Consider the following 70062-nt stretch of genomic DNA (forward strand, 5'->3'; position numbering starts at 1 on the left):
GTATAGAGGGAAAAGAGGGGTGGGAGGGGTGGGGGGGAAGGAAAAAATAACAGAATGAATCAAACATCATTACCCTACGTAAATGTATGATTATGCAAATGGTATACTGTTACTCCATGTACAATCAGAAACAACATGTATCCCATTTGTTTACAATAAAAATAAATTAAAAAAAAAAAAGAAGTAAAAAACATGGGACCTGGGGTTGTGACTTAGTTGTAGAGTGCTTGCCTAGCATGGGTGAGACTCTGGATTCGACACTTAGCACCACATAAAAGTAAAATAAAGTTATTTAAAAAAAAAAAAAAAGTAAGAGACAGCTGGGCACAGTGGTTCACACATGTAATCCCAGAGGCTGGGGAGGCTGAGGCAAGGGGATTGCAAGTTCAAGGTCAGTCTCAGAAACTTAGCGAGGCCCTAAGCAATTTAGTGAGACCCTGTCTCAAAATAAAAAAATAAGGGCTGGGGATGTAACTCAGTGGTAAAGTGTCCCTGAGTTTAATCCCTGGTATCGAAAAAAAAAAAAAAAAAAAAAAGTAACAGGTAGAATAAAGGTGTGAGGATATGTCTCAGTGGTAGGGCATGTGCCTTGGATTCCATCCCAAGATTGAAAAAAAAAAAAAAACAAGAGAAATTTAAAAATTAATATGCAATAAGTATTTCTTTTCCCCCAAAGGAGAACTCAAAAAAAAAAAAAAAAAAAAAAAATAGAGAGCTAAGTTTTTGTGGACTTTTGCATACCTAGCCCCCAGCATGCTCAGTGTACTTTAGGCAGTGCATCCATGTTGACTAAATAGATACAAGAAGAGGATAAAGTAGTGCTTTGATTCTGTTGTTGCCTAGAGCTCTTCAGAGAAAAGGTATCAGGTGGAATCTAAGCATCACTGCTCCTTTCAGTAGTTTCATGGAAGTGTTACAATCATTCATGACATTGGCAAAGCACTTTTGCTCCATACACAAAACAAAAACAAACTATATGTAAAGACATTATAATTTTGCAATTGAGTTCATGTTTGGGTAAAAATTGCTGCAAGGTATACATTACTAAATGGGCAGAGTTTGGGCTGGTAGTTAGGAAATTGTCCTGGATTCTGGTTTCTTGGAGCTCAAAACTAGTCTTTCCACGGGAATTCCACACAGAGCACTTTTGTTCTAGTAGTGGTTAAAGGCTTTGAAAGTCCTGCTCCTTTTCCACTCTCCTCGGGTGTCTTTGACATGAAATCATCCCATGGAAAAGCAGCTACGTGGTGCCCGCCTACGTGGTTCCTAACTCCTTGGCTGCTGTGTTGACTGGTGGTTGAGATCCCAAGATCTGAAGACAGACCACCTGACTCTAATCTCTACTTCCTGCCTGTGTGACCTTGGGCAAGTTGCTTAATCTCCCTATATCTCAGATTCCCTGTCTGTAAAGTTGGGAGATTTTTAATGACATCTCTAGCCATGTGTGGTGATATACACCTGTAATCTCAGAGACTCAGGAGAAGAAAGCATGAGGAGGGCATGTTCAAGTCCAGCCTCAGCAACTTGGTGAGATCCTGACTCAAAACAACAACAACAAAGAAAAAAGAAAAGAAAAAAAAAAAAACAGAAAGGATTGGGGATGTAGCTCAGTGGTAAAGCACCCTCAAATTCAATCTCTGATAATGAAAATAATAATAATGTCACAATTGTCATGGGCCTGTTATAAGGGTATGGTCATACCTATAGCATGTAGCACAGAACCTGGCAATGGCAAAGATGCAGGACAGGATGGCTAGGATCTCTCTCCATCTACCATAATGCAGACATCCCATGTTGGAAGCTCCAGGTTCACTGTGTGACTGTCACTAAGTCTCTTGACCTTGATTTCAATTTTCTCACCTGTACAATAGTGCGGGGTAATAAGGTAAGGTCAAGTCTTGGAAGTTATTTATCAAATAATATTATATCAAATTATTATACAAGGCAATCATGGACTATTATTGTGGTATGAACTCAAAGATCAGGAGGGTAAAAATACAAATAAAAATTCATCAGATGGAGCTGGAGACTATCATGCTAAGTGAAATAAGCCAATCCCAAAGAACCAAAGGCCAAATGTTCGTTATGCAAATGCTGACTCACAATAAGCAGGGGCTGGGAGGCATAGAGGTTCATCAGATTAGACAAAGGGGAATAAAGGGAAGGGAGGGGGTGGGAATAGGAAAGATAGTAGAGTGAATCAGACATAATTTTCCTATCTTCATATATGAATACACAACCAGTAAAACTACACATCATGTATAATCACAAGAATGGGAAGTTATACGCCATATATGTATGTGTCAAAATACATTCTACTGTCATGTATAACTAAAAAGAACAAATAACAACTTTTTTTTTTTTTAATCTCATCACTTTTGGGCTGGGGAGATAGCTCAGCTGGTAGAGTGCCTGCCTCACAAGCACAAGGCCCTGGGTTCAATCCCCAGCACCACAACAAACAAACAAACAAAATCTCATCACTTTTGCTCCCTGAAAGCATATGGGAGAAATAAAAAAGTGAAGAAAGTTCTCCTTATGACCCACAGCATGTGCTATCCTTGGTATATTGAACACAGATCTCCTCCGATTTACTTTGCTACTTTCTTTCCAAAAGTCCTGGCTTGGAGCTTGCTACAAGGGACAAGATGTTGCACCTTGTATTTCCCAGCACGAAGTGGCAAGTATTGATTTGGTCTCTTTGTATTTTGGAGACAGTGTAAGCTGCACTTAAGAATATCCAGTTTTGGAGTAACCAGAAAGTTGCCAGTTTAAGTGCTCTCAGAGAAGGTTCAGGGAGTGTTCAAGCTGCCCTGCCTCTTGGGTCATGTGATCTAGCATGCCCAGTGGTGCTAGAAATACTTGCAGTGGATAAGGGTGCTGTATTGGCGAACCTCAATTAAGAATTGCAGAGCATGCCCTAGGATTCTGGAATAAAGTCATGTCCTCTGACAAAGAATTGTACTCTCAAAAACAGCTACAACAGAGAGATTGAATGCCTGACCAGTGGACACTAAGTAACTATTCAACTTGAACTGCCACCTTTTTTTTTTTTTTCCCCAGAACTATGTAATTATTATTTTCAATGTCCAAAGTTTGTAATACAAGGGCAGAGCTTTCTCCTGCATTTAATTTTTATAAATTCTCAATGGACTGGTGAGGGAAATAGGGATACTTCTTGTCTAATTTGGTTTCTGGGAAGATTTCATTCAAGTCCTCAATGGTCATCTAATCAAATGGAATTATGTTCTTCATTTTCTCCAGTTATTTCTCATATTCTTCAATCCTGGCCCTTGAGAGAGACACAAGTTCAGCACGACTTTTTACATCTTTCTTTTCTTCAACATCCACCTGCACAGTATATTTATCCTCTGGCATAGGAACCTTCAGGGCATTAAACATCTTTTCAAAGAGATCCACCAAGCCTACCTTGGCAACATTGGCCTTGTAGTAAGCTCAGTCAATAGCTGGTGGTTTCTCAGAGTAGCCAACCTGGAAGTGAGTGTCTCATTCCAGGACTTTAGGAAGTTAGCAACAGCTTTTTGGTTTGGGGGAATGATCTTCCCAAAAGCTACCCAGTCAATGGTTTTTAGAGTAAGTTTGCATGCAACCATCTTGGGATCCTTCATGGTGTTGCAAACTTGCTCTGAAAACCATTGAGGACAAGCTTCCATTACTTGAGCTGCCCATCTAAAACCAAGTATCATACAAGCCACCGAGTCACAATGTTGGACTTGATGGACCTTTATTCTATTCGTTTGTTTATATGCAGTGCTGAGGATCGAACCCAGTGCCTCAAACATGCTAGGCACTCTACCACTGAGTCACAACTTCAGCCCCATAAAGTTGAACTTGAAAAGCGGTAGTCCGCTAAGTGATGGAAATGGTACTTTGGACTGGGTTTAAGCTGGTCCAGAACGCAGACTTAAAATGCAAGAGCAGGGGTCACTCAAATCACCTGCCTCTATTGCACTACCACTTCTTTTTTAATCCACTTTTATGTCTTCCTGGGGTGGTGGGGACTTTATATAACCAACTGGGAGATGTACAAGCATAATATGTTGGCACTAGAAGCAGTATGACCTCACTCAATATGTCATACTGGTAAGTATACGGCAGGGAGAGTGGTAAGTATATGGCAGGGCTAGGACTAAGGAGCATTCATCTGATCCCAAGAGTGAGTGCCTCCTTAGAGTTTGTACCCTGGGTCCATCACTTACCTCACACCATCCCAGTCCTGACAGGTGAACCTATGGGAAGTGTTCTCACAAAGTACAGTCACACTAATGCACCAAAAAGCATCTATCACAGAGAGGGCAATGAACAACTAGTTGAGCAGAATAACTCAACCTCTCTCTTCAGCCACCAGTCACCCCAGTGTTGGCACAATGGGCTGATAAACCAAGTGAACTTGCTGGCAAGAGGCAACTTTGCATGGGCTCCTGATCATGGTTGTCTTCTCACTGAGGTTGAGAGCTGCAGCTGAGTAGTGCCCAACCTTCCCACTGCAGAGGTAAACACTGAACCATATGCCTGGCACTATTCCTTAGTGGTGGCAGACTGAAGATCTCAGATCCCTTTCCCTTTTTTTTTTTTTTTTTTTTGGGGGGTGCTGGGGATCGAACCCAGGGCCTTGTGCTTACAAGGCAAGCACTCTACCAACTGAGCTATCTCCCCAGCCCCTCCCTTTCCCTTTTAAGAGGAGAGTGATTTGCCATTACCAGAATTATTATAAACTCCACACCACCACCCAGGTGCTTACAGAATGCTTGATCTCTCAATATGGTACCCCATTTCACAGTGCTTCAGACCAAGGGACCTGTTTAACAGCAAAGAGGCACCGCAGCAGGCTCATGATCACAGGGTTTTCCAGTCTTACCACATTACCCCAAATCACTCAGGTTATAGAATGATGGAATGACCTGAAAAGACTCAGAAGGTACCATCTGGGGAACAACCCTTTGTAAGGTTGGAGCTGTCTCCTCCAGGATGGGCTTAGGTTAAAACTAATGCTTTCAATATGGTATGGTGTCCCCTAGAATCAGAATAAACAGATCTAGGTACTAAGGGAAGTCTTCCTTATTTAGCAGAATCAGACTAGGTTGAGCCATGGGATGCAGAGGCCTGGCTTCTGCCAGGAAGTATGTGGTGCTGCATGGAAGTGGTTCCCTGTCTCCTTCTGGAATTTTCCCCCTAAGAGGATGGCTCCCCTAACTCCACCCTATCCTGTCCATCACAGAAGAAACTCCTCCCAGTTCATGCCCCCTTTACCTGTATATTATAAATAAAGGAGAGTTGGGCTAGTTGTCGTAAGAGGCCAGAGCTGGTATGGCCAGACTCATCACGACCCCTCTCATAAAAAGAGTATTGGCTCTGTGTGTTCATTGAGTAAGTAAGTTTTTTGGGTAATAGATAGAAAAACTGCCAACATCCTCCTCCAGTAGTTAACCCTTTTCTCCTCCACACTGGTCATGGCAGAGAGGACCCACACAAGGTACCAAGGCCTGGAATTTGGAACAATTCCTCTCGCTATCACATCTAGTGTATTTGTGAATTTGTGCTCCCTTTCACCATAACCTTGGGGTCTTCTAGACTAGAGGATCCTGGTTAACAGAAGAAAAGACTTCTACCAGTTGACACAACAGTAACTCTATTATGCTAGTAACTGAAAGAACCACCTATCTGCTTTGGGATCCTCATGTGGTAGACCAACAGGCAAAAGAAGAAAATTCTAGTGCTGGGTAGGATGATCAGTCATGGTGACCTTGAGGAGCCAGGGTGGCTGCCACACAGTAGGAGCAGGGAGGAGAACATCTTGAACCCAGGAACTCTCCGGGGCATCCCTTAGTATTTTTGTGCCCAGTGATGATTGTTAATGGGTAGCTACAACAACCAACAAGGGCAGGGTAACTAGGGGTCTACACCTTTTGGAAATGAAGGTCTGGATCATCCTACCTGGAAGACAACCCAGACCAGATGAAGTGCTAACTGGAGGTGGGGTTGTCTAGAATGGGAGTGGAGGAAGGAAAAGATGAACATCAATTAGTGCTTCTGGCCCACTTACAACTATGAGGATTGGACCTTTTTCCCACTAATCTTTTTGCCTGAGTTTTTGAGAAAAACACTTGACCACCATCTTGATGGGAACCTTGTAACTGACTGAGTAATATAGAGTCCTTCTTGGGGATAAATTAAGAATTAGAACCAGGCACAGTGGTGCATGCTTGTAATCCCAGCAGCTCAGGCAGCTGAGACAGAAGGATCACAAGTTCAAAATCAGCCTCAGCAACTTAGTGAGACCCTAAGCAACTCAGTGAGGCCCTGCCTCTAAATAAAATATTTAAAAAGGGACTGGAGATGTGGTTCAGTGGTAAAGCATTTCTAAAACGAAAAAAAAAAAAAAATAGAATTAGAAATGTCTTTGTATAGAACAAATTTAAAACTAATACTGTGGTATGGAAACTGGAGAGAATAAGAGAATTCAAGAGGTGGTTTGTTGTTGAATGCAAAATTTGTATATTCCCCTTAGGATCTTTTTTGTTTGTTTTGTTTTGCAGAACTAGGGATTGAATCCAGGGGTGCTCTACCACTGAGCTACATCCTCTACATTTCCAGGATTGCTTGGTTTTTATTTTTGAGACAGGGTCTTGATAAATTGCCCAGGCTGGCCTCATACTTGCAATCCTCCTGCCTCAGCCTCCCACATAACTGGGATCACAGGCATGCCCCACCATACCCAGCTAGAATCTCTTCATTGACTCTATTTCCAAAAGGGATGCCTGCATCCAAATTCACTGTCACCTTTATTAGAGCCCCACCCCTTTTTTTGTAGCTAGAACTGAATGGAGTACAAGTTGAAGTCCCTGGAAGGCATAGTTTTCACACCCCCCAGGTTGAGCCTATCTCTCTGAGTCACTCCTCCATTTCTTTTTTTTTTTTTTTTTTTTTTTTTTTTTTTTTTTGTGGTACTGGGGATTGAACCCAGGCAGGGCCTTGTACTTGTAAGACATGCACACTACCAACTGAGCTATATCCCCAGCCCCACTCCTCCCTTTCTGATTAATACCATCACCATTTCATGGGCAATGGAATCTGGTTTCCTGAGTGGACACTAAGGAATGCAGAGGACACAGCCTCAGAGGTCAGTTCCTATGGGATAACCTGGAAAGCAAAAAACAAAACAGATAAACTCCACCCCCTTTTTCCTTTCTCTGGACTACTCCAAGGTGTGATTTCACCTTGCATTCTCTCTGAGAAAAGTCATCTTACTCAAGTGAAAGTGACTGCCAAGCACATAGCTATTGCTCTTTGCAGATCATCTCAAGGTTCTGCAGCACTGTGTGTGTGTGTGTGTGTGTGTGTGTGTGTGTGTGTGTGTGTTGCTGGGAATTTAACCCAGGGCCTTGAACATTCTAGGCAAGGTCTTTACCACTGGGCTATATGTGGCACTTTTCTTTTTCTCACTCTCATCATTCTGATATTGGTCCCTGTTCTAGAAACATCTTTCCCTGCTCTTCAACCATACTTATTGTTTGCCACTCAGTTCAATTTCCTTTTCTGACATCCCAACCCTCTTCACACGTGTGCAGATGTGCACAGGCCTGTGCATACACACAGTCCAAGCTAAATCAGGGCCCTTTGAAGGGAGCTCCCGTAGCATAAACCCATGCCATTAATTTGACACAACTTTTTTGGGGGGATGGGGTACCAGGGATTGAACTCAGGGTTGCTTAACCTCTGAGCCCTTGTTATATTTTATTTAATTTTTTAAATTTATTTTTTGGGGGGATATCAGGGGCATTCAACCACTGAGTCACATCCCCAGCCCTATTTTGTATTTTATTTAGAGACAGGGTCTCACCGAGTTGCTTAGTGCCTCCCTGTTGCTGAGGCTGGTTTTGAACTTGCAATTCTCCTGCCTTAGCCTCCCAAGTCACTAGGATCACTAGGCACATGCCACCATGCCCAGCTCAATTTGCCACAACTTTTAATAAGCGCCTGCCCATCTTCTCTACCTGACATCTTGAGAAAAGGTCCTTTCTCCTCTCTGGGTTGCTGACCCCAAGAACAATGTGTGTACCTCTGGCCTAAGTCACTGTGAAGTTAGTGAAAGGAAGCGCAGTTTCTAGTCCCAGTCTTTGAGATACTGAAAGACCCTGGCCAAGGCATTTAATCTCTCTGAGCTTCAGTTTGCCCTACTGGGAAATGGGAATAATGTTCCCTATCTCCTTCTCAGTTTATGAATTTTATTTTATTTTATTTTGAGACAAGTTCTTAGTAAGTTTCCCAGTCTGGTGGAGAACTTGTGATCCTCCTGCTTCATCTTCAACCTCCTGAGTCCAGGGATTACAGGCATGTGCTACTTGACCCGGCTGTACCTCAGATTTTGAATCCAGCATTTTCATTCTTACAAAAGGAAATCTTACTTTCCAGTGCTGGGAATTTAACCCAGGATCTAATGCATGCTTGGTAAGTGTTCTGCCACTGAGCTACACTTTCAGCCCTTAGCGATGGAAATGATAAAGTTGGTGGGCACGGTGGCATATGCTTGAGTTCCAGCTACTCTGTAGGCCAAGGGAAGAGAATCACTTGAACCAAGACTTGAGCCCAGTAATTTCAGCACTCATATCATTAACAATAACTGCAATATTGTTGATACTAATAGTGACCTACTTGTTGGAGAAATTCTCCTTCCTTCCTCCAAAATGGCTGCTTTTGCTCTAATCCAGCTCCATTATCTGCTCAAGATGGAAGCCAGACCCCCTCCTCCCTAACTCCTTGCCTCATATATTTCATGTGATCTCAAAAAGTTCTTCCAGAAGTCTGACCAACATCCTTCCTGTTGCCACCCATCGCCTCCCTCCTCATTTCTCCTCAAAGCATAATCTTGCGTATGAATCTCTAAGAAGCTCTGGGTGCCTTAGATCTTATTTGGGGGTAAAGGAGCAGAGAAAGAATCAAAATGGATAAAGGTCAAATAGCAGGAAGGATTTCCCTACACCTAAACACAGAATGACACAAATACTCACCACCACCATACCACACCACCTTCAACTGCCTGGCTTCCGGGGTGGGACAATTATCTTACGGCTTTCCATGACGTGGGTATTCTGCTGGGGCTAAGGCTGTGGGTGAAGCGACACTTCCTGTCCCTGGGGGCCAGGGTAAGAGGAGAGATGAGTTGCTGAGTGTGCATACCTTTTGAGAGCACATACACACGCCCTGCTCTGGGGCCCTTCTCAGGATCTTCAATGGAGATCCCCCTGGCCCAGATATGCCCCCCAGGTAAGTGTGAAGTTTAAGAATGTGGGTGGGAGGGGACACCAAGACCCCCCACCACTCCTGCCTGCTCTCCTGGGCCTGAGTTCCCACCTCTGGGGTGAGGGGCCCATATAAGCCAGAAATGGCAGAGCCAATTGGCCAAGGACCCACAACTCCTGCTTCCTCTCTAGGGTTCCTGTCCACTCAATCCCAGAGGACAAAGGTGTCACAGTGTGCTTAGGAGAAAGGAGAGACTTTTCTCTTAAGAGAAAGGAGAGATTAGGAGGATGGGGGTGGCACGCAGATGATCCTGGTCCAGAGAGGCACCTGGCCTGGAAAACTGCCTCACTGTGGGACTTGCAGGCCTAATTCCCAGCCCCTCCTCCCTGGCACCCCATTATCCCCTCTGAGACACCTTGGTTACTTATTCCTAATCTCTGAGGAATCCCTGCTCCTGTCCCTCCTGCCTTTCTCTTGTCGTGACTGTGCTGTCAGACAGGTCCCCGTCAGAGGCCTGGTGTGAGGGAGAGAGACTGGTGTGTAGGGTTTTTGAGAAACCCCAGCAGCCCTCTTTGTGCCAACAGGGGATCACGAAGCCCCTGCTCCAACCTTCAGCACTTTCCAGACCATGGATTTTACACGCAGGAGCTGCCAGAGCCTGGCCTTGCTCCAGGAGCCCAGACTGCAGCCCCTGAAGGTTGAGGCCCAGCCCAGTTCCAGGACTCTGGCTGTCCACGCAGCAGTGAGTGGGAATGTGGGGGATGGAGTGAACCCCCTCATCTGCTCCCACCCTCCCGAGGGTGAGGATGTGCACATGGCAAAAGATGCCAAGAGAGAAAGTAGGAATGAATGATCTGGGGCTGTCAACAGGGCTGGAGGCACCCCAGGGGAAAGAGATGGGCAGTACCTCCTTCCCATGCTGAGTTGTGCACTTGCCCCCTTGATGCTCCTCTGCCTCTGGGCCACTCCGTCTGAGTTCATAGGCGACCAGGTTACAGTGCACCAAGTCCCAGAAGCAGATATCTCATCTCTGTGCCTTCCTCTGCTCAGGACATTCCCACTACCTCTTAGCCCTTCTCACCCACCCAGACATGAAGTTTGACTGGGAGCCAGCTCAGCCCTTCCTACTGTGTCCTCTGGGGTGGCTTCCTGCATCATCTCCTTTCTGCCCATCTGGAAGACCTGGCTGCTCTCGCCCCACTATTTAACAGCTCACCACTGCTAGATTAAAGGCAGGACCCAGGGGAAGTAAGAGGAGGGTCTCTGGAAACCAAACAGCTGGAGCTGAAGAAGCAATTTAAGTTATAACCTTGAGAAGGGCTTTCTAGGCAGTTATACCCTAAAATAGGTGCAGTTGGGTGTGAAGATAACAAGGTATCGTCTGGCTGGAGTCAGGTGGGATAGCCCACTACTCATGGTGGTTTTCACCTCCTTGAACTCTTCCCCTATCCAGGCATCTCTCCAGACCCCAGACACTGCTTCTGTCTCAGGGAATACTGAGAAAGCTGAAGAGGTGCCTGGGGAAGATAGCCTGTCCCTGCAGGCAGAGATTCTTACTTGGTTCCAAAAGACCCAGGCCCACTGGCTCCTGCAACAAGGGACAGCACCAGACTGGTTCCATGGCTTCATCACCCGGAGGTGAGTCACAGAGGAGGAAACAGACCCAGAGAGCAGCAGTGGCAGGTCCCAGTCCTGTGGTCAGGTAGAAGTTGATTGAGACCCAGTGTCGGGGCACAGGCCAAAAATTCCAGCTACTTAGGAGGCTGAGGCAGGAGGATTGCAAGCTCAAGGCCAGTTGGGCCACTTAGTGAGATACTGTCTCAAAATAAAAAATAAAAAGGACTGGGGATTAAACTCATCGGTAGAGCACTTCTAGGTTCAATCCCCAATGCTGCAAGGAAAGGAAAAAAAAAAAAAAAAAAATGCTGTTTGAAGCTGTGACTCCAGACTCCAGCTCCTGGAGTTTCCCTGGCCTTTTACTGAAACCACACTCCTGAGGGAGTTCACTGGAGAGGCTCAAGCCCAGCCCTCACTGAGCCTGTTTCTCCTCTTAGATTGCCTTATCCCCTGTCTCTGAGGTCTCTAATCCTCGTATTTTCTGCCTCTCTCCCTCCCTCCATCTTTTTATCTGACTCTCTCCTGTCCACTTTACTCCTACCCTTGCAGATCCCCCGACTCCATTTCTCAGGCCCACTTTTCTCCTCTTTTGTCTCTTCAGTCCAGTTTGTGATTTCTTAACTCTTGAAATCTAATTACCATCCCCGTTCCTGCAGCTGCAGCCCTTCCAGGCTGCCTTGGGAGGAAGCAGCGTTGGGGGTGTCCTGAGTGGGACCGTTGGCCCCTGACCACACCCAGTTCCCGCAGTGGAAGAGCAGCGACCCATTATCTCTCTGCATCACCCCGCTACCGCTCTGCTAGCCTTCAGCATCCTTGCTTGTGGGTGGGCATCCCTCACGAGAGCCGGGGAAGCAGGAGGAGAGGCTAGAAGAGTCAGGGCAAGGTCACGCCACTTCTCTGCATCACCCTCAGGGAGGCCGAGAGGTTGTTGGGGCCCCAGCCTCAGGGGTGCTACTTGGTGCGGTTCAGTGAGAGCGCCGTGACATTCGTGCTGACTTACAGGTGAGCGCGGAGCCACGCCCGGGTACGTGGAGGCGGGGCTTCGGGCTAATCGCGGGGCGGGACTCGGCGCTGACACAGCCCCTCCTCAAAGGGGGCTCTTTGCTCTGCCCTCGGATTGCTGAAGGTTAGAGACCCTGGAGCTGGGAGGGTAGGGGGTCACGGCTGGTGGCCCTGACCAGGGAAAGGGAATGGCGAATCTGATCCTGATTGGCGCCCTCCAGGAGCCGAACTTGCTGCCGCCACTTCCTGCTGGCCCAGCTCAGGGACGGGCGCCACGTGGTGCTGGGCGAGGACAGCGCCCACGCACGGCTGCAGGACCTGCTGCGGCACTACACAGAGTGCCCACTCAGCCCCTATGGGGAGACGCTAACCCAACCGCTCGCCCGCCAGGTACGCCCCAGAGCCCCGACCCAGGACTTCAGGCCAGCGCTCCTACTCACCCAGAGTCCAGGCCCAAACACCAGCACCAGGCACTTTCTCTTACTGACAAATGACCCAATCTTGACTCCCTCGCCCACACATCTTCCAGAAAAATGAGTGCTGTGGGAGGAAGGAGTCCTTGAGAGACCACACCAGCCTCACAGGCGGCAGTGGCAGGGGGAGGCCAGGAAGATGGCAGTGGATTGCAGGAGCATGAGAAAGTCCCTGTGGCTTTAGCCTACAAGAAGCAGAGGGCACATGGAGAACATTCATGAAGCTAGGGTTAATGCTGAGCTAAAAGCACACCTACTGTGGGACGTGACCTTCCCACTGTGAAGCTCATCTCTCTTCATGCAGTTTCTGCCCCTAAAAATTTTAGCTTATATCTCCATAAATTAAGCTTCTTGCACATGCAGAGAGTAAACACAAGCACAGATGTCGTGGAGATCCATCCCATCCTGATAATTTTGAAGTTAAAGACTTTAAAGTTATGCCAGGTGCAGTAGTACATGCCTGTGATCCCAGCAACTGGGGAGATGAGGCAGGGGGATCACAAATTCAAGACGAACCTGGGCAACTAAGCAAAACCTGTTTCAAAATAAAAACTAAAAAGAGCTGGGACCAGGCATAGTGGTGCATGCCTGTAATCCCAGCAACTCAGGAAGCTGAAGAAAGAGGATTGAAAGCTCAAGACCAGCCTCAGCAACTTAGTGAGGCCCCAAGTACTCTAGTGAGAATCTGTCTCAAAATAAAAAGGGCTGGGAATGTGGCTCAGTGGTTAAACACCTGGGTTCATTCCCCAGTACTAATGAATGAATGAATGAATGAATCATGAATGAATGAATGAATGAATAAAGCAAACTGGGAATGTAGCTTACTGGTAGAGTATCCCCGGGTTCAAACCCCAGTACCACAAAATAAACAAAGTCTTCACATTCTTGTATTTTTAGAACTACAAGCACAAATGAAAATTGGTTGGTCCCATGTTCCAGATGAAATTAAGTCTGATGCTGTACACAGCCAATGACCAGAGTTTATCCCCCTCCATCTGACCCCTAGCCACCTTGCCATCTCCATCTGCTCTTCCTCACCCAGAGAATCCAGCCCAGGCCAAATTTCTATGTCTCTTCCTTTCCCCTTCCCCCTCCTCCTCTTGGACCAGATTACTTGGTCATCCTGAATCACCTGCCCACTGGCACCTGTTCCCTCCTGCATCAAGTCCCTCAGTCCTCCTCCTTTCCCAGCAGACTCCTGAGCCCGCAGGGCTCTCCCTAAGGACTGAAGAGTCAGACTCTGGAAGCAGAAGCCAGAATCCAAGCCCTCAGCACAGCCCAATCATGAAACAGGGGCAGGCTCCGGCCCTAACGCATAAAGAGGGGACTTGGGAGCCAAAAGAGGTACTGTTTTGAACTAGAGGGCCAGTGGAAGGAAGGGAGGCTTGACGGAGAGGGAGGAGCCAGTAAGGGAGAGGTGGAGCCACGGGGAAGAGGAGGGGCCTAAAGGGTAGGAGAACCAGGCTGAGTCAGGCTCCGGTTCTGGCCCTACCTCAGCTGCTCTCACTGACTCTTCACTGACCACGTCTTCTCTCCTAGCCCTCTCAGCCACCCAAGACCAAGCCTCCCATCCCCGCCAAGCCTCAACTTCCTCCGGAAGTCTACACAAGCCCCACTCCGCGACACCGCCCAGTCCCACCCCCAAAACCCACCCACCCTATCTATCAAGAGCCTGATGAGCCCATAGCCTTCTATGCCATGGGCCGGGGCAGCCCTGGGGAAGCCTCCAGCAACATCTATGCTGAGGTGGAAGGACTGTCAGCTATGGCGTCCACTGGGCATCCCGTCCTCCGGAAGTGCCAGTCCAGGCCCGTCCCAGGAGGTCAGGTAAATGAGGGTGCAGGGAGAAAGTAGGTCCAAGGATTTTATGCACCTAGTTTGAGGAGGATGGAAAAGGTGTTAAGACTGGATGCTGGGTCAGAGTAAAGGTTGAGGTCTGAGGTAGTACGGGAGGGATAGAATAGTCCAGGCTGCCTGACACCATTTTCCCAGCCCCAAAATAGCATCTCTCCTTTCCCCGGGGTCACTGGCTTGCTTCACCTTTCCCAAGCCCCGCCCACTACTACTTCACTTGAAAGTAGAGGCCGCTAGGGTCTCCCTCAGCTTTTTCCAGCCCGGGTCTGCTGGTCTGTGCCCCTGTTGTCTGTCATGCCCCACTCAGATGCAGCTGGAGCTGGCGGACACACTCTGCCGTCCTAGAGAAGGGCACCTGAGTCTTGTGTGTCATCTCAGATGAGCTCAGAGGAGGGGCACAAGCACTCCTGCCTCTTGAAGGGCCTTCCCATTGAAGTCCCTGTCTATGTTATGGTATTGTCATGCAATGTGTTAGACCCACTAGCCAGTACCACCCTCCCCCTCTGTCTCCATCCCCTGCTTGCCCACCATGCCTCCCTGCTGGAGCCACAGACTCCCCCTCAGCCCTTGTGCCTGCCCACGTCCACCCACACCCCTCCCAACTGCTGTGGTCCAGGAGCTGATATTACCAGTCCATGTCACCATCCAAACTTCTCTCTGGTCTGGTCCACTCTCCAGTGTCCCACAGTCCCTCAAACTCCACACTGCCAACCCTGCGGCAAACTGCTCCCTTCTGTGTTTCATATCCCGATTGCTAAATGAATGAGCAGGATTTTAGATTCTCTCTCTGGAAGCCAAAGTCTGTTAGGCACAGATAAGAGGCAGAGGGTAGAGTTGTGACCTAGGACTATTCTCTCTGCAGAATCCAGGTGGTCCACAGCCACTCTCTGAGAACTCTGGGGCTGGACAAGGCCCTCCCCTGCCTCAGCAGCCTGCACTGCCCTGGAGGCACACCCTTCCCCACAACCTCTCTAGACAGGTGCTTCAGGACAGAGGACAGGCGTGGCTCCCCCTTGGGCCTCCTCAATAGGTGGTGAGTCTGAGCTGGAGGGGGATAACTTGGGGATAAATTGAAGGTCCAGAGACCTTCACACACACATGCTGGGTGCCCTTCTCAGGAAATGTGGATGGTATATAAAGGTGATCAAAACTGGAAAGAACCTCAGCCTTCATCTATTGCAAGAATGGCAAAGAGGTGTCATCTTGCATGCCAACTCCAATCCATTGGTCGTGGCTGCCTAGAGTGCTGCATTGGAGAGGATGCTAAGGTCATACCTGAACTCAGCAGAAAAGAGCACCATGATTGATTAGTGATGTCTGCTACTGATGCTGGAGGGAAGAGGAGCAGTGTTTCATTTGCCCTTCCTGATCAAGTCCAGCTCCCTCACTGTGCAGATAAGAAAACAAAGAGAGGGATAGTGACTCCGCCAAGGTCAAGGATAAAACACAGGCCTCCTGATTCCCCTGTTCAGGTTCTGTTCCTTACCCCATATCCTCTAACTCTTCTCCACAGGAAACATCAGAGATTTCCTCAGATAGGAAACCTGGCTACTTTTCCAGACTTCTACCATCTGGGGGTCTGAGTGCTGGGTCCCTCCTCTGGATCCTGGTTAGCCGTCCCCCAACAGGTCTGCCCTCCCATACACACACGCACCAAAAAAACTCTGGAAGTCAGAGGAGCAAAATGTGGAATCTGCCTCCTCTTAGGGACACACACACTGGCTGCTTCCTGAGAGTCCCCAGAAATCCAATGGCTTGATGCTTGGTGATCCTCTAAGACAGCAAAGTGTGCTACCAGAGCCCTCTGGCTCCTCCTGCCCTGGTTTCTCCTCCTGGAGTCTAATTTCCTTGGCCCTCTGAGCCTTTGAGTCTGGGCCCCAGTCCAATGCTGCTGTTGTCTGAGGAATGGTTTGGTGAGAACAGATGTTAGAACTTGTTTGTTGATTCTTGTCTGGCTAATAAATCATCGCCAACAACCTCCCCCAACAGGGATCCAAGTTCTCCAGGCTCCTGCTGTCTCTCTTCTCGTTCTCTTATTGTGGTTGAACTGCCATTGCTATGGGGTCACAGGGATCTGGGGGTTGAAAGACACCTGGGCAAGAGTATGAGGTCTGCTGATTGTAGGTGGGAGACCCCGGGGCACAGGCTACAGACCTCTCTCTGCAAAGTATCCCTGCCCAAGATGGTGGGGGGGGGGGTGCCAGTAAGGGAAGAGGTGCAAAGCCAGGTGCAGTGGCACATGCCTGTAATCCCAGTGATTCAGAAGGCTTGAGGCAGGAGGATTGCAAGTTCAAGGTCAGTCTCAGCAATTTAGGGAAATCCTTAGCAACTTTAGACCCTGTCTCAAAATAAAAAAAAGTACTGGAGATGTAACTCAGTGGTAAAGTGCCCTGAGTTCAATCCCCAGCACACACATACACACACACACACACACACACACACACACACACACACACACACACAAATAGAAAGAAAAAGAAAAGGGGCACGGAGAGAGCCTTTGAGGGGTAGCTTCTTCACCTCCTTCCCAGACCCTCTGCAAAGCACAGGACTGGGGAGAAAGCTGCCTTCTAAGCCCCTGCATGTGTGTGAATTCCTTAGAGGATGGCAACCCCCTGAAATGGCTCCAGGGCTTTTTTGTCTTCTGAGCCTCTTGGGCTTAGGACCCCATCCGCTCCCCTGCTCTTTTTGTGATGCTTCCCCATTTCTTTGCTCAAACCTACTTCAGGGCCAGCCTCCTGCTCCAGGGCAAAGCTTCACTCTGCGGCTCCAACCACCTGGAAACATCTGCCCTGGGTTTTAGATGTTGTTGTTGTTTAAGGCTTGAAACCTTTTTTTTTTTTTTTTTTTTTTACTTTTTTTTTTTTAGTTGTTGATGGACCTTTATTTTTATTTTTTATACGCAGTGCTGAGATTCGAACCCAGTGCCTCACACATGCTAGGCGAGTGCTCTGCCACTGAGCCACGACCCCAGCCCTGGGCATTAGTTTTGTCTTGGCTTTCTGAGGCAGAACTGTTTGCTCAGGATGGTCCCAGGGGCTCAAAGCAGAGACTGCCCCCACTGGGGCCTAGGTTCTGCTGTGGTCCTTCCCCCTGTGCAGCCCGTTTTGCACACCTGTTTCTGCAGTCAGTGCCTATCAGAGTCCTGCTTCCTGCCGGGGGCTCTGCGCCTGCCTGAAGCACAGTAACCCTGCAGCCCCTTCTCTCCAGTCACCTTCCTTAGGCCTTGGCACTGCTGCCACACCACCCCCAGCCTGGCCAGGGCGCCAGCTCCAGTGACTAGCCAATCCCCTCCTTTCCACTCCAGTGCAAATCAGCTTAAGGAGAAATGGGAATGCTGAGTCAACAGTTGGGGTTCCACTTCCTTTGTCTGTAGGTCTGAACCCCTCCTGAGCAAGAGGAGGAGGAGAGTGGGGAGCAGATGGCTCTGCTGAGATGGCGAGGAGGCTGAAAGTGCAAGAAAGCTCTCAGTGTAGATTTAGGGAGTCGCCTCCTGGCTGATTCCTTGTGAAAGGGGGAGGGGCAGAAAAGAGTAGCTGATTTTTTTTCCTTTTTGCGGTGCTTGGGATTGAACCCAGGGCCCTGAGTTTGACAGGCAAGCCCTCTATGAACTGAACTATATCTCCAGCCCTTTGTTTGTTTTTTGGTACTGGGGATTGAACTCAGGGGAGCCTTACCACTGTGCTTCATCCCCAGCCCTTTTTTCATATTTTCATATCTTTAAATTTTGAAACAGGATCTCACTAAATTGCTGAGACTGGCTTTGAACTTTCAATCATCCTGCCTCAGCCTCAGGGCCAATGAAATTACAAGTGTGTGCCACCATACCCAGCCCTTTTTATTTTAAGACAGAGCCTTGCTAAACTAAGGCTGACCTCAAACTTGAGCTGCTCCTGTCTCAACCTCTAGGATTATAGGTGTGTGCCACATGCCTGGGGCTGGAGGGTTAGGAGGTACAGGGAAGAGGTCAGTGGTCCTGGGGATTGAACCCAGGGCCTCTCACACATTAGGCAAGACAGATCAGAAAACAGAAGACTTCCCCAGACTTCAGGATATAACAATGGGCAGGTGTGGGGAAGAGCCAGAGACACCTAGTGGCCCTCTTGATGTTTCTGCTGGATGAGCATGGTGGGACCTGGGATGTCCTCCTCACTTTCCCTTCCTTCCACAGTGAGGGGTAGCAGGAGAATTCGAATGATGGAAAGTCATCAAGAGCTTGTTGTGATGCTGTGCAGACCCTGGCAGGGGAGCCCTTTTTCTATGCCACTGTCACCACACTCCTTGTGAAATGGAGATCATGCCTCAGTTGCACAGATGGGACCATGCAAGTGAAGGGCTCTGAGAAGAGGCCTGCTGGGGACAGAAGGAACTTCAGAGAGCCTTCATGATGGGAGTTTGGGTTCAACTAAAGAAGAAACCAAGTTCTAGAGATGGGAGGTGACAGAGAGCTGGAGGCATTCAGGCCCAGTGCCCAGATAGTCATTACAAACCAGTGTTCTGATAACATAAGGTTCCTTGCAGGCAAAAGGATAAGGCCCCAGTCCTACAGAGGGCTCCACAGTGAACAACTCTCCCTGTCACAACTGACTTTACTCCCAAGCTGAGGCCTGGGGTTGTGGTGAGACCTCACGATGAAGGAGAAGTTGAATAACTTGTACAGGAAAAGGGAACCAGGGTGATTGTGCTGAGCAAGTTCCCCGTCCTATCAGACATCACTAATGCTAGGAGGAGAAGGGCATTTCTCAGCTGACTCAATCTTGCCAGAGCCATTACATCTCTCCTACCTCACAGGTCCTCTGTAGATCAGCCCACTCTTAGATATGCGGGATGGCCTCTCATCCCCAGAGCATGTGGAAGGCCTTGCTGTGAGCCAAGTTCATTGTTCCCACTGCCCAGTCATTTTGTCCTCCAGATTCAGCTGGCCCCTTCGGCACCATGGTTGACCATGATAGCTCTCAGTACTTTTTCCTGCTCCTGTCTCGCCCAGGCTGCCCCTTTCATTCCATCTTCTCCTTTAGTTAATGCAGAATATTTCAGTAAGGTGACCTGTAACTCTGGGGGTCACTGGCGGACAGGGGAATTGAGAAACTGTGAGCATGTAAACTCAGTTGTCCCCATTCCGCAGCACATCACATTCTGCTCAACATGCCAGCTGGGGTGAAGACCCGGCTGGGTCCCTGCCCAGGAGCCAGCAACACTGCAGAGATACGGAAACACCCTCCATGGGACAACTTTGCTGTCGCCACCACTTGCAAGTCTGATCCTTGTGGGCCTCAGCTTCCTGAGCTCTGCTTCCTGGTCAATGCAACATTCCTTGCTTGGGCTCAGTTCTTCCAACATCTTCCAGACTGTATGGATCCATTTCTAACCAACACCTTCAGACCTGTCTCCTTCAGCCCTATGGCTGTTGCTGCCAAGACAGTTTTATCCAAGGATCAGTCCTATTGCTTATTTCTCTCACCCCTATCTTCTTTCCTACTTATCACAACTCAGGTTACTACCTCCAGAAGGCCTGCCAATGAAGTCTGGTCATTTTCTATACTGCGAGCATTTCTCTTTGACCAGAAAATTCCAACCATCAAATAAAATGCCAACTTTGGTAGGATGAAAAAGTGGCTTTAAAAATATATAATGGGGCTGGAGTTGTAGCTCAGTGGTAGAGCACTTGCTACATGTGAGGAACCGAGTTCGATCCTCAGCACCACATAAAAATAAAAGTACCATGTCCATATACAACTAAAAAATATATTTTAAAAAGATTAAGGTTATAAGGTATGTTGCTCAGCAGCAGGGTGCTTGCTTAGCATATGTGAGGCCATGATTTCAAAAAAACAGATGTGGGAGGCAAGAGACCCTTAAAGTTATCTGGTCTGATTCTGCCCATCCCCAAGACACTGGAACTTTCTCTTCCCATGTCCCTCCAGCCCAACCCAAAGAACACTTCCTGCCACATCTTGGTGCAGCTCCTAAAATGAGAAGTTAAACTTCTGAATCCCAGGAACATGGCGGCTCAGACAGGAAAGGCTACATCTACAGTGTGCTGGGCACAGGAAGGCAAGCATGACTCAAGAGGACCTCAGACTCTTGTGCTCTGCTGAGCCACCTGACCCACCTTTGACACCTGGCAGGGGCAGATCTCAGATCTGGCCACAGTGCCTCGGTGGACAGTGGGTATGTGTTAAGGGCTGATGCTCCTGGCTAAAGGCTGGCCGGATACAAAGATTTGGACAAGTACAGCCTGAGTGTCCCTGTGGGATGCAGGAGCCCTGTCTGGCTGCTACCCGAAGTAGGTCAGATTTCAGATAAGCGGGTGGTTTTCCTGTAAGTGATGAAACCCTCCAATGTGCTTAATGAGAAACAGACTCCTCAACTTACCCCAGCACACAAACCAGAAGCACAATGAGATGCCTACTCTGCCTCCTTCCCATCCCCAAGTACCCACCACACACTTCTTCAAACTGCCCCCTGGCCTTAGCCCTGCCTGTTGTAGGACTGTAGAATGCTAATTCTCCCCGTGTTGCCCTGAAAGAGAACTCAAGCATTTACACCTGGCTGAGGCTTCTTCTTCTGCCTGGCATCCAAGTTTCTTCAGGACTCCTTTCCTGCAGGAAACAATGGCAGCTAAGTTCTCCTGGAGTCCTGGCACCTCACAATGTGTTTCAGTGGTGGTTCACGTATGATTTACACACATTTTTTCTGAGCATTTCTACTTGACCTTGCTCTGAGATAAAGGAATCATGTCATCTATCCTGTCCCTTCTGTGCATCATAGAGCCTGACAACCCCGCCACCTCCCTTCCCCAACAAAGGCTGGGAATTTGGAAATCTGAGATCTGTCTAGCCCTCATGCTCTATGCTAAGTTTCTAAACCAGTTCAGTCAATGACATCAGGTAAATTTGATTCTCCATTAGGAACAGGAATTTCACTGGATATCATCTTATATCTAACAATTAGCACTTCATGCCACAGAAGGAAACTCCTGATGTCCCCCATCACCAGAGACACCTGAGATCAGCAATGTTTTCCCTATTTGGGATCATAGGCTCCTTTGAAAACCATCTTGACCTGGATCAAACCATGCAATTTCTAGGGTCTTCAATGCCCATGAACCCAGTTCCGGCCCTTGGGGAAAAAGTAAAGTACTTGTCAAAGCAGCTCAAGGCACTTTGCAAGGATGCTGCACACAAACTAACTGAGATCCAGGCTCAGGGCAGGCAGCGTCTGTCAGACTGAATGTTTTATTTCAATAGACATCCCTGGCTTAAAAAAAAAAAAAAAAAAAAAAAAAAAAAAAAAAAAAAAAAAGGTGGGGGAGAGTTCAACATTTCATCACACCTGACAGGGAGCAAACTCCCATCCAAGAACTCAGAGCCCCTTCAGCGGCATCGCTTGAGTCTGCTAGCTCCAACACAGACAGGAGCTAAATTTTCTAACTTGTTAAGAAAAATCTATCAAATATGTTCATTCTCGCAGAGGCGAGGGCTGGGTCCTCAGGGAAAGACATCCTGGGCTTAGAGCAGCCGGGGTCCCAGAGGTGAAGTTGGGGGCCGGGCCAACTGGGCTGGCAGGAGATCCTGGGAGCAATCAGTTCCAAAGCCCTAGAATCCATATTTGGCTTGGGTCTGACGGCGGCTGAGCTTGTTCTCTGACCAGGTGTTCTTCAGTTCCAGCTCCCGCTCCTTAGCCTGTGGCAAGGAAGAAGGGATGGGGGGAGTCACAACAGTATTTGTATATGTGTATGGTGCTAGAACTGGAGCCAGGGCCTTGTATACGCTAGGCAAACACACTGCCAGCCTTTAAACCAGAATTGTGAAAGACAGTTTCCTCTTGCCTCTGTGAGCTTCCCAGTTGAACACCTTTCTCTCAGTAGGGCACTGTGCCACACACCTGTAATTGCAGCTACTTGGGAGGAAGAGGAAGGAGAATGGCAAGTTCAAGAACAGCTTGGACAACTAAGTAGAACCCTGTCTTTAAAAAAATAATAAAATAAAAAGGGCTAGGGATGTAGCTCAGTAGTAGAATGTCCCCAGTACCACCCCACAACACACACACACACTTTCTCCCATCATAACAATTATGGGAAAAGAGCATAACCCTTGGAAGACTTAATTTTCTCTTATCCACAAAAGGGAAGACCACAAGAAAGCAAAGAAAAATCTCTTTGGGGAACTAACAAGGTTCAAGCAGAACAAAGACTCAAAATCCTTGTGCTCACTCTGGTAGAATTACAACTGAAGCGTTCAAGTGGGAAATGGACAAATGAGAACTAGAAGATGGCATCTGAAGGAGGATGCCTCAGTTACCTAACCAGCAGATCAAGAAAGGAACGTCTCAGGTGTTAAGTCTGAAACGATGGTTTGCTGTTATATTAAATAAAACATATGTGGCACTCCAGAAATCCATACCTATTTTCCCCCACAGTACTGAGAATTAAACCCAGGGGTGCTCTACTACTCAACTACATTCCCCAGTCCTTTTTTTTTTTTTTTTTTTTTTTCTGGGTCCATTTCATGCATTTATTTTAGAGTTCTATTCTCTGTGCGAGAGGCAGAAAATAAATAATTAAACAATTTGATGACAAGTGCAATAAAGGAAATGGGGGACTAAAGACAGAGAGTAGTGTTGGCGGGGGCAGTGGTGACGGTGGTATGAGGGAGTTCTTTTTATGGAGACAGGGTTTCACTAAGTTGTCCAGGCTGGCCTAGAATTTGCAATCCTCAAGCCTCCCAAGTCACTGGGATTACAGGTGCCCAACCCCCAACCACATCATTTCAAAGTAACCTTTTGAAGTTGTGAAAAATTCTAGAGGTACTAGAAAAATGACTTCTTTCTTCTGGTTTCAACACCTCCCGGCTCTATACTGTATTCTGGGAACATCCTAATAAGGGGGCTCCCCAACCTCCAATATTATCTGATGCCTGTTCATTTCTCCTAGAAGTACAAGGAGGATAGTAAGAGTTTGGGTTTAAAAAAGACTCTACCCTCAAATTCACACCCTAAAAATCACAAGATGGGAAAAGAGTATAAAGAAGTTCCTGAAAAAGAAGATAAAAATATGTTAAGGACCATGAAAGCAAGATTTTCCATTGGAACCACCAATCAGAATGCACACCCCTTAGGACATAGCCAGGAAGTGTCTCTTGTTCATGTCTGTATCTGACAGCTTTCAGTACTGTGGGTCTCAGAAGGATGTTTAATGAATTGAAAGTAAGTACCAACACATTTTTGGATTATCTAGAATTCTAAAATTTGTGTCAGCAAATACAAATGAACCTCCTTTTTAGGTAAAGGTCAAGTTGGTGAATCAACTTTTTCTTTGGTTTTTAAAAATTATTAGATAAATTTACTATCTAAAAGAACCCTATGATAAACCATTTTACTCTCCTCTTAATCTGTGTTTTGGATATCTGATTTTTCTCATCTGCAGTCTTCTAAGCACCAGTAACTCAGTCTTCTGGGCAGTGAAGAGGTACAGCAGGATAATGCTGAAGGACACATCTCCCCCTAGTGGCCACACAGAGAACAGGGGAGGACACCTATTGGAAGCTGGTCCTAGACTGGGCTTCTTACTCTTAACCCAGACCTCAAGCAGGTCCAAGGGATCCTGCCTGGGTCAGGCCCCCAGCCTTCTCACCTGATGAATCAGATATGTGATCTGGTGTTTCCGCCGCTGCTGACCTGTCGGCTGCTCACCTTTCTTCTGCAAGGAAAGAAAATACAGACCTTAACCCATACGCAGAGAAGTTTCTCGTGTGCCTATACAGTACAGGCTGGAGACTGAGAAACAAACTACTTTCTGGGGGAGAGAAGTCAGGGTGGAGCTGTTTTAATGTCTATATACTTAGAAAACAGTTATTTTTATTAAAGCCATTATGCAAAAAGCCCAAGCTCGGAACACTTGCCTGAAATAGGCTGCTGATATCCCCATTAGACTGTAAATACTTTGAGGTCAGGACCATCTTATTTCTTTGGTAACCCCCCCTGCCTCAGCACCAAGCTCAGGCACCCGAGACCAGCTTTATGCCTTCAGCCTGTCTAAAATAGCGTAAGCGTCAGGGCTCAGATGATCTTCTGCCCTCCCACTGAGAACCCTCCACTATCCCTGTGCCCACCTCCCCCTTAAAATCTCTTTATCTCTATTCCCTTCTCCCCAGTCAGGCCAGATGTCTAGTCTGTCTCCTACCTACTGCTTACCAAACTCTCCCATCAATCATCTTTGGCTGAAACCCCACTTTACCCATTCTAGAAAGTGCCAATAGGTTCCCTGGAATTAGAAATCTCACAATCACTCCACCTCTCTTCAGTCTTCCAACCTCTGCCTTATAACCGCACTGAATGCCTAGCCAAACTTTGATGTAAACGATTTACTGTCAACCTCTATGCTGGACTGGGCTCTCATTCTGTGGTTTTTCTATTCTCTGCCAGAGTTGTCTCAGGCTAGAAGCTTCCTAGTGAGCCCCACCCAACTCTCAAAACTCCTCTCCAGAGTCTCCTCAGCACTTATGTAATCAATTTGCTCTGTAATCATTTACACTCAAGTGTCCTTAAATCTCTTCTTCCCAACTACACTGTCAACTCCTCAAGGACTGGGACTTCTTTTTTTAAAAGCTAGTCTAATACAATGAGAGGATGGGAAGAAAATCAGGAGCTGGGAAAAAAGCATATTCTAACTCCAAGCTATTATTGCATGTCATTTAATGTGACAGTTAAAGATGATATACATAAAACATTCACTGCCATTCCTGGCCCACAGTGAGTGCTAACAACAACAACCATTACTATGTGATGATGCTTCTCAGCCCACAGTTAGTAGAGCATGCTCTCCTAAGTGGTTTTTCCAGTAAACAGTGATGGATCTATGCTGATCTAACCACAATCCTTTGCTCTGTCCTGTATGACCGCCAGCATTCAGTTAAAACAAACGGCTGGGGCTTGGATGGCCATCTGTGGCCACAGAACAAAGCAAAGCAAATGGGCGGGCAGGGGTAAAATCCTTGACTTTGGCCTTGCTGGTGCTGGGCTCAAATCCAGGGCCTCCCCACATATTCCCCCCTGTGGGAAGTTCATAAATGTCCACACTTGCTATACTCAGCTACTGGATGAAGAGATACGCACTGAAGAAAACTAGAAAATTAGCACAGAGAAGGCAGGAGGAGCATGGGTGGGAAACGTGAGGAAGAAAAGCATTTGGAAAGACCACAGCTGGCTACAATAAATAATGAAGAGATATGAGCAAGAAGGACCTGCATTCTCAGAACCTAGGGACCCCAGCACTTCTGAGGCTCTATTGTGCCCACTCCTTACAGATGTACTGAGACAGGTCCCAGCTTACCAGGATGGAGAAAGCAATGAGACTATCAGGAGAGAACAGAGTGGCTGTGGGCTCTGTCCAGCCCAGGAAGGAGCCACAAGATATCAGAGATCTTCCCAACAGCAGTGCTCCAACCAACCACTCTCAACAACCAGTCTCCACCACCCAGACAGAGCTCAGTTAAAATTCTGGAAAGTTCTAGAATGCCAAAGATACAGCTCAGGCTTAGTTCATACTCCAGTACCATGTGCAACAAGCATTTGTTAATGATGTAACTATAAGGGTGCACATGGAGCTGGGCAGGTAATTGGACAATATTTTGCTTTGCAGTTTCCCAAGTTGGTCACTTAATAGGCCTTTCCCACTTACTTTGCTGAATGACTTCATGGTTTTCTCTTCTGTCAATGACTTGGTCATCCACTGCTGGGCCCCACTGAGTTGGTCATCACCTTTGATCTCTACAAAGTTGATTTCCTCCCTCCCTCGGTTCCTCTTGCCCTGCAGCCGCTTAAACTGAGAAAGGGGGGAAAAATGTAGGAGTCAAGAACCAAGGTGGAAAAAAATTAAAAAAAGAACCAAGGTGAGGAGAACAAGAGATGTCACTAAAGATCCAGAGTTTTTGGAGTGACTTTGTTTTTTGCAGTACTGAAGATTAAACCCAGAGGCGGTCTCCCACTAAGCTCTGTCACCACCCCTATTTATTTTTTATTTTGAGACGGTGTCTTGATAAGTCACCCAGACTGGTCTAGAACTTGCAATCCTCCTGCCTCAGCCTCCTGCATCTCTGGGATTATGGGAGTGCACCACCATACCCAGCTGAGATTTTGTGACTCACCAGTCCCACCACACTTCCAATTTCTCTTTGTAACATGTCCTTTCACCTGCCATCTACCAACCTCTCTTGATACAAGATGAAAGGCCTGCTTCTCACAGGGTCTCTTGGACCTCAAGAAAGGGAGGACAAGAGGTGTCCCCAAACATGAATGAGGACAGAGACCCAGCGACATAAATCCATACTCAAATGATGTATAAACTGTATCTGCCCAAAAGAACTGGACACAATTTGCACATTAAAAATTTAGGGTAAGGGGCTGAGGATGTGGATAAGTGGTAGACTGGAACAAGGGTAACTAAAGCACCCAAAAACTTCAGTAAGACCCAGGTCCTGTCTGAACGTTAGTGATGTCCCCTAGCTTGCTCTACACCTTCTGAAAACTGAATGTGGCCACCGAATGGGTACCCAACTGCTTCCTGAGCTGAGGAGCAAAAGGACCCAACCATTGCACTTGCCAAGAAGGCTGTGGATGAACACAGTATCAACAACAGGCAGAAGTATACAAAGTGATGGACATCTTTCTGGAGAAAAGTAAGTAGAGATTTTGTGCATGTGTGTGTGTGGTACTGGGGATTGAACCCAGGGGTACTCTACCACTGAGCTATATCCCAGCTCCTTTTTTTTCATTTTGAGACAGGGTCTCACTAGGTTGCCCAAGCCAACCTCAAACTTGTGATCCACCCATCTCAGCCTCCCACGTTGCTGGGAGGCCACCATGCACATTCAAGAAATATTTTTTTATGAGAACCCCACACAGAGGTAGTGATCCCTGCGTCTAGCTCCCTTCTGTTAAGCTGTGAGTTCCCTACAGAAAGGACAGTGCTTTGTATCTTTTTTTAAAATATTTTTTAAGTTGTCAATGGACCTTTATTTTATTTATTTATATATGGTGCTGAGAATCGAACCCAGTGCCTCACACATGCTAGGCAAGTGCTCTACCACTGAGTCACAACCCTGGTCAAAGAATGTGGTTCTGACAGCTGCAGGAGGCAGTGCTGTTACCTTGCCTCATGCCACAGTTGTGTGAAACTCGGGTTATTTAACACAGCTGCTGGTGCCTCCCAAAATCTATTCCCCCCCTCCTCTTCCGTGCATGAACCAAAATTTTAGCTGGACAAGTACCATCCAACTAAATACTACATTTCCTGGGCCTCCATGCAGCTAGATGGGCCATGCAAGCAGTCAGTGAGTTACAAATGGAAGTACCCTTGGGAACTTTTATGTAGTCTCCTAAAATGGGAGAAGAAATGTCCTTCCCTTCTTTTTTCCACCCCCCCGCATCTCTGATGGCTTAGTGTTAGCTGCTATTGTGATGACAAAGGCCACAGCCTCGGGATGGTAAAACAATGAGCAGGAGATTTTATCCCTGACAACTCTGTGGAGCTGCCATACCACTACTGGAATGCCAACTTCTAGGCCTCTTTTATGAGGAAAAAATTAACTTCCATTTAAAAAGCCATTATTACTTAGAGTTTCTCAATTACACATTGCTAAAACTTAATCCTGATACATTTTAAAAACTTTTTTTCTCATAAGGTTGAGCTATAGTTTTCAGTTTTTGTCCTGGATTTTATGGCTTTTGTATTATAGTAATAATGGCTTCAGAGGATGAGTTAAGAGTGTTTCCTCATCTATTATTTTTAGGAAATTATTAGGACTTAATAATATTTTTAGGGGTTGGGGAGATAGCTCAGTCGGTAGAGTGCTTGCCTTGTAAGCACAAGGCCCTGGGTTCGATCCCCAGCCCCCCCCCCAAAAAAAAAATAAATAATAATAATAATATTTTTAAGTCACTGGTAAATCCAATAATTCATCAGGTCCTGGGCTACTTTTTGTTAGGGAAGGGTCTGACTGCTAATCCAATCATTATTTCAATAAAATGGGAATCATGACCCCACCATAACATTTGAATTTAATAAATTCATTTTTCTCTTTATTCTTAGTGGAAAAAAAAAAAAAAATCCCCCCACCTTTGTCTTCAGATTTGAAACCTGATGTCAAAGATGGGTCAAAGACAGTCACTTGTGGGGATGGTAGAGCATTTGTCTAGTGTGAGTGAGGCCATGGATTCAGTTCTCACCACCACAAAAAAAAAAAAATAAAAGTCATGTGTGCTTTGTTAACTTACTGCTTCATCATCGATGAAGGAGGCATCTGGGGCAATTTCCTGGGAGGGGATCAGAGCCGGGTCCTGTGCAGGATAGTAGCCACCACTGTAATAATCCTGTGGCCAAAGAGGAAAAGAATGCATCAGTAAGGACACAGTGAAAATGAGACAAGGTTGACCCAGAAACAGAGAAAACTCACCCAAGAGGTAGAGGAGAGATGGCCACTACAGTCCCTCAGATGAAGCAGTTAAAGGCACGATCTAAGGACCCATCCACTAACCCATCAACAGTTCCTGAAGCATTCTGATCTGTACCATCCAGACAGATAGATAGTTTTTAGGGAAGGATGGTATGAAATAAACACATTCTCCCCTGCTTCAATCTGTGCCCTGCTCCCTCAGTTGCTGCCCAAGGGCAACTCCCATCTTTACCTCTATGGTTCCTCCCACTCATGAGACCCCAGTGGGCGATGGTGTGATGCAAGCAGGATGAGTAGGTATGAGGCATGCCAACCCTGCTCCTCATCGCATTTAGGCCCTCTGGACACAAGGAGACAGTCCATAAGGGAGGGGAGGTTGTGGATCTCTGATATAAAATAAATAACTATTAAGATATTATGGAACTTTACAAAGCTAGGAACAAACTAGGTTTATTTTACCATATTTTTGTTGCAGGAATCTGATGATTCCCCTCAGATTTGAGCTGCAGAGGGAATAGAAGCAACACCCCTCCCATCCCTGATATGGCCATGTCAGGAAACCAGAGAACCCAGGAAATGGGTTCCTGTTTCCTCCTTGCCTACATTATTTTCCCTAATTCTTTCACTTCTGCCCAAAGCTCTAAGAAGTTTCTATTCCTCTACAAATATTCGTTTTCTAAAGAGTTAAATGGAAAACAGGTTTAATTTTCACTACACAAAAATATACAAAAATCCAGAGTAATTAAGAGTAGTATTTACAAAAAGATACATTTAAAGATACATGAAATTTCAGGGTCCCCTAGAATACATAAAGTGCTCTGCCAGGCATGCTGGTATATACATGTAACCTCAGTGACTTGGGAGGCTTAGGCAGAAAGACTCCAAGTTCAAGGCCAGTTTTCAGCAACTTATCAAGACTCTGTTTCAAAAAAAAATTTTTTTTTTAAGGGCTGGGAACGTAGCTCATTAGTAAAACGCTTTCCTAACACTCTTGAAGCCCTGAGTTCAGTCCCCAGTACTGGAAAAAAAAAAGAGAGAGAGAAGCCGAAATCCTATTATTTTCCTCCTTCTCTCTAAATAGCCCTGATAAGAGACACAGTCTCTGATCTGTCTATAACATACAAAAAAGTTTAAGAGCAAATATTTAGGGAACACAATTGTTTTCAAAGTCTTTGGTTAGAAGAGGGTCCCCCTGAAACCCTCTTTCCCTACCCACACCCAGACTGAAAACAAAATTAACAATGACCAATTCAGAGTATCACAGTGGATGAAGGGGACTTAAGTCCTCTTCCAGCCATCCCAGGTGGTCAGTAAAATGTTCTGCAACTGTCAGTCAAGGGGCCAGCCAGCTGTTCCTGCTTATCCACCGCCTGAGACCAACTCTAGGAGCCCTCTCCATCTAGGGAAGTTCCAACTGCTAGGAAAGTATTTCTTCTTTCTTTTTTTGGTATTGGAGGTTGAACCCAGGGGTGCTCTATCCTGAGCTACATCCCCAGTCCTTTTTATTTTTTGAGACAGAGTCTCTCTAAGTTGCCCAAGCTGGCCTTAAATTTGTGAACCTCCTGCCTCAGCTTCCTGAGTAACTGGGATTACAGGCATTGCCACCATACCTGGTCTCCCTATTGTCTCAAAATTCCCCTCCTCTGGAGACTCTTCCTGGACTGCTATCTGGAAGTGTACACTATGGTTCCCTAATCCTCATCCTCCAAATTTGAGGAGGCTATTTTCTATCTAAGATTAGAAGCTGCTCCTCTCCCATCTTCTCCCGAACATCTCACCAGCTCCTACAATCAAATTTGGTTTTTAGAATGCTATAGTTTGGGGCCAGGTGCAGTGGTGCACACCTGTAATCCCAGATTCTCAAGAGGCTGAGGCAAAAGGATCTCAAGTTCAAGGCCAGCCTGGTCAACTTCCTGAGACCCTGTCTCAAAAAAATACATAAAATTAAAAAAAAAAAAAAAAAGTGCTAGGGATGGGTAAAAGCACCCCTAGGTTTAATCTCTAGTAACTCCCTCCCACAAAAAAAGAATGCAAATGGTATGGTTAAGTGTCCCCTTAAGACCCATGTGTTTTAAAAAAAAAAAAAAAAAAAAAAAAGGCCCAGTGGCCAGTCCGTGGCACTATTGGGAAGTGGTGGGGCCCTTAAGAGGTGGGGTTTAGTAGGAGGAAGTGAGGTCACTGGGGGTGGGCCCCTGGAAGGGATATGTGGACCCCAGCCACCATGATGTGAGTGGCTTCCTCTGCCACACACTCCCACCATGATGTACTGTCCTGTCACAAGACCAAAAGCAACAGGGTTAAACAACCCAGGCCTGAAACTTCTGAAACTGTGAACCAAAATAAACCTTTCTTTTTTTTAAGTTGATTATCTCAAGTACTTTGTCACAGTGATGGAAAGCCAACAACAGAGAATAAAGGTGGTGATTATGTTGTCAAGTGTCAGACTTTAAGACTTCAATAATTTAGATCCATAAGGGCAAGAATAAAGGAGTGTTTTTTAAGGTCACATTACTGGCTCAAACATTCCCTGGCCTGCTGTCTGTGCCCCTTACCCACCTGATAATAAGCACCAGCAGCATTGGCATCGCCATATGTGGAAAACTGATTGTAGCTGTAGTCATCCCCAGGTTTAGGCATCCAAGGGGCCCCACTTGAGCCTGCTGCCATCTTGAACTCAAGGGGGGCATTGGCTGCATCGTCCTGGAAAGCCGGCTCTGGTTCCGTGCCTGGAGGCAGCTCTTCAGGGACAGCGGGGACAGGGTAAGGGTATGGCTCAACTCCAGGTGGCTCGGCCTTGTCAGGGAGGGAGAAAAAGTTCTCGGGGGCCACTTCCTCATCACTGTCGTCCTCCTCTTGTGTGATCTGCTTCGTCACCTGTAGGGCAGCACTCTTGGCAGCAGCCTTGATGGCAGAGGGTGACGGAGTGGTGGTTGTGGTGCCCACAATAGGAGCAAGAGAGGAGGGCTTGGTCTTAGAAGCCAGTCTGGAGGGCTTGATATCAGAGGAGCCATCTGAGGGTTTCCGGGAGAAGGCATGGGGCAGGAGCAACCTGTTAGTCTCTTTCACAGTCAGGTTTTTAGGTTGGGGAAGCAAGGCAGACAAACCAGTCCCCTCGCTGGATCCCTGGTGAGCCAGGGTTTGGGCAGGAGGAAAGAAAAATGAAAAGTGAGATTTTAAGTTATGTACTAGTAACAGTGAAAAACAAGAAATACAATAATGTGCTCTAGGCTAACATCTTCCCAGACCCTGCTGCTTTCTTACCTCCATCCACTCAGGCCCAATCTGGTCTTACCAACTGCTGCATTGGACCGTTCTGCAGCTGCTTCTCCAGATGTGAGATGCCATCCCTCTTCTCAGCTCAATCCCAACCCAGTCCACTGCCCTCTGCCTGAGTCCTCCTCCACTCTTGTGTCTTTGGCAAATATGTTGCTCTTCATCTCACATTATCCTTCCTCCCAAACCACCTAGCTCTCCCTCCAGCTAATCATTCAACCTCTCCCCATGTTCTGAGCTCTGAACTCTCCTTCCTTTGAATTGCTACCCAAAGCCAAGAATGAGGGTTTGTCTAAATCAGAGACATTCATACCTGCTGCCAAAAGTCCCCTCCCTCCACCCTCTCTCTGCCCAAGGAAAAGCCTATACCTCTGGTCTATTAGCTTGTTAATGCCAGAGTCAAGCTTTTAACTTAATTTGTAAGCTAATTGGCTCAGTCCATCCAGAGTTCCTACTACTAGTAAGAATCTTTCAGATCCTGCAGTGGTACATGCCTGTAATCCCAGCAACTTGGGAGGCTAAGACAGGAGGATCACAAGTTCAAGGTCAGCCTCAGCAATTTAGTGTGACCCTGTCTCAAAATAAAAAATAAAAAGGACTGTGGTTCAATCCTCAATACATACCAAAAAAAAAATCTCTCAGATCCTGCTTTCTGTATGATAAAGGGCCAGCTTGGCCTAACTACAGGGCTGAGGGAGGTACCAACTGGAAAAAGGAGAGTAGTGTAAGGTCACTGTGTCATCGTCCTGGAGTACCAATACAGTCCAGAAGAACTGCTCATCTGGAGGGGGGTTCTTTTCCCCGAGTTTACAAATTTGAATCAATCCAGTCTAGCAGTCCACAGAGGTTCAGGTTCATAGGAACCATACTGAAGTATCCTACTCAGGCCATCCTAGAAGTGTATGGCTTCTCAGCACCACCTGCGATCAAGGCGATATCCCTTTGCAGGGCTGGGTCCCCACTCCAACATCAGTTCAGAGTTCCTCTATCAACACATCTCTTTCTACCATCTGGAATTCTGCCCTTTACTTGCAGGGTAGCTTCTGAGCCAGTCCACCTACTCCAGGAACACCCTGATAATAGGAGAAAGACTAGTCTCCTTCAGTCTCAGCATGCCGGGCTCTTCCATGCCTCTTCCTTAGCACCCACTATAAATGCAGACGTCACACCATCGTCCACAGTTGTCTTTCTAATTTCCAGAAAACCTGTATCCTACAACCTCCTGAAGCAGGAAGAAACACCTTAACAGTTAGGGGAAGAGGCAGCTACAGCATCATAGATTTGAATCTCAAGACAAGTACCTTTTTTTTTTTTTTTTTTTTTTTTTTGTGGTGCTGGGGATCAAACCCAGGGACTTGTGCTTGCAACGCAAGCACTCTACTGACTGAGCTATCTCCCCACCCCAAGACAACTACCTTTTAAACAAAAACACAGGACCATTTTTCCCTGAGGCACAGTGTCAACATGAAATCAGAGTGTGTTTTAAATCCCCAAGTGTGGAAAGAATAGAAGAAACTCTGTGGCGGGCAAAGTAAAAATACTAGAACAAGGAGAAACAAGGAAATGGCAGGGAGATCATCATACTGAGGACTTCCAGCCTTGATGATAGAGAAGCAGCCAAGTACAGCAGTAACATGGAATCTCTAGTCTTAAAATTGGACTCTGTACTCAGACTGCCTGATGTAACTGTAACCCCAGCTCTGCCCCCACTAGTTGCAGGTTCCTCAGTTTCCTATGTAAAACAGGGATGATAATAACACTATGGTATAGGCACTGTTAGAAGGACAGTATCAGTTAGGTGCTGGTAAAGCACTTTGAGAACAGAGTCTGGTACAAAATAAGTACTATTTAAGTGTTTATTTCCAGGTTAAAAATGAGACAGGGAGAAGATGGACAATTTTAAAATATAGATGCTCCCTAACATCATTTGACCAATCCATTTACTCCACCCTCCCTAAATAATCCTTTTACCTGAAATGTAATGAACTGAATTGAGTTAAGATCCCTTCCCCTACCACTGCCTGTATCTAGAAGAGTTTAACTCCTTCAAGCTACACCAGAAAGCAGTGAGGCAAGGGTGGGAATGAACCAGGTCTGAAGCTATAAAGGAAACCAAAGCCAGACCTAAACAATCCTCAAATACTTGTGCTTGAGTTAAACATGACTTGAAAACTGCTAGGTATTTTAAGTCCAGTCTTTCATTAAACAATACGGGGAGAGAAAAAAATGGCTTACAGTATGTCATCAAGCTTACCTGAAGAACAATTTTCTTCTTTGTGGGTTCATCTTCCTCAGAATCTGACTAAGAGAAAAAGAAGTGGAATAAGGCCTGCTGTTTTAAGACAGTAGCAGAAACACATTAAATGAGTACATAAAAGGTTAGATCACAAAGACACTCTGACAGAGGCACAGCCCTAAAGTAGAGCTTCCCTCCTGATCTCAAACACCTTCAGAGGATGGGGTACAACTTCAATTCCCAAGTCACTCAATCCCCCACATACTTGTTGCACAGGCTTCTTGGCATCAATTTCTATTCTGTTAAATTGAGACTATTTCCTCCCATTGAGTCTGTGGTGGAAAGAACAAGCTATACCCATTCTACTTCCTATAAATCTGTCCACTAGAAGATGAATGAGATTTGGCCCACAATCTCACCCAATCTCAGCTTCACTTTTAAAACCACTTACACAGACTACATAACCACAGGGCCAGGGAAGTCCAGTGGGATTAAGTGGTGTGTTAACTACTCTTCTATGAGGCATTAAAGGTCAAAGCCATCGGAGAAATCCATTCCCTCTCCAAAGTATGATCTATTGTCTGCCAGATAGAGTTGTTCCTGTCCAGGGAGAAAGCAGGCAAATGATGACTGTTAAGATCTGGGGTAAGACAGGAGGTCATTTGTGTCATCCCTCTGACTCAACAGGACTGTTTCTCAAGACAAGCTGTCATACTGAAAAACACCTAAACTTTTATTAGCTCAATACCAATTCCTCACCATCTTAAATTAAGGGAAGATACAAGTCATATGAAGAGCAAACTTTTATTTATTTATTTTTTTCAATCATTCCCAAACCAAGAACCTTAAAGATAGCTTTCCATTTGTTCCCAGGGCCTTAGTCTACCTATCTGCAAATAAAGATGATTAGGCAGAAATCCAAAATGCCATTCATCTTCAAGATAATATAAGACCTCAAATCCTCACTGGGCATGGTGGTACACACCTGTAATCCCAGCAGCTCAGGAAGCTGAAGCAGGAGGAGTCCAAGTTCAAGGCCAAACTTGGTAATTTAGAAAGATCCTATCTCAAAATAAAAAAGGCTGAGGATGTAACTTAGTGGTAGAGCTCCCTAGGTTCAATCACTACTGCCAAAAAAAGAATTAATAATCCTGACTTTCAAACCTCCCAAGTTCCTTTTTGAATTTGTGCACTACTAGGATCTTTCAATCATAATTACTGAGAACCTACTATCAACACACAACACTAAGTTCAACAGTTTCCAGATAGTGTCCCAGGCAGGGCTTCAGCAGCTGTAGCATCTGCCACTAGACAGTTATATCTCCAGAGGTATGACTTGGACCATTTATTATCCCAATGTGCTACAAGATTTTCCGTGTGTCAGAAGTCTGCCCTCAAAAGACTTATTAGAATCCAGCTGGGTGTGGTGATGCACAGCTATAATTCCAGTGGTTCCAAGGGCTGAGGCAGGAGGATCACAAGTTCAAAGCCAGTCTCAGCAACTTAATGAGACTCTGAGCAACCCTGTCTCAAAATAAAATGAAAAGGGCTAGAGACTGAGGATGTAGCTCAGTGGTTAAGCACCCCTGGGTTCAATCCCTGATACCATAAAAAAACAAAAAAAGGGACTTACAATCCAGTAAGAATGAGAAGTACACAGAGAACTGAAGAACTGTAATAAAAGTAGTAGGCTGGGTGCACTAGCACACAGATCCCAAGTTCAAGGTCAGCTTGGGTAACAGCTAGATCCTGTCTCAAAATTAAAAAATAAAAACAACTGGGGATGTAGCACAATAGAGCCCCCTGGGTTCAATTCTCAGTACTGCAAAATAAATAAGTAAAACAAAATAAAATTAAAATTCCCCTCCAAAACCTGCTGTTCCTGTATTTGTGCTTCTTTCCTGTCAGTCCTTCCACTGGTCACTCTCACCAGCTACACTTGTATCACCACCACCTCTCATTTGACCATCTGTACTTGGTATGCACTTCCTAACTCCAAACTCCTAAGAAGTCTCTCTGGTAAATCTAACTCTGCTCCTTTCCACTCAGTGTCTCCACCTCATTCATATTAATAACATCATATTACCTCTGATTCATTGGTGTCTGCTCTATATACATGGCATTTTTCATGTACGTATTCTCACCTTCAGTATAATGGCAAAGGGCATACATTATAGTCTAATACTACATCACAGTAGTCAGGAGGCATGATTTTAATTACTAACTGCTGCCTGCTGCCAAATACATTTTTTAAAAAATGCAGGGATGGGATTGTGGCTTAGAGCACTTGCCTCATATGCGTGGGGCACTGGATTTGATCCTCAGCACCACATAAACAAATTAAATAAAATAAAGGTATTGTGTCCCTCTACAACTAAAAATGAAATTTAAATTTTTTTTTTTTTTTTTTTTTTTTAATACTGGACACAGTGGTGCATGCTTGTAATCCCAGCAACTCAGGAGGCTCAGGCAGGAGGATCACAAGTTCGAGGCCAGCCTGGGCAACTTAGCAAAACCCTGTCTCACGATAAAAAAATTTTAAAAGAGTGTGGAGATGTAGCTCAGTGGTAGAGCATCCCTATACATCCCTATACAATTCACAGTATTGTAGGAAAAAAAAAAGGAAATCTGTCTAGGTAGCCTCAAGGCAGAAAATAAAGAAAAGGATAGCAAAGGAAAGAACAACAACCTACAGAGTACCTACTACCTATCAAGCAATTTACTCACAATTTACTCACAATTTTTTTGGGGGGGTAACCAGGGATTGAACTCAGGGGTACCCGACCACTGAGCAACATCTCCAGTCCTATTTTGCTTATTTTTTATTTAGAGACAGAGTCTGGTTACTTAGTACCTCACTTTTGCTGAGGCTAGCTTTGATCTCAAGATCCTCCTGCCTCAGCCTCCCAAGCAGCTGGGATTACAGGTGTGTGCCACCACGACCAGTTCACAACTTTTTATGTAATCCTTACAGTTACATTTCAAGGTAGGCATTATGATCAGTTTTACAAATAAGGAAAGTAGACTAAGTGAACAATAGCTAGGACATGGCAGAACCAGGATCCAAGCCAACTCTGGCTCCTATCCTTCTGTGGTGACACCACACTGAGCTGTGTATTGGTCTAGAACTGAGACCCACAAGGACAAGGTCACACTAGATCACACATGGTAGAGCTGGGAGAGCACATGGCACAAATCAGAAACATGGATTTCAATCTTAGCTCTGTTACTTATTGGCTAGAGAATTCAGCTATGTAATCTCCCCAACTCTCAGTTAAAATCACTACTTACACATGTCACAATGATACTATAAAGACTGTCTGAGCCCAAATGCTGTCTGATATGCAGATGTTAACACACAATAACGGGGTGGGGAAGAACAGAAACTCACTGGATTAGACAACGGGGAATGAAGGGAAGGGAGTGGAGATAGGAATAAGTTATACTCCATGTACGTAAATACATCAAAATACACTCTACTGTCATGTATATCTAAAAATAAATTTTTTTAAAGTGAAAAAAAAAAAAAAACTGGCTGAGCTACCGTCATGCAAATGTATACAAACTAAAATTCCTGGGGCTGGGGTTGTAGTTCAGTGGTAGAGCACTTGCCTAGCACTTGTGAGGCACTGGGTTCAATCCTCAGCACCACATAAAATAAATAATTAAAATGAAGGCATATGTCCATCTACAATTAAATTTTTATAATTTAAAAAAGTTATCAAAGTGCATTCTACTGTCATGTGTAACTAATTAAAACAAATTTAAAAATTAAAAAAAATTTTAAGTAAAAAATAAAATAAAATTCTAAACAGAGTTCAGGGTTATTCTCTCTGGATTGCCAAAAATGTCAAAACTCAACCAAGAGAAAGCCTCAAGTACCCATCATCTAAACGTGTTCTACCTTTTCTTTCTGTTCCAAACTCCACTGCCTCTCTTAAGGGCCATTTGACCATCCCCTTTTGTCTTTTGACCCCGAAGACCTATCTATCTGCTTTCTGGCAGACCAGAGGTTTTCATGGAGTCCTGGGTCACATTTAAACTTTAACATCTTATGCAACAGATCCAATGGCAATGATCTGAAAATAAACACATTTTATCCAAATTTAAGACCATTTATAAATATTACACAAACATATTCTTATTTTTCACTTGCTGAAACAAACAAAAAGTAGCCACTGTGGGAGTATAGGCAAACTGTCCTACAGCTAATAGAACTGAAGGCCAGATCAGCTGTGGGAAGAAAATTCAATTTTACTTTAATGTGACAGGTTGTCTACATTATACTAACAAGTTGAGTTTAAAGTTTAAAAGCACAAGAGAAAAAGAAAAAAAAAAAAAAAAAAAAAAAAAAAACCTGTACAAAGACTTTGGAATACCCTATGACTTTTTCATATTTGGATTTGCTATAGATACTCCCAAACAACATTCTTTGAGCACCTTATATGAAATTTCTACTGAACCATTTCATAAGTTATCTCATTAAACTCACTATGGCAGACTCCCTGAAAAAGAACCCAAAAATAAAGACCTCAAAAGTGAGTTGAGTCCCTAAAGTGCTGTCATGGTTACTCACCTTTGAGGGAGTAGTAAAAATAAATGTTTACTTCTAACAGTTGACAGCGCTTAGAGAGATTCAATAATCCACTCATAGTATGGGCGTAGTGGTGTACTCCTACAATCCCAGAGACTTGGGAGGCTGAGGCAGGAGGATCACAAGTTCAAAGCCAGCCTCAGCAACTTAGACAGGCCCTAAGCAACTTAGCAACACCCTGTCTCAAAATAAAATATAAAAAGGGACTGCATATGTGGTTCAGTGGTTAAACACCCCTGGGTTCAATCCCAGTCCCCAAAAAATAAAAAAATAAAAAACCTATTCACAACCAAGGTGAAGCCTAGGAGACCTGGAAGACAGGAAAACAGAATGTGGATCCACAGCTTGCCCCTGTACTAACCTCAGTATACCTGTTCAAGAAGAGGATGGAAACACGGGACACATGGGTTCCCTATAGAAAGAAGTTTAAATGCCACTCAAAGTACTTTTAGGCATTCAGGAAACAGAAACTAACAGGAAACAGAAATACAGCAACAAATTATCTTAACACATCACAAAAGAAAATAAATTTCAGCTGAGCATGGTGGCACACACCTATAATTCCAGTCACTAGGGAGGCTGAGGCAGGAGGCAAAGCCTTAAGTAACTTTAGTGAGACCCTGTCTCAAAAAAATAAAAAATAAAAAATAAAAAAAGGACTGGGATGTAGCTCCGTGGTAAAGCACCCCAGGGTTTAATCCCCAGTACAAAAAACAAACAAACCAAACAAACAAAAAAAAAAAAAAGAAAGAAAAGAAAAAAAGAAATTTCAGTATGGAGTAATCCAAATACTAAAAGATTACTTTTAGCATGTGTTATATTCTCCAGTCATCCTAGAGGAATAGAGCTATCGTGCAGCATTTGAAAGGAAATCAATTCAGCTGCTATCATGAACTGGGCTAGAGGCAACAGGCTTACCCTAAGCACACTGGATTTGATTTAGACATGAAGGAGACATCTTTGATGATGAGTGGTGTAGAACATGTCTAAAAAGTTTTGCTGTTTTATCATGGTAAATACATATACATATAATTCACCAAACTTTTTTTTTGTACTGGAGATTGAACCCAGGGCGGGCTTTGCCACAGAGCTACATCTCCAGCCCTTATTTTTTGAGATAGGGACTTAATTGCCCAGGCAGGCCTCAAACATGCAATCCACCTGCCTCATCCTCGAAGGTCACTGGGATTACAGGCATGTGCTACTATACCCAGCTTTAACCATTTCCAAGTGTACTATTTGGAGGCATTAAGTGCATTTTCAATGTTGGCAACCACTGTCACCATCTATTTTCAGAACTTTCATCATCCTAGAAATTCTGTACTGTTAAGCCCCCATTCCTCCTCCCTCACCTCTTCGTGACTTCTGTGCTACCTTGTTTCCATGAATTTGCATCTTCTGGGCATCTCTGTAAGTGAAATCATGACCTTTTTTTTTTTTTTTTGGAAACTGAGGCTTGAACCCAGGGGCATTTAACCACTGAGTCAAATCCCCAGACCCTTTCTTTTATATAAACATATTTTATTTAGAGACAGGGTCTCACTAAGTTGCTGAGGCTGGCTTTGAACTTGTGATCCTCCTGCCTCAGCCTCCCACGCCACTGGGAATACAGGTGTGCACCACCACACAGAACCTACATTTTTTTGGATTATTTTACTTAGCATAATGTCTCCAAGGTCCAACCATGTTAGAGTTGTATCAGAATTTTGTCTCTTTCCAAGGTTGAATAATATTCTGGTGGGTGTATATGCCGTACTTTGTTTATCCATTCGTCTTTGATGAACGCTTGGGTTGCTGCCACCTTTGGCTACTGAGAGTAGCGCTGCTGTGAACACCGGTGTACTGATGTTTCTGAGTCCCTGCTTTCAATTCTTTACACCTACAAGTAAAATTGGTGGATCATATGGTATTTGTTTAAACTTTGTGTTATGGTTTGGATCTCTAATGTTCCCCAAAAAGTTAATGTTAGGCAATACAGGAGTTGGAATGATATATTAAGAGAACTGCAACCTCACCAGTGGAATAAATCCTTTGACATAATTTTTCCCCCCTGGTACTGGGGGTTGAATCCAGGGGCACTCTACCACTGAGCTACATCCCCTGCCCTTATTTATTTATTTATTTGTTTATTTAGAGACAGGGTCTCACTATATTGCCCAGGCTGACCTCAAACTTGCACTTCTCCTGCATCAGCCTCCCGAGCCGCTGGGATTACAGACATTTGCCACTGCACCTGGCTGATAGATTAATAATTTGAATGGATACTGGGTGGTAACTGTAGGCAGGTGGGGCTGGCTGGAAGAGGTAGGTCAATGGGGCCTGGACTATGTATGACCATGGCTCCTTTCTCTTTCTGCCTCCTGCCTGCCATAAGCCAAGCAGTTTCCTCTGGCCTCTACCTTCTGCCATGAAGAGTCTGCCATGGGATTTGCCGACCATGGGCTGAGAACTTTGAAACCATGAGCCCCAAATAAAGTTTTCCTAATCTACATTGTCCTTGTCAGGTATTTTGGTCACAGCAATAAAAAGTTAAAACAGTAAGGCATCTCCAAACTGCTCTTCTCAGGAGTACACTACAAGCAGATTGTGGAGTCAACTCCTAAAGGTACTCTAGTGATCTAAGTGGGCATGAGCCATTGGACCAAGAAAGAAGGGTAATGCTGGAAACACCAGAGCCCTAGGGGCTGACATGTGATGGGCCAGAACAGGCACACATGGTTTTAGAGGAACAAACTGGTTCTGTCTCTTAAGAAAGTATTGTATTTCTTCCTGGCCTCAGAAGAACTGAGCCTCAATGGCCACCACTGTCCTCTCTGCTCAATTTGCCAAGAGTGACAAGACACACACCCCCAGACTGCTGAGCAAGAACGGAAACAGACATATTCCATTAAGCAGGGTCCAGTGGGATCTGCTAATCTATCAGAGCCTCGTTCCCCATGGCAGCCTCCCTCTTATCTTCCCAGGCTCTGGCTCAGAGAGACTCCCTCTCCAAAAAGCAGCCACTCGCTGCCAGGGCCAGGAGCCAAGGAGGAAATAAGGGTCCAAGAACAGACACCCCACCCCACACCAGGCTCCAAATTCTAATCACTACTATTATCCTGATTAGCTAGATTCATCAACTTTTTTTAACTCTTTGGTCTCAAGTATCTTCTGCTTACATCTGCCCTTCAGTTAGGATTTTGTTTTCTCTCCCAATTCTATACTCCTTGCTTGTCCTGCTTTCTGATTTCTGGCTACCCATGGCTCTTCCATCCAACTTTTCAGTAGACACTAAGAACAGAACACCTCTAGGTTCAAATTAACCTCTGCTGCTCCTAAACTGTGTGATTTCAGGCAAACTGCCCTTGTTCCTTAAACCCTCTTCTTTCTCAGTAAACTAGAGGAAAGAGCCTAGCACAATGGCGGCACTCAGCAGGTACCCACAAATATTAGCACTCAACCTTCCCTTTCAGACTAGGACCAAACCTTAAGCTAAATCAGCTGCAGGTAACTTAATTATCATCTGGTTACTACAAATGACAAAAAGGAAAGGGGTTAAAAAAATAAAAATGACAAAAATTAATGAAATCTCAACCTCAGAGTTTCAGATTTTCCACTATGGAAGTAAATAATCGAAAGTAGTGGTAATACTAATCCAGATAAGTCAAAAAACATTTTTTATTCTTTTTTTTTTTCTCCTTGCAGCGTTGGCGATTGAATACAGGGTCTTATTTATGCATACCACTGATCTACACTCCCAGTCCCAATCCTAAAATTTCTATTTGCTTTGAAATATACAGCATATGAAAACTCTTCTAGCAGAATTACTCTTGCAATTTTTTTTTTAATCTTAATTTCAGAAGTCAGCATCCCTTGAGCACATGAAATCAACCAATGAAGCTTGGGTCAGAGGAAGAAGGGTAAGAAGGGAAAAGAGAAAGAGAATGATTATCTACTCTATGGATCATTCCTAATTCCCCATTTAAATCAAAAGCTAACTAAAGTTGATTTAGGAAAGCACCTGGAGGAAGAATTTGGTACTACCTTGACTACTGATGATTCAATAAACTGACCCAAATCAAATCAATCAAAATTCTCTAGACCACCAGAATTGGGACTAAAGATAGTTAATCTGGGGATCTCTAAAAGGGAAGAAATAAAAACCTGTAAGGGCTGGGCATGAAGCACACACTTGTAATCACAGCGACTCAGAAGGCTAAGGCAGGAGGATCTCTAGTTTGAGGTCAGCCTCAGCAGCTTAGAGAGAACCCGACTCAAAATAAAAAAGAAAAGGGTTTGGGGATGAGACTCAGTGTTAGAGCGCCCCTAGATGCAAGTCCTAGTATCAAAGAGAAAAAGTGGGGGATGTGGGGGGTGATCTGCAGAAAGAAACTGAATGAGTGAACTAAGTATGCAAAGAGCAGCTGCGCAGGTCCCCAAAAGATCCCCAGTTCCTGACACCACGCCCTTTCAGAGGTACTGCAGTATGTTTATGATATCTTATCATTTTATCTTATTGATTTATTTGATTGGTATTGGGGTTTGAACCCAGGGATTCTTCAGCATGGAGCTATATCCCCAGTCCTTTCTTTTATTTTTTCATTTTGAGGCAGGGTCCCACTAAGTCATTGAGGATCTTGTTAATTGCTGAGACTGACCTCCAACTTGCTATCCTCCTTCCTCAGCCTCCCAAATTTCTGTGATTACAGGTAAATGCCCAGTTGATGCTTCATCATTTAAGTTGGCTTTTACACTTGCAAGCAATGAAATCTAATTAATCCCAGATTTGTTCTGCCTCCTGGCACCACTACCTTCTCAGCTGCCTGGGCCAAAAAACAAGGTCAATCTTCAATCCTCTCCTTCACTAGGGACATCCAAAATCAATCCCCTAGCTGGACACAATGGTGCATGCCTGTAAACCCAGCAAATTGAGAGGCTGAGGAGGGAGGATCCTTTGAGGAAGGACTGCCTCAAAATAAAATAAAAAAGGGCCAGGTGCAACGGCCCATGCCTGTAATCCTAGCAACTCGACTTAGGAGGCTTAGACAGGAGGATCACAAGTTCAGTGCCAGCCTCAGCAACTTAGGGAGGCCCTAAGCAACTCAGTGAGACCCTGTCTCAAAATAAAAAATAAGGGCTGGGGAAATAGCTCAGTTGGTAGAGTGCTCGCCTTGCAAGCACAAGGCCCTGAGTTCAATCCCCAGCACTGCAAAAAATAAATAAGTAAATAAAATAAAATAAAAAGCACTGGGGATGTAAACACCCCTGGATTTAATCCCTGGTACCTTAAAAAATAAAAAGGCTGGGGATGTAGCCCAGTGGGGTAGAGCATCTCTGGATTCAATCCCAGTACCAAAAAAAAAAACAAAACAAAAACCACACACACAAACCCTCTAATCACTTCTATCCCAAATACACCTTGACCCTTAGGTTCTCTCCCTCCCCTGCCAGACTGTCATCCAAGCCACTGCCATCTAACTTTGCACTCTGATGAGAGAATTTTGCTCCACCTGTAGTGTTCTTCACTACTCCAGAAGAATGTAGAAGGATCTCAGCACAGCATGCAAGGTCCATTCCCTCTGCACCCCCACCTCCCTCCACTCCCCACCCATGCGCTCCAGTCAGTGCCCCCGGGAGGTCCCCCAGCATCTCTACTCTCTCACTTCCAGGCATTTGTACATTGTTTCCTCTGCCTGATGCACTCCTCCTCACACTACCCCCTTTCTCTGGCTACCTCCTACTCCTCTGTCTTACCACTGTTTAAACTCTCCTCCCTCTCCTAGAAGTCTGTTACCTCCCCAGATGGGATCAGCTCCTGCTAGGGGTACTCCCATTACACCAGCTCTAACTCAGTTCTTCTCTGACTTGACCTGAAATCTATTTCCTTATGTCTCCCCAAGGAGACAATAAGCTAGCTTCTTTGGGGCAGGGTCTATCATGTTAACTATTCTTAGCTCCAGGAACAAAAAAGTAGCTCAGTAGGATATGAATGAATGAATGAGAGTTCACAGTTAACTGTTTCTACTTTAGTACCAAACTCTAAAGGAAATTCATTCATTCTTCAGAACATGCACTGAAAGTCTACTAAGTACAAGACTGGAGAACAAAACCAGAAGTCACACACCGGGCACAGTGGCACACACCTGTAATCCCAATGGCTTGGGAAGCTGAGGCAGGAAGATCACAAATTCAAAACCAGCCTCAGCAACTTAAGTGAGGCCCTAACGCAATTTAAAGAGACCATGTCTCTAAATAAAATATAAAAAAGGGCTGGCGATGTGGCTCAGTGGTTAAGCACCCCTGGGTTCAATCCCCAGTACAAAAAAATAAAAGTTCTCAAGAATTTTCTGCCACTTCAGCCAACCTAAATGGAAGGTTCTACAGTCTCTACATGCAGTTTTTTCAGATGCTACTTTCACTAAGCTAGAAATGAACCCTTTCCACTATTACTCTGGAAAGGGTCAGGCTGGCACAAAGTACCACCTTCCCCACCCATCCCCCACACATCACAATTTGGCCCAGAGAAAGTATGGGGGGGGCAAAAGAGGGAAAAGGAAAGAAAACAGGAGGCCAAGGAAATGTGCCTATTTTCCTATCTCATTCACAGAACTCTTCTGTCCCAGGTTAAATGAGGGCCATTCTCTTGTTGCAGTGGAACAAGAGAAGGCTTTTTTTGGATCTTAGAAAGACAGATTCAGGCAAGAAAGAAGGAGGGAATGATATAGAAGAAAGTTTGGATGAAGATAGGGAAGGAAATTCTGGAACCTCCTTCCAGGAAGAATCCATGTTCGTTTAGGTTCATTCACTCAGAAAAAAATTATGGATATTATGGATTTCCCAATATACACCAGTTTTAACCACTAGGGATACAGCAGTGAATTAAAAAAAAAAAAAAAAAAAAAAAAAAAAAAAAAAAAAAAAAAATCCCTGCCTTCATGGAGTTTGTTTACAGGTAGAAGGAGAAAAGAAAATGAATTATATAGTTTTATGGTAAATGGTGGTTAAATGTTTATGGAGAGAAACAAAACAAAGGAGGACCAGAAGTAACAGGTGATAGGCAACTCAACTGAAAACTCATTAAATCCCAAGTTTTTAATTCCGTGAATATTTCAACAACATTGACAAAGGTGCATTAACGTAGGTTGACATCATAATCTAGAGCTTATATATTAATACTATCTAATAGTTATATAACTATGTCATCATTATTATTATATAATTATGTTATATATTTTATACTATATGTAAGTTTTTATGGCCATTCCCCACTTGGGATCATAGGGCAAAATAGGTTAACTAGGTAGATTGGAGAAGTCCTCACTAAGAAACATGGGTTTTTTGTGTTTGTTTGTTTTTGGTATGGGGATTAAACCCAGGGGTTACATCCCCACCACTTTTTAGTTTTTATTTTTAGATAGGGTCTCATTAAGTTGCTGAGGGCCTGGCTAAATTGCTGAAAACTGGTCTCAAGCTTGGGATCTGTCTCAGCCTCCTGAGTCACCGGGATTACAGGTGTGTGCCACTGCACCCAGCAGAACCACACTTTTAAAGCCAAGACTTTAATGAGGGAGGGATAAAACATTAAGATATCTGGGGAAAGAAACCACCAGGGCAAAACATAGAAATGGCCACAAGCAGAATTAGAAAATTAAAGAAATATAAGATCAAGATCAACTAAGCTTGATGTCCCGTTATTGGTGCCTATAATTCCAGCAGCTAGGGAGGCTGAGGCAGAAGGATCCTAAGTTCCAGGCCAGCCTGGAAAACTTAGCTAGGCTCTGTCTCAAAAAATAACATGGACTGGGGGTGTAGCACAGTGGTAGAGGGTTCATGAGTTCAATCCCCAGTACAGAAAAAAAAAGAGGGGGTTTATCAAAGGTGAGCCAGGGACTGACCAATTAAGTTCTCAGAGGAGAGAAAGAAAAGACCTCCCTAGCAACTCTAAACCATTCCCTGTCCCTTGGCTTACAATCACCTTTATCCTCAAAGTCCTTACTCAGGAAGTGGTCTTGGGCTATTTTTCTGCTCCAACATCTAGAAACAAGATAAGCATGAGTGCCAAGCATCCTAACCCACCTAAGATTTAAAATACCAAAATGGTGAAACCCAAGCATAGGTTTGAGATTTAACACACCCAGCTTTTAATCTCCACTCTGCCCTTTACCAGGTAAGATCCTGTGGGCTAAACCTCCTGTTTCTCTTCTGGGAACACAGTATACTATCTCCCAGAGTTATACAGTAATTGAAGGAAAGGGTCAGTGCCTATCAACAAATATTCAATTTCTTCTCTAACTGTCCTCAAAAATCGTGTCTGGGAATCCTATCCTTTTCCTCCAAGCCCTGATGCTTCTGAGTTCAGCGTCAAAGAAAAAGGTTGGTCCTGGGTAGTCCCCTGTCATTTCTTCAGAGGCCAAACTTCATCCGGGCACTCAGCATGGAGAGTGGAAAAAGTAGGCCCGAGGTGAAGATAGTGAATGGGGAGCAGAGGGTCCCTAGACAAGAACCTGGGCCTGTCAGTGCCAGGTGATGATAATATGTGGCCCTCTGCAGAAGAGCCCATCTTTGAAAGCCCGCATGGCCAAACACCCTAACTCCCCAAAGTTGACAAACTTCAGCTCAATTATTCGCACTGTACAGGATTCCAGTGGCTTTGAGTCACGGATGAGTTTCTAACAAGGAGTCCGGTAATCTCCACCAGTCAGCTGAGCTCAATGCCGATGGAGTTTGGGGTGCCCTCCCCGGATACTCACATCCCCCTTACGCAGCTCCGGCGCCGCGATCTTCACGGGCTCCGTCCTCTTCTTTGGCTTGGGAAGCCCCAGGGGGGGCCCGGCACCGCCAATAGGGGGGGGCAGACTGAGGCCAGGGCCTCGGGGCGAAGGCAGCCCCAATCCCAGCCCCTCCCCAACTCCCGCCGCTTCAGCCGGGCTCACGCCTGGAGGTGGGGGGAAGCCTCCCAGGCCGAAGGGCAACGGGGGAGGAGGCTGGAGCCTGGGGTCTCCGGTGGGTGGGGGCAGCAACAGCGGCGGGGGAAAAGATGGGGCCAGCATCTGGGGGGGCGGGGGCAGCAAGGCCGGACCCTTGGGTGCGGGGAGAGAAGCGAACAAGCCCCCTAAAGTGGGCCCAGAGACAGGAGCCGCCGCCTCCTCTTCCTCCGGCTCAGGCTCAGCCTCATCTGGCTCACTCTCATCGCTGCTGGCGTAAGCAACCAGCGACATGGCGCCTCCCGCCTTTGGGGCGCCCTTGCCGGCAGACTAGGCCTACTTGAGACCGGGGATGCCCGGAGGCCTAGTAGGCCCCGCCACGGGGCGGGGCGGAAAACCGAGAAGCCCGCCTGCTCCGTATTCTAGGAGTAGCCCCGGCAGGAGCCCATGGCCACAGTTGATTTCCACCGAATAAGGCTTCCCTCTTCACTTAAGCTCCTAGTCCCAGGCAACTACACACAGCTAATGGCCGCCGAGTCACTCCGCCTCCTCCTCGCCTCACCAACATAGGAACTACAACTCCCAGGGAACACTTTGGATACAGCTCCATTCTCCCCCGCACGGATCTCGGCGCAAGGCACAGCGGGAGTTGAAGTCCGAGGGAGGATTAAGGGGTGCGCATGAAGACAGGAGGGGAAACCCGCCTCTGTCGCAGGGACTCCTGGGATGAGTAGTTTTTTTGATAGCCTGGCAATTCCTAAGTGACTACAAACTCCATCGGTCACCGCGGTAGTCACGGAGACAGAAAGGAGAGCATTTCGGTACTTGAAGTTCTCTAGGATTGCCCCTTGGGCGCTAAGATTTATGGGAGATGTGGTGCGCTTATAAACTGCAAGTGATGTCGGGAAAGAGAGGGAGTCTGGGAAGGTGGCGGAATGAGAAAATACTTTAAAGGGAAACAGACCTGGTAGAGTTCCCTGGACCTGGAAGTTAGGATAAAACGCCCCAAGAAGAGCCAGGACCCAAGGGACCTGTAGGACATTGGGCTGCAAGGCAGAACGAAAGAGACTGAAGCCCTAATACTAAATATCTGAGAGCTGAAATAAATATGACAGAGAGGGAGGAAGCGCTCGCCCTTTTGCAAAACCAGGAGTACATTTATCCTGGAGCTTGGGGCCTGGACTCCCAGTGCAGCAACCAGTGAGACAGAAAGATGGGCAGGGAGCTGGAAGCCAGGGTCGGGTACTTATGGTTAATCCCTTCTCAGTTTACTAGGGTAAAGAGGCCAGCTTGCCGCTCAGGCCTCTTCACAGTTCTGAGAAATCATCTGAGACCATCCCTGGCCGCTTGTGCCCCTCATCTATCCCACGGCAGGTGTTCTTTGCATCCCTTTATATCTGAGCATGGAGTTTGTTACATCTTCGTGAGTGGACTTCTTACATCTATCTGTTTGAGTGACCTTCACATCCACCCATGTTTATGGGTGACATTTTCCACCTCGCTTATGTCTGCCCATGACGATGTGCTCCCAGGTCACCTGTGATTTCGTGTCCTTTTCTTGTTTATCCATCTTTGCTTGTCAGCCCTGAGTATGTCCTTTACATGCTACACCACGAGAATTTTCTGTTGCGCTCAGCCCACGAAAAGGCTGTTGAGCTTTGGGAAGGAGGCTGAAGAGGGAGATGGAAAGGGTGATGAGGAGGAACAATGATGATGACAATAATGAAGAGGGACAATGAAAGACCTAAGCTTAAATTCTTCATCAGACAAATCTGATATGGCTCTCCTCCTCTCCACCCTCTCCAGGTGCCTAAATTCAACACAGCTTCATAGACAAATTCATGTGCCATCTTCTCTGTAAAGCCTACTTATTTGTATATTTGCTCAGAACATCTATGTTTGCACCTGTGAGCAAAAGATACTGTGGGGTGCTTACCTAGCATGCATGAAGCCATGGGTCATATCCCCCAGCACTAAAAAGAAAACAGCCAGGTGTGGTAGCACATACATGTAATCTCAGTACTTCAGGAGGCTGAGCCAGGAAGATTTCAAGTTTGAAGCCAACCTGGTCAATTTAGCAAGATCTTGTCTCAAAAAAGATTAGGGATGTATGGGGATATAACTCGGTAATAGAATGTTCCTGAGTTCATTCCCCAGTACCACAAAAAAATTAAAAAGTAAATAAATAAAAATGTACTGGGGGTGGAGGCATACAGCTCAGTGATAGAACACTTGACTAGCATGCCCAAGGTCTTAAATATGATCCCCAGCATCCACACCCCAAAATTATTGTGCACAAGGAAAAATGTAATGTACACTAGAAAAGCTTCCAAAAACTACAAATGTCTGAATCCAGTCGAAGAGTATTTTATTCTGTAGGTGTGGGATGGGGCCCAGAAGTCTGGATCTTTAAGAAACACCTCAATCAATTGCAAAGCAGGTATAGCCAGGATCACATTGAGAAACTAGACCATCAAGTCCTATCTAGCAGTTGATGTGCCTTGCACAATTCTGACTTCTAAAACCTGCTTTGGAATCTAGGTTCCCCAACCTACTCCCTGGTGACTTTGGGTAGTCACTTCTCTTCTGAGTCTCACTTTCCTCCTTTGAAAAATGGATAGAGTACTAGGGAGCCCTGTCCTACTTCTGTGAGAAATGCCTGATATTAACACACAGTAAAATGGTATAGAACTAAGAAAATTACTGTCCTTGTTATTTGTCAACATACCTACAGAGAAGAAGCCCCACAGAGCTGTGGCCTGTCTTTGTTTAAGAAACATTCTCTAACCAGGTACCTGTAATCCCAGCGACTTGGGAGACTGAAGCAGGAGGATCAGAAGTTCAAGGCCAGCCTGCGCAAATTTAGCAAGACCCTGTCTCAAAGTAGAAAAGAAAAAGGGCTGGGGATGTAGGTTAGTGATAGAGCACTTAGCTAGCATGCAGGAGGCCCTGCATTAGATTCCCAGGATTGTAATAAAAGGAAAAAAAAAAAAAGGGAAATCTGTAACATATTTTTTAAAAATAACAATAACAATAATAAAGTCTTCCAGTAAAAGAGTAAAATGATGAGACAGACATCATTACCTTATGTACATGTATGATTACACAAATGGTATGAATCTACATTGTGTACAACCATGGAAATGAAATGATGTACCCCATTTGTGTACAATGAATCAAAATGTAGTCTGTAAAAAATTTAAAAATAAATAAATAATTTTTAAAAGAGTAAAATGAATAGAAATACCAAGTTTGTTTCTCTATGAAAACTTCAATAAAGGGATTTTTTGTTTAAGATGTTGCCCAGGCTGGTCTAGAACTCCTGAGTTCAAGTGACCCTTCTGCCTTAGCCTCTGGAAAAACTGGGACACTTGTGTGTCACCACGTCCAGCTTAGAAGGTCTTGGGGGGGGGGCGGTTTGCATAGTTCTGGGGATTGAACTCAGGGCCTTACTCATTCTAAGCAAGCACTCTACCACTAAGCTACACCCCTAACCCTTTTGATTTTTTTGTTGTTGTTTTGAGATAAGACCTCTCTAAATTGCCCAGGCTGGCCTCAAACTTCTGATCCTCCTGCTTCAGCTGCCCAAGTTGCTGGGATCATAGGTGTGTGTCACCACGCCCAGTTTAAAGAGTTTTTTTTTTTTTTTTTCAAAAAGACATTTAATATAATTTTGAAAAGCCTTAGACCCCAAAAGATGGGAATTCATAAGAAGAGAAAGAACGGTGACATTATGGAGGGCAGACAGTCGATGTGCCACAGGTTACAGACTTGGCACACAGTAGAGATGAGAACCACACTGGCCTCAGGGAATGGTAAGGATCAATCTGGATCTGTATTATATTATAGATGCCTCAAAATGTTCAGGAATGGTGTCATCAAATGGCTCTGGAAGTGAATGAGAAGGGAGAGGAATAAAAATAAGAACTGGTTAAAAGCTGTTTAAGAAACAGTGAGCTCGGGTCTGGAGTTGCAGCTCAGTGGTAGAGCGCTTGCCTAGCACGTGTGAAGCACTGGATTCAATCCTCAGCACCATATAAAATAAATAAAGACATTGTGTCCATCTACTATTTAAAAAAAAAGAAAAGAAAAGAAACAGTGGACTGCCAGGCGAGGTGGCACACACCTGTAATCCCAGTAGCTCAGGAGGCTAAGGCAGGAGGATCACGAGTTCAAAGCCAGCCTCAGCAACTCAGTGAGGGCCTAAGCAACTTAGCAAGACCCTGTCTCAAAATAAAAAATAAAAAGGACTGGGGTGGGCTGGGGTTGTGGCTCAGTGGTGGAGTGCTTGCCTAGCATGTGTGAGGCACTGGGTTAGATCCTCAGCATCATGTAAAAATAAGTGAATAAAAAAAAAATAAAGGTTTGTCAATGTTTAAAAAAAATTTTTTTATAGGACTGGGGGTCAACTCAGTGGTTGAGTGTCCCTGGGTTCAGTCCCAGGTACCAAAAAAAGAAACAGTAAACTGGGTATAGTGGTGGATACCTGTAATCCCAGCTACTCAGAAGGCTGACGCAGGAGGATCTCAAGTTCAATATCAGTCTGGGCAACTGTGTAAGACCCCATCTCAAAATAAAAAATAAAAAGAACTGAGGCTGTAGTTCAATGGTAGAATACTTACCTAGCATGTGCAAGGCCCTGGGTTCAATCCCCAATATTACCCACCCACCCCCTCAAAAAAAAAAAGAAGTAAAATTACAGAAAATTCCCCAGAACTGATGGACAAGAATTTTAAGATTGAAAGGCCCACCAACTGCCAGATGTAATTAAGAAAAATGGGTCCACACCCTTAAGAAATGTCAGAGCACTGAAAAGCAAGAGAAGATCCTACAATCTCTCAAGGGGAAAATAAAACAACAACAACAAAAAAAGATGTACCAAAATGGATCAGGACACAATGGCTTCAAACTTCATAATAACCACCCTGGAAGCCAGATGACAATGCAGCAAGGGCCTCAAAGATCTAAAGGTGTGGGCTGGGGTTGTGGCTCAGTGGTAGAAGGCTCACCTGGCATGTGTGAGGCCCTGGGTTCGATCCTCTGTACCACATTAAAAAATAATAAATAAAAGTATTGTGTCCACCTACAACTAAAACAAACAAACAAAAAAAGATAGGAGCTAGGTATGTGGCTCAGTGGTACAGTGCTTGCCTAGAATCCATGTAGGCCCTGGGTTCCATCCCTAGCACTGAAAAAACGAAATGGAAAAAAGAAAAAAAGAACTCTGAAAGCAAAATATTTTCAGTCTAGATTTCTACACTGGGCCTGCTGTGGTTTGAATGGCTCTTGTGTTGAAATTTATTTATTTATTTATTTATTTATTTAAATTTAATTTTATTTTTTGCTGTTGGGGATTAAACCCAGGAGCACTCTACCATTGAGCCATATCCCCAGCCCTTTTTATTATTTTTTTAAATTTTGAGACAGTCTTACTAACCTGGTGAGGAGGGACTCAGCTTGTGAGCCTCCTGCCTCAGTTTCCTAAGTCTCTATAGGCACGCACAAAATCTCCCAGCTCTTAATGTTGAAATTTAATCCCTATTGTAAGGTATTAAGAGGTGGGACTAGGTGAGACCTTTAAAAAGTGATTAGGTCATGAGGGATCTGTCCTCATGAAAGGATTAATGCATTCATGGATTAATGGGTTATCTTGAGAGTGGGCGTGTTATAAAAGCCAGTTTGGCTCTGTATCTTACATGCCCTGTTCTCACCACGATGCCCTGTGCCGCCTCCAGTCTGCAGGGTATCTGCCAGCATGAAGGTTTTTCCTAGATGCTGTCCCAGACCTTGAGCCTCACAACCTCCAGATCCATGAGCTGAATAAACCTTAAGTCTTTACAAATATTCCAATGTGGTATTCAATTATAGCGACTAAAAACAGACTAAGAGCCAAAGAATCAAATAAGTTTAAGGACAGAATAGAGATAATTTCAGACATGTAAGTTCTCTGTTCTAAGCACTTTTTTTTTTTTTTTTTCCAGGAAGTTACTACAGGATATGCTCCATTTATAAAATAAGAAGATTAAAGGCTGGGATTGTCTCTTAGAGGTAGAATGCATGCTTACCATGCAGAAGGCCCTGGCTTCCATCTCCAGCACCAAAAACAAGAAAGGGATTGAACCATGAAAGAGAAACACCTAGAATTCAGAATATATAGTGTGCAACACAGGAAAAACGGTGAAGGGGAATCCCCAGAATTATGAGCAAGGAAGATTCCTGAAGACACTTGTGCCCCCAGATGTAGGCCATAGACAAAGTGGATCCAGACATACCAGTTATCTGGTATGTCTACATATTGAGACTGAGCTGAGCACATAGGTGTAGGTCTGTAATTCCAGTGACTCAGGAGGCTGAGGCAGGAGGTGGCAAGTTCAAGGCCAGCCTCAACAACTTAATGAGGCCCTAAGCAATTTAGCAAGATCCTATCTCTAAATAAAATATAAAAAAGAAATAGGGATGTAGCTCAGTGGTTGCATGCCCCTGGGTTCAATCCCCGGTACCAAAAATAAATAAATATTTGAGACTGAAATAGTGGAGCATTCATGGCTAACCTAGTGAATAATAGCCTAGAAATTAAGCAATGAGAAAACAAAAAGTTAGCAATTTAGAGAAAATAAAATGTTCATAAAAAGAAAAATAATCCCAGTTCACTACATGACTCAGATGTGACTGATAATATGAACATTAAATATCTGTATGAGAAAAATTATGATCTAACACTGGGAGTTGGGGAACAGAAAGAGTCCACAAGACTGAAAGGGAGAAAGGAAAGAACAAAAACTTCATGGGCTACAGGTTCTACGAACAGATAATGCTTAAAACTAAATAAATCAAGAAGTAGCCATACAAAAGCATGTTGTTTAGAGATATGGAGATAAATTCCCCCAAATAAATTAAGATGGTTTGGGTTTTATATTTTCCCTGTACTGGAGACTGAACTCAGGGGTGTTCTACCACTGAGCTACATCTTTTACTTTTAATTTTGAGGCAGAGTCTCACCGAGTTGCTGAGATTGGCCTTGAACTTGGATTCTCTTGCCTCAACCTCCTGAGTCACTGGAATTATAAGAGTGATCCACCGCACTTGGCAAGTTAAGATGGTATGAATATTGAATGTTGTCTTCTCAGGAGCAAGGAAATAGAAGAGAGTGGTAGCTGAGATCAGTGTTTATCATTAAATTGTTGAACTCTGCTTCTTTAAATATATACACATGTGGGTCTGGGGATATGGCTCAGCAGCAGAATGCTGCCTAGCATGTGTGAGACCCTGAGTTTAATCCCAGCCTGAAATAAATAAATAAATAAATAAATAAATAAATAAATAAGTACATATGTGAAGGGGAAAAAAAAAAAGACCAGCAACTCAGGAGGCTGAGGCAGGACGATTGTGAAGTTCAAGACCAGAATGAACAACTTAGTGAGATCCCATTTCAAAACAAAAATAAAAAGGGTTGGGGATATATTTAGTGGTAAAATGCTCCTGGGTTCAATCCCCAGTACCACTAAATAAATAAGCAGCTGGGTGCAGTGGTGCACCCCTGTAATTCCAGTGACTTGGGAGGCTGAGGCAGGAGGATCACTAGTTCAAAGCCGCCTCAGCAATTTAGCAAGGCCTTGAGCACCTTGGTGAGACCCTGTCTCTAAATAAAATATAAAAAAGGGCTGGGAATGTGGTTGAGCACTCCTGGGTTCAATCCCTGGTATCAAAACAAATAAGCAAAACAACTGGGCCCCAGTGGTACATGCCCATAATCTTAGTATTTGGAAGGCTGAGGCAGGAGGATCACTTGTGCCCAGGATTTCTTTATTTTTTTCCACTTTTTTTTTTTTTTTTTTTTTTTTTTTTTGTGGTGCTAGGGATCCAACCCAGGGCCTTGTGCTTACAAGGCAAGCACTCTACCAACTGAGCTATCTTCCCAGCCCCTCCACATTTTTTTAATTGGTTCATTATAATTGTACATAATGGCGGCATCTGTTGTCACATAGTCACACATGCACACAATATAACAATATTATTCGACCAACATCACTCCCCAGAACTCTCCTCTGCCATTCCTTTCCTCTATTCTATTCTACTGATCTCCCTTTGTGTTTTCAGTATTTTGAGGTCAGCCTGGGCAAAATATCATGACCCTCTCTGAAAATAACATAAAAATCCAAAATAAAATAAAATTGCTAGTGGCAGAGCATGCAGTCCTGAGTTCAATCCCTAGCAGTATAAAAAATAAACATACTAAAAACAAAAACAAAAACAAAAACAGACAGCAGTGAGGTAAGAAATTTGGAGAAAAAATAGAAGTGTCCAAACTGGAACACTGGAGTCAGAAAAAGGGCAGGGTGTGCCAGGGTTGACCCAACAGGACCCAAAGCTGGACACCAGCCATCTCATGGATAAGTCTTTTTTTTTTTTTTTTTGGTACAGGGAATTGACCCAGGGGAGCTTAACCACTAAGCCACATTCCCAGCCCTTTTTGTATATTTTATTTAGAGACAGGACCTCACTGAGTTGAGTTGCATAAGTCCTTACCAAGTTTCTGAGGCTGGCTTTGAACTTGCAATCCTCCTGCCTCAGCAGCCCCTGGGATCACAGGCATGTGCCACTGCTGCAGCCAGCACGGATGGCCTCTTAATAGTCCTGGTCAGCCATGTGTCCTTTTCTGTTTTGTTTTGTTTTTGCGGTGCTGGGGCTTGGACCCAGGGCCTTGTGCATGCGAGACAAGCACTCTACCAGCTGAGCTACATCCCCAGCCCTCCTTTTGTGTTTTTGGAGTGCTGGGAATTGAACCCAGAGTCTCGCCCATGCTAAGCTTGTGCTTTACCACGGGGCCACATCCCCAGGCTTCAACAGTTCTCTTCATATTAGAGTCACTTCATACTCTAACATTTACTGACAGCCTGGCACCCAGCAATCCCCAAGGAATATATGTGGGGACAAATGAATGAGTGACCAGGGGAATGAATGAAGTTCTGAGCTCACAGGCAAAAATGTCCCTTCAGTACCCCCACTGCCATCTGTCCTTACAGAAACCTGGATAATCAGCCTCCTCCAACAAGCACAGACCTGCCTCCCAGCATGGGTGGAGGCTCCCTCTGCTGAGCCAGAGGGCAGTGAGCCCACTACAGCCCAATCTTATCAGTAAAGAAAAGGGGACTCAACACCTCCTCACAGAGCAACTCCCAGAGTGCTCTCCTCCCCAGGTCACTGTCTGCAGTGTCTGCAGCAATATCTTTGATGGAAGAGGGCTGAAGAATATAGCCAGATATGTTCAGAGTCTCCACAAGTCTGTCTCCCTGATTCTGGTCCCAAAGCTTTCTTATGTACCCTGTGGCACCCTGGTCTGTGCACAGCAAGCTACTCTCATTCCTGTTTGTCAGCAAGCTCCTGCAGCGCTGCTGTAAATGGTCTTATACCTTTTTTTGTTTTGCAAAGGGAAGAGAAAAAGAGTGAGAGATCCTTACTCCTGAATGAGAGGAAATGTATACAGTATTATTCACTACAGCATTATTTGTTTGATCAAAAGACAGGAAACACTCAAATTATCCATTAAATGGAACCAGTGAAATAATCTGGGGCACAGAAATATTGTGAACTATTACCACTAAAACCAATGGGCTCTGGGCTGAGGATGTGGCTTAGTGACAGAGCACTTGCATAGCATGTGTGAGGCACCGGGTTGGATCCTCAGCACCACATAAAAATAAATGAATATATAAAGGTACATCAACATCTAAAAAAAAAAAATTAAAAAAAAAAAAAACAAAACCAATGGGCTCAGTGGTAGAGCACTTGACTAGCATGTGTGAGGCACTGGGTTCCATCCTCAGTACCGCATAAATAAAAAAATAAATAAAATAAAGATACTGTGTCCATCTACAGTAAAAAACAAAAACCAAAAAATAAACAAACAAACAAACAAACAAAACCCAAAAATCAAAAAACAAAGGGCAGGTGGGACACGGTTGTCACACACTTGTAATTCCAGAGACTCCAGAAGGAGGCTGAGGAGTAGGATCCGCAAGTTTAAGCCCAGCCTGAGCAACTTAGCAAGACCCTGTTTGAAAATAAAAAATAGGTAGGACCGGGGATGTGGCTCAGTGGTAGAGAACCCCTGGATTCAATCCTCAGAACTGCAATAATTAATTAATTAATGAAATGTTTATGTACTAACATGGAGTCTTGAGAAATACTGCTAAGTTAGAAAAAGTAAAGTACAATGAATGTGGTATGTTATCATTTATGTAAAGGAAATAAGTATCTGCATTTGCTTAAAATTTGTAAAGAGGACATCACTGGAAGAATATGTACAAAATTGTTATAATTTCTGCTTCTTTTTTTTTTTTTTTTTTTTGGTGCTGGGGTTTGAACCCAGGGCCTTGTGCTTGCAAGGCAAGCCACTGACTGAGCTATATCCCCAGCCCCAACTTCTGCTTCTAAGAAGAAAATTTGGTTGTCTAAGTGACAGGGGTAACATGGAGATGAGTTTTCAGAAAATTATCTCCTTTACCTTCTAAAGTTCATTCTTTTTTCTTTCTTTTCTTGTGTTGGTGATTGAATATACAGTTATACATGTATATTATGTGTATATATCTATATGTATATATATATTTTTATGTATGTATATACCTATATACACATATGTATGTATGTGTGTGTGTGTGTGTGTGTGTGTATCCCAGTAACTCAGGAAGCTGAGGCAAGAGAATCGCAAGTTCAAGCCTAGCTTCAGCAACTTATCAAGACGGTCTTAAAAAAAATAAAAAGAACTGAAGATGTAGCTCAGTGGTAAGGCGCCCTGGGATCAGTCCCCAGCACCAGTAATAATAACAATAAATGCAGTGACAATCCATTTTATCTAGCACTTTTTAATGCTCCAAACTGTCACTGAAGCACTTTTAAGTGCTTAAGTCATTCAGGCTTCCCCACAACCCCATTTTACAGACTGAAAACGCAATGGGGCAATTAAGTAGCTTTCCTAAAGTGGAAAAAAGTGTCACAAAGTGTCCATGGCTGAGTCAATACAGACCCTGTTATTTCTGAGCCTGCAGGCCATAGACTTCACCACTCTGACTCCACATCAAGTGCACAAAGCTGTTCTTTTATTTTGGGAGGCACAGGTGGGAGGAAGACATGGATACAGAGTTTTGGAAAGCAGAGGTCTAATCTGACCATCCTCCTTTCCTCCAGCTCACAGAGGAGTAACTGGGGCCAAGAAGTTGTGATGGAGCAGGTCACAAGGGGCTGAGGGCCAAACCTCAGGGCTCCTTCATGAGTTAAAGAGAGGCAGGCTGACATTTCCTTTGAACCTAATGGCAGGTGAGGTTTTGTATTCTATTGTTAGAACAGAGGAAAATTATGTTTAGAAATTCTACTGATTTTGGGGCAGGGGTGGTGACACACCCCTGTAATCCCAGCAACTCAGGAGGTAGAGGCAGGAGGATCATGAGTTCAAGGTCAGCCTCAGCAATTTAGTGAGACCCTAAGACCCTATCTCTAAATAAAACAAAAAAGGGCTGGGGATGTGGCTCAGTGGCTAAAAGCCCCCGAGATCAATCTCGCATCTCAAAAAAAACAAAAACAAAAACAAAAACAAAAACAAACCATGCACCAGAATCCACAGAATTTTACTAAGATATTTGGGAACTAGTTCCGAGTTGGGGGCCTGTGACTCATGTTTTAGATCCTTACTACTCCAACAGTAGTTAGCAGAAGTAACAGAAGCTATACCTAGGAACTTGTTAGAAATGCACACACACTAAACCTACTGAATTAAAATCTGCTTTTTAAGAAAAGTCCCAGGTGATTTGTTTGCACATTAAAGTGTGCAAAGCACAAAGTGAGACCTGAATCCCAGGGGAATCAGACTTACTCCCGCCCATGTAACTGACCCTCTGAGGCTCTTGGCTTGGTTGTTAGGGGCAGCTGTGAATTGGTGGATGATGTAAGGAGAACTTAGATATTAAATTGCCACCAAGGCCTGGGAGATTATTGCAACAAAGGAAACTCCATTTGTATTATTGCAACCAGCATCTGCAGTGTGCACTGAATGAGGCCCAAGAAATTTGTTGCAGTAAGAATTTAGAAACCTTATTACCACCTCCAAAAGTAGAGAAATGAGCAGGACCCTTGGATTTAACTAAATTGAGATGTGCTGGATTGGAAAATAGTTTAAAAGCAGGTTTGTTGCAGAGAAACTGCATATTTATAATACCGACCTGCACACTTAAAGGAAACCTATTTGTGACACTGATCTTACCCTTGGGATATCTTTAAGAATTTGTAAGATAAGCGTGGTAGCTCACACCTGTAATCCCAGCAACTCAGGAGGCTGAAGCAGGAGGATTGCAAATTTGAGGACAGCCTCTGTAATTTAGGGAGACCCTATCTCAAAATAAAAAAATCTGGGGATGTAGCTAGCTTCGTGTTAAAGCACCCCTGGATTCAATTTCTAGTACACCCCCCCAAAAAAAAAATTGTGACAAGATTCTCTCCTAACAATAACATCAAAGAACAGGATTAGCCTGGTAATCTGTACTATCACACTGACTGCATTTCAAACTGGAATGCACTGGAAAGTAAACATCAACTGGAATCTAGTTACTCTGTTGCAACAAGTGTGGATTTGCTATGGAAACAAATCTACAAGTCTGTGGCTGTAGCTGAGGGACTGCATGGCTCTTTATTGCAACAGGAACTTGCAGAATGCCACACTGTGCCAATATGGTCTTATGTGGCTGTGGCCAGGGCCAGAGGGACTTCTATCACAGGGGGAACCATGCGAAGAGGCCACAGTGTTACAAAGGCAAGACTTGAGAAATATATTGCCATAGGCATAAAGACAGCCAACCGTTGCACAGGACTTTTGAGAACAAGTATAGGCCTCCATTAGTGATAGTCACTCCATGCTTCTGATGTTGGTAGGGCAGTCAAGGATCCTGACGGTAGAGAAAACTGAGGCTTGGAGAAGTTCAGGGAGTTGCTCAAGTTCTCCTGATTGGTGAACCTCAGTGTAGGATGTAAACATGGGCCTTTGGGTTATGTACTGCACTTCCTTACAGGGAAACTTTTCATATGCTTTGAAATGAGATCTGGAAATTTGTTGGGGGGGCACATGCATATTTTACTTGTTCAAACCTTGCATATTTTGTTGCAAAATTTTAAGGATCTGTATATGTTATGAGATCCAAATACCTTATTTTCTTCCTTTTTATTTTTTTATTTTTTAATGATACTGGGGATTGAACTCAGGGTCACTCTACTACCAAGCTACCCCTCCAGCAGTTTTTTTGTTTGTTTGTTTGTTGTGACAGGGTCTTACTAAATTACCCATGCTATTCTCGAATTTGCTATCCTCCTGCATCAGCCTCCCAACTGCTGGGATCATGGGGTGCACTACTGGACCCAATTCAAATACCTTTTTTCCTCCCCAGTTGTGCTCAACCTGGAATGGCACCCAAGGCTTCATGCATGCTAGCCTCAACCTGGGACACAGTCCCAGGCCTAAAATACCTTATTTTCTTTTTTGGCACCGGGATTAAACCCCAGGGGCACTTTACCACTGAGCTACACCCCCAGCCTTCCCCTCCTCCTTTTAAGTCAGGGTTTGGCTAAATTGTCCAGGCTGACCTCAATCTTGTGACCCTCCTGCCTTGGCCTCCCAAATTGCTAAGATTACAGGAATGTGCCACCATGATCAGTCAAATTCCTTATTTCTAAGAGACTATAGGTATCTAGAATTTAAGCAATGCAAAGATGTAATTATAATAGTTTTATTTGGCTTAATTGGAGACCTGAGTTCAAGGTCTTTAACCTTCAAGGACTCTTATTACTTCTTAGTATATAACCTAGGCCAAAATGTAGTCTTCCAGAATTTGGCAAAACTCTACTCATTCTTTTTATTTTTTGGTACTGGGATTTAACCGAGGGGGGCTTTACTACTGAGCCCCATCCTCCAGCTTTTTATTGTTTTGTTTTGTTTTTGGGTGCTGGGGATCAAACCCAGGGCCTTGTGCTTGCAAGGCAAGCTCTCTACCGACTGAATCCAGCTTTTTATATTTTACTTTCAGACAGGGTTCACTAAGTCAGGGGGGCTTTATCATTGAGCTCCATCCTCCAGCTTTTTACTTATTTATTTATTTATTTGAGACAGGGTCTCCCTAAATTGTTTGGGCTGGCCTCGAACTTGTGACTGAACTTCCAATCCTCCTATCTCAGCTTCCAGAGCGTCTGGGATTACTGGTATTATAGGAGTGCGTCACCAACCCTGGTAACCATACTTATTCTTTAAGGCCAAACTCAAAGTCACCACCTTTATGAAACTCTTCTAGATTCCTCTCCAGCTCCAATCTCCACCGTGGAGAGACTGCGCTCGGTACCTCCGACTTCAAGTAGCGAATGTTCCGGATTTACTGTCGTCTCTTTTCTCATTAGAACGGAGCCCTTGCTCTCTTGCTAGGTAATAGCACAGAGAACCAAGATCTAATGAACCCGTAAAGTAACCACTCGAAATCAAAACCCTTTGGACATCTGGCTACCAAGCGCGACCCTTTCCTCTACTGGGAAGGCAGATGTAGAGCTCAAACTCCGATGTCCGCAGTGCCACCCAACAAACTGTAAGCGCGCTGAGGTCCAGAATGGACCTCTGTGGGCGGTAGTGCTGCGCTCACGCCTCTCCCCCAGCGCGCCTAGCACGCTGCCAAGAACCGCGGGTGCCAAACAAATATTCGTGGATTGGGATGGAGCAGAGGGCAGGGTGACACTGAGACTATATGTCCACACTTGGCAGCGTCGGGGTTGTGAGCGCCCTGCGGAGTCGGGGGAGGGGCGAGGGCCGCTCCGTCCAGCCGGGCGCCAGCTCCTCCCGGGCGGGCAGGCACCCACCGACAGCAGGCACACAAAGCCCGCTCGGCGTGCTCGGCGATCAGCTCCTCAGGCCTGTGTCGCCACGCGCCGCCAGGCGGCTCCAGGTTGGGCGCCGGGCTGTGGCAGGCACTGGGCGTCAAGCAGCTGCACGCATCAAACCACCACGGGAGGGAGCGCGGAGGGGGGAGGAGGAGGAGTGGGCCCGGGAGGAGGGAGGAGGAGGAGGAGGAGTGGGACCGGGCGGGGGGTGGAGGAAGAGGCCTCGCATAGAGGAGGGAGCAATTGAATTTCAAACACAAACAACTGCACGAGCGCGCACCCACCGCGCCGAAGCGTTGCCCGGATCCGCGCCCGCCCCGTCCGTGCGGCGCGCGGGCGGAGACGCCGTGGCCGCGCCGGAGCTTGGGCCGGGGGCCACCATCGAGGCGGGGGCCGCGCGAGGGCCGGAGCGGAGCGGCGCCGCCACCGCCGCACGCGCAAACTTGGGCTCGCGCTTCCCGGCCCGGCGCGGAGCCCGGGGTGCCCGGAGCCCCGCCATGTCGCGATCCAACCGGCAGAAGGAGTACAAATGCGGGGACCTGGTGTTCGCCAAGATGAAGGGCTACCCACACTGGCCGGCCCGGGTGAGTAGCGCGGCCCGTCGCCCTCGATCCCCCTGCGGGCTTGGGTTGCATAACACCCGGGAGGGCACGAGCGCTCCGCGTGGAGCGGGTGGAGGGGGGCAGGGGCATCTGGGTCCTAGACTCTTGCAGCCGCCTTCGAGCCCACCCGCGGGTTATATAATGGTGGGGGCGGGCGGGGGCCGACACCTGAAGGGTACGGCGTCGGCGCGTAGAGGCGTGTGCGCGGCGTGGAGATCCGGGGGCGCCGGTCACTTCCCGGCCCCGGCTCCGCGTGCTCAGTTCCGCCCCCAGCCCCCATAGTCGCCGAGGCTTCGGGCGCGCAGTCTGCGTTTGGGCCGGTGGTGTAGCTCCTCCCACCGCCCCCCCCCCCCGGCGCCGCCGCTATCCCCTTTTGGAACTCCCCTTGTGATCCCCACTTTCTCCATTGACTGTCGCCCCCAGTTCAGACTCCTCTTCCTGGGTAAACTATTACGAAGGGTCCCAGCCCAGAGAGGGCTAAATGGAGGCGGAGTTCGCTGCTGGAAAACTTTGGCTTGGGGCATATCTCTCTAGGAGGTCTGAAGTTAGGAGGGTCGAAGAATGGTTGGGGATGGCGTAAGAAGGGATCTATCCATCTGGCTTGGAATCTATCCGCCAGAATCCGTCGGCCCTCAGCTCCACAAAAGTATTCCTCCATATTCCACCAACTCAAATTTGGGTCTGAGGGCGGCACGGCCCCGTGGGGGTGTCTGAATTGCTCCGCTCCTCGTTTGAGCATCTCCCGCCAGAATTGTCCCGTATCCGCCATGTGGTTGATTTCAGCCCGCCAACAGAAGGGCCTCCCCCCTTCCAGCACCTGGCCAGGTGGGAGGGTGGGGCCCCAAAGCCAAGCCTGTTGTGTTTATCACTTTTCCCCTAGGGACCAAGATAGGTTAAGTATGGAGGATGGAAAACTGCCAATTGCTGAAGGAGAGTCGGGGTGGCATGGGGGGCAGGGGCCCAGCAACTTATTTTAGAGTTAGTGTAGAGGGGCCTTTGGTATCCAGCAAGGGCATGACTCAGCCCCTCATAGGGTAGGACTCTTGTAGAGTGAAATCCAAGGGCTGGAGGGAGGGGGCCGAGTACAGGACTATCTTGTGGCTTTGGGTTGCGTCTCAGAATTGAGGCTCTCTGTTTATCTGGCCCAGAGGCTACTCTGAGCCTGTGATATTGCCCCAGGCTTATCTGGGTCCTGTTCAGGGTGTATCAGACCAACTTGGTCTCTCAGAAAAAATTCGAGACCCCTTTTTATTCTGTACCCTCTCCTGAGGAGCCTGTCTGATCCTACATGCCTTGAGCTCCTGTTCCCTGAGACTTTCAGATGGATCACATAAGGCCTGACCTGGAATGGGAATGAAGTGCAGAGAAAAGTGGGGCTCTCCCATTTTCTAGGGCCTCCTAATGGGCTGAGGCAGTGGGACATTGTGTGGAAGTAGCCATACACAGCTTATGTATGCGCAAACGTGTGTGGCCTGTGAACACTCATGTACTTTACCCAGCACCCTTTGATCCAACTAGCTTCTTGGCCCAGGTGCCAAGGCCCTGGTGGGCAGGGCAAGAACTGAACCCAGGTCTCTACAGCTTTTCCCTCCTGGGGGTGAGACAAAGTCCAGAGGCTGGGGAGGAGGTAGTAGCCAGAATGTGGGTTACAGGAAACCCCTTTTGGGTCAGGTAAGAGAAAAAGGATAGGAACACTTAAGAGGACTCACAGTGGCCCTGTGAGGAAGACAGGTTTCTGGTGTCCTTTGGAGTGAGCGCAGTGTCTGGGACTGGGGTTACCCATCCATTTCATCTTTTACTCTGGACTTCCAGGACAGAGGGTAGGATAGGGGAGGCAGAGTTTCTTCCTCCATTGAGGCCTGGACTTACATTTTTGCGGGGAGGGGGCCGGTACCCGGGATTGAACTCAGGGACTCAACACTGAGCCACATCCCCAGCCCTATTTTGTATTTTATTTAGAGACTCACTGAGTTGCTTTGTGCCTCATTTTTGCTGAGGCTGACTTTGAACTTGCAGTCCTCCTGAGCCATTGGGTTTACAGGTGTGCGCCACCACACCCGGCACTGGATCTTTTCATTGTATTTTTTTCCTGTTTTTTTTTTTTTTTTTTTTTTTTTTGGTAGTGGGAATTGAAGATTGAATCCAGGGCTTCAAACGTGGTAGGCAAGTCCTCTACCACTCGCTGGTCAGAGACCTGGACCTTTTTTTGATAAAGTTGGGGTAGGGAAGTTGAACTGAATCTCAAAGAGATAAAGCCTAACACTTCAGTGGCTTTGGCTATTGATGGTTACAATTTGGGGAGGGATACACCTAAGACTTTTACCTACCAGATATATCTCCCTTGATCCCTAAAAGAACAAAGTTCAAAAAAGAGAAGACAATGCTGAGTCTCCTCACCATACCTTGGATCCTATCTCAGACCCTAATGGTGGCAGAGCTGGAGGGACCCAGTTCTGAGAAACATGAGAGTAAGGAACCTCCATGACCAGGTGCCCTGGTGGGCAACCAGAGTCCTCAGCTTGGACCTTGCTTTCCTCAGTCCCTGCTGCTGAGGAGGATGGGTGATTCTGGGAGAGACTAGAAGGGCCACGTGGTGGCAGGACCTGCCTTAAAGGGTGGTGTGACTCCATCTTAACCTTCTCCCTTCTCTCTTCCTTCTGCCTAAGTTCCTGGGGGATCTCCAAGCACTTAACAATTTAACCTCCAACATTCAGGGATTTCTCCCCAAGGTTCCTTCCTCCTCTTTTTACTTCCTGTTTCATAATCCCAGAAAACAGTCCTGAGCAGCCCCAAGGACCTCCCCATCTTCCCTCTGTCTGCCTCCTCCCACTCACTACCTTCTATTCTCTGCCCTTGGGCTTGCCACACTTCCTGGCCCCAACTGTCTGAATTGCCTTTCCACTCCCCACGCCCGATTTTTTGGTTCCTGGGTTAGGTCAGTCCTGATCTTGGGTGTGGTGGTGGTCAGAGCCTGGCTGATAGCCAAAGTGCACTTTGCCTTCCCTCTGCCCTTCTAAGCGTTGGGTAGGTAGGTGATCCTGAGCCTGCTTTTGGTCCAAGGCTGGGGGGCCATGTGCATTCCTCCCCCAATCCTTCAGATCCCTCGGTAGGCCTCGAGGGCTTGGCGGGATGGGGTTTCAGGCTCTCAGGCGTGGATGATGGAGTTGGGCATTGCCAAGGAGGTGGGGCTGTGGGTGGATGGGCTGACCTGAGAACTAACTTCCCTGGATCCTTGGAATGGCCGAGAGGTTGAAGAGTCCCCTTCCCCGTTGGCTAGTGTATGTGGGGGGGGTGCAGTGGGGTCTCCACATCTGGCCCCACCCTGACCCACTTATCCTTGACTCACAGGTTCTGAGTCACAGCCTGGATATGAAGGCATCACCTGGAAAACAAACTTATTGGGGGACAGGGCTCCTGTGTGTCTAGGAAATGCAAGAAAACACTTCCTTTGTAGCTTGAGGGGTGGAGGTGCCCTTACAGAAGGGGTTTTCTCCCCCTTTTTGAGGGATTGAGAATTTTATTCCATCCCCTAATGGCCCTTCCCCCCAGTGCCTGCATTCAAGGTGGGAGGCGTGTGTGGAATGACTCCTTTGGGGGAAGATGCCCATCTTGCCCAAGCCCTGTCCTTTGCCCTCTTTCTTCTAGACCCATCCTTTATGTAGCTGGAAGTCAGCAGGGAGGGTGTATCTGGTGTGTCTCATTCTATTTTTAATTCCATCCGTTCTTTTATTTCTCCCCACCCCTGGGGCTGGGCAGCTGGTGGCCTTCTGGGTCCCCTGCCACACTGCTCAGGTTCAGTTATCTGAGTTTGCTTGCCATAGGAAACTGGAATAGCCAGGTGCTCTGCAGTGGGTGCTCCTGAAGGCAACCTCCTGGCTCCTCCTTTCCGACTCTCCCCTACCTGTCCCCTCTTCCTGAGCCTCAGTTTCTCTTCTTTTAGCACATTTACCATGAGCACATCCATGCGCTGGCACAGGTGTGGACCTGAACCGCAGCGATCAAAAGTTTCCTGCAGCACCTCCAACCTTAGACCCTTTGGTCCCCACCTGCGTGCGCACTGATCCACCAGAGGGAGGCCAGGGACCGGCCTTTGCTATTATTGTCCTATCCCTGTCTCCTGGGATCTTTAAGCCCTGGAGGCCCTCATTTTGTTTTTTGCCTCCCCCTCTGAGTGGAGGGTGGGAAGCCTGCTGGTAACCGGAGTCAGGTGTCCTATCCAGCCTCCGCCCCTGCCCCCACTCCAGGTCTGCTTCCTGAGAGCAAGTCCCCCCCACCCGAACCTCCAGCCCTAGCTGTGGTTTCGAGCACAGCCGGGGACCCAGGTGCCAGACTCCAGGCTTGGGGGTGGGGTGTGTTTTAGTGTCCCCTCCTCCCCAATCCGGATAGAGGGCCTGGGGGGAGGGGCGGTCACATTCCTGGTTGCTGAGTGGCCCCGGGGGCGGGGTTGGGTTGTCATGGCGATGGGGATCGTGTTTGTGGGGGGAACTGCGTGCCTTTCCACCCCCTGCTCTCACACCCCAGCGTCTCCTGGTTGTAGGGAGGGCCCAGTTTGTGCTGGGCCTTCCTGGGGGGAGGGGCTGGACCTCTGTCCCCAGAGGCCACGGGGCAAGGCGGGGGAGGCGCCCAGGAGCTTGAAGACTACCAAGTCTAGGGCAAGATGCCCCTCAGATTCATGCCAGGGCCCCACCCCCCTCCTGGGTGTGTCTCAGCTCATTCCCAGCCTCCTTGTCTCCCCAGATCCCCAGTCAGGCTCTCAGTCCCTCTCTCTGTGTGCTAATCACTGCCTTCGCCTGTCTCTCTCCTGTCTGCGTCTGGGGCCCCAGTCAACATGGCCACCTGGCCTCTGTCCGGCGGGAAGCCAGGCTGCTGGGGCTGTTGCAAGTGTTGCTGGGAGTTGTAGTCCCGTCCCGTCCCCACCCCACCCCCACACAACCCCCAACTCCGCTTGTCTTGAGCTTCCTGGCCCTGATCTGTAGGACACTGCCTCTCTTACATTCCCCTGACCTCAGACCTCTGCACCTCCTCTACTGATCTTCTAGGGCAGGACATGTGGAGCAGGGGATCAAGTCAGGAGGTACAGGTGTGATATCTGGGCCTCATTAATTTGCCCTGTTATTTTGGGCAAATCACTTCACTTTTTTTCTGACCTCAGTTTCCTCATCTGTAAAATAAAGGATTTGACTACTTTGGTGGTTTAGTGTTCCCCAGAAGACTTTGGGGCTGCTGCTAGAGCTGGGAATTGAATAGGTAGCCCTCTGGCCTCACCCCTCCACTTCAGCCAGGGCAGTCTGTTTTTATCTGTATAGATTCATTTAAGTATTTTTTGGTGCACCTATTATGTTCTCTGACTTCAGGGCTGGATATAACCCACATAGACAATTGAGTAATTTGAATCAGTGTAAAACTGGAACTGTGAAGGAGAGGTGCTAGGGGAGAGTTTTTCCTGGGAGCTGACTGGGTCAGGAAATGGGGAAGCATTCTGGAGGAAGTGATGATGGAGCTGAGGTTGGAAGGGTGATCAGGAGCTAGTGAGTTTGAGGGACTGAAAGGACTGTGTCAACAAGAATAGGAGGGGCAACATCCTGGGAGGGGTTGATCACAAACACTCCTTGGGCCTGTCATATGCCAGGCTATGTTCATCAAACCCCACAACCCTGTGACTTAAATATTGTGACTGTCTCCATTTGGTCGTTGAAACTGAGGCAGAAAGGTTCAGTGAGTTGCCCGAGGTCAAGTTATGGGTGGCAGAGTTGAGATTCAGACCCTGCAGTTGTGGAGAAGAGGTGGAACAGGTAGCCCTAGTTGTGACACCTTATTGAAAGGGAAGAAGATGCTTGGATCAGCATTTTGAAATTGTAGCAGGGCAAGAAAGGAAACTGAGAGAAGAGGTCAAAGCTGTAGTACAGGCAAAAGAGGTGTCAGTGATTGGACCAGAGTGGGTGACAGATGTGGAGCTTTGAGGTAGGGACCTGGCCATGGTGGGGAACAGGTGCTGTCTAGTTCTGAAGGAGAAGGAGGGGACTCTTAAGGTTTCTGTTAGACTTTCATGTTTGGCTTGATTGGAACCAAGTTCGAGTTCTAAAAATGGTTCATAAATCTCCTTGGTGATCCTCGGGGTCCCCACTCTGCCTGGCCTGAGAGGTCAGTGCCCCTGCCAGCTCAGACTGAAGACCTTGGGACCCCAGGTCACACTCACCTCCCTCATCTCACCCCAGATTGATGAGATGCCTGAGGCTGCAGTGAAATCAACCGCCAACAAATATCAAGTCTTTTTTTTCGGGACCCACGAGACGTGAGTGAGGGGTCAGCTGGGTGTGTGGGGAGATGCTATGGGGGGGCCACTTTGGGGAGAGAGAGAGAGGTGGTGACAGCGCCCCCTCCATGTCGGGCTGTTGCAGCTCAGGGGCAGTGAGGGGCTCGAGAGCACAGTCTCCCATCTCTCACCAGGGCATTCCTGGGCCCCAAAGACCTCTTCCCTTACGAGGAGTCCAAGGAGAAGTTTGGCAAGCCCAACAAGAGGAAAGGGTTCAGCGAGGGGCTGTGGGAGATCGAGAACAACCCTACTGTCAAGGCTTCGGGCTACCAGGTGAGCTGCTATCTGCCCCAAAGACCCCTGGAAATCAGGTGTGGCTGTGGGCTCCGGGAGTCCAGGCCACAGGTGACACTCGGTCTTCAGAACACCAGGGCTTTTGGTGTAGGAGCTCTTGGAGTGGTGGGGTGGGGCTTCCTAAGGGGATGGGGTCTTGGGGTGTTGTGTAGTGGTGATCAGGGTCACTCTCAGACAGCATCTGGGGGGGAGGGGTCAAGAACAGGAAGAGGCGGTAAGTGGGATAAGGCCTTTTGTGGGGCCCAGCATGAGGACAGGACATGGCCTTACTCTTTCCATGAAAGCTTCC

At 46.1% G+C, this 70062-nt stretch overlaps 3 protein-coding genes, 2 non-coding genes and 1 pseudogene across 8 annotated transcripts in view; 3 read left to right on the plus strand and 3 right to left on the minus strand.

Annotated features, from left to right (window-relative positions):
• Positions 1 to 3135: 3135 nt before the first annotated feature.
• LOC124972536 (ATP synthase subunit d, mitochondrial-like) lies at positions 3136 to 3614 on the minus strand (annotated as a pseudogene).
• Positions 3615 to 4603: 989 nt separating this feature from the next.
• Positions 4604 to 4677, minus strand: Trnat-ugu (transfer RNA threonine (anticodon UGU)). The gene has a single exon. It is a non-coding gene; the product is annotated as a tRNA-Thr (tRNA).
• Positions 4678 to 9158: 4481 nt separating this feature from the next.
• Sh2d2a (SH2 domain containing 2A) lies at positions 9159 to 16195 on the plus strand. Of its 4 annotated transcripts, none has more exons than XM_047559942.1 (9): positions 9159 to 9285; positions 9846 to 10003; positions 10715 to 10899; positions 11791 to 11880; positions 12102 to 12270; positions 13548 to 13697; positions 13893 to 14180; positions 15070 to 15240; positions 15326 to 16195. In XM_047559942.1, the coding sequence occupies exons 1-8, from the start codon at positions 9252 to 9254 to the stop codon at positions 15235 to 15237; spliced, it is 1242 nt and encodes a 413-aa protein (XP_047415898.1). In that variant the 5' UTR covers positions 9159 to 9251; the 3' UTR covers positions 15238 to 15240; positions 15326 to 16195. The 4 variants fall into 4 exon arrangements, with proteins under 4 accessions (XP_047415898.1, XP_047415904.1, XP_047415890.1 ...); XM_047559948.1 differs by having other exon boundaries at positions 15721 to 16195; XM_047559934.1 differs by having other exon boundaries at positions 15070 to 16195.
• Positions 16196 to 21519: 5324 nt separating this feature from the next.
• On the minus strand, positions 21520 to 48217 carry Prcc (proline rich mitotic checkpoint control factor). The gene is made up of 7 exons (XM_047539369.1): positions 47493 to 48217; positions 34188 to 34235; positions 31217 to 31783; positions 28482 to 28577; positions 25888 to 26031; positions 23842 to 23907; positions 21520 to 21892 (listed from the first exon to the last, which is right to left on the minus strand). Exons 1-7 carry the CDS (start codon positions 47958 to 47960, stop codon positions 21806 to 21808), a joined length of 1476 nt encoding a protein of 491 aa, XP_047395325.1. The 5' UTR covers positions 47961 to 48217; the 3' UTR covers positions 21520 to 21805.
• Trnat-ugu (transfer RNA threonine (anticodon UGU)) lies at positions 28033 to 28105 on the plus strand. The gene has a single exon. It is a non-coding gene; the product is annotated as a tRNA-Thr (tRNA).
• A 14536-nt stretch (positions 48218 to 62753) lies between the features above and the next one.
• Positions 62754 to 70062, plus strand: part of Hdgf (heparin binding growth factor) — a 9793-nt gene continuing 2484 nt past the window's right edge. Inside the window, exons 1-3 of the mRNA XM_047523433.1 lie at positions 62754 to 63148; positions 69382 to 69458; positions 69614 to 69752. Of these exons, the coding sequence (XP_047379389.1) occupies positions 63062 to 63148; positions 69382 to 69458; positions 69614 to 69752 (303 nt within the window). The 5' untranslated portion in view covers positions 62754 to 63061. The remainder of the gene's footprint in view (positions 63149 to 69381; positions 69459 to 69613; positions 69753 to 70062) is intronic.

The sequence above is a fragment of the Sciurus carolinensis genome, chromosome 1 (assembly GCF_902686445.1).
Source record: "Sciurus carolinensis chromosome 1, mSciCar1.2, whole genome shotgun sequence".
Taxonomy (NCBI): Eukaryota; Metazoa; Chordata; class Mammalia; order Rodentia; family Sciuridae; genus Sciurus; species Sciurus carolinensis.

Coding starts and splice junctions, on each gene's coding strand:
- Sh2d2a (XM_047559934.1), top strand. CDS start 9,252: ATGGAGATCCCCCTGGCCCAGATATGCCCCCCAG. Junction 13,698..13,892: donor GGACTTGGGAGCCAAAAGAG/GTACTGTTTTGA, acceptor CTTCTCTCCTAG/CCCTCTCAGCCACCCAAGAC. Junction 14,181..15,069: donor GGCCCGTCCCAGGAGGTCAG/GTAAATGAGGGT, acceptor TTCTCTCTGCAG/AATCCAGGTGGTCCACAGCC.
- Prcc (XM_047539369.1), bottom strand. CDS start 47,960: ATGTCGCTGGTTGCTTACGCCAGCAGCGATGAGAGTGAGCCAGATGAG. Junction 23,908..25,887: donor CCATGAAGTCATTCAGCAAA/GTAAGTGGGAAA, acceptor CTTTCCTTGCAG/AAGAAAGGTGAGCAGCCGAC. Junction 21,893..23,841: donor TCACATATCTGATTCATCAG/GTGAGAAGGCTG, acceptor TCCTTGCCACAG/GCTAAGGAGCGGGAGCTGGA.